The sequence below is a fragment of the Cannabis sativa genome, chromosome 6 (genome assembly GCF_029168945.1).
Source record: "Cannabis sativa cultivar Pink pepper isolate KNU-18-1 chromosome 6, ASM2916894v1, whole genome shotgun sequence".
NCBI classification, from domain to species: Eukaryota; Viridiplantae; Streptophyta; class Magnoliopsida; order Rosales; family Cannabaceae; genus Cannabis; species Cannabis sativa.
In genome coordinates this window covers 47,110,442-47,182,530 of record NC_083606.1, presented here as the reverse complement: position 1 = coordinate 47,182,530, position 72,089 = coordinate 47,110,442, and the positions used below count along the sequence as shown (strand labels likewise).

Here is a 72,089-nt window from a genome sequence, read left to right as displayed (position 1 = left end):
GATCCTAAATCCAGACTCGAATTAGTTCATATTATGGTATGGTGTTAAAATATTGATTTCTTTTAGCAAGAAAAAAATTAAAAATAGATTTAAAAAACTTGTGCCAAACACTATAAATTTTTAAAATGACAAAAAACTGTTTTCTATTCTCACTTTTGAAAACACAATTTTAAAAACTGAAAACTGAAAAACACAACCGAACAAGCTCTAATATTTTAACACCATACCATGAAATGAACCTATTTTGGTCCGGTTTCGGGTTTGGTTCGGGTCTAGGATCCGAGTATGTAAGTAAAAATGTAAAATATAATATGTTAGACAAAATGAAATTATTTTTGAAAATTGAAAACAACATTTTGATGTGTTTTGTTTTCTAGTTTTTTAAAACCTGAGTTTAAAAAACTATTTTTAAAATTTTTTGGCCAACTACTCCTATTAATTTTTAAAAAATGTTTCCTATTTTTTAAAACTGAAAAAAGTTTTTAAGTTGTGAAGCCAAACAATCTTTTATAGTCTCTCAAACCATCGACGTCTGTTTTTTTTTTCGAAATAACATCGACCTCGTTGGATATGAGCAATGTGTCCCTCTTAACACTTTTGAGGCATGCAAGACTTGATAAAATAGTAATAACAATTCAAGCAAGAAATGAATAAATGGAAAGAAAAATCAAGAACAATGCCCAAAGCTAAACTAGAACAACCCATTAAAACCCCCAAAACCCATTGTATTGAAAACCCATTATACTAAAACTATTCAAAGAAGATATGTATATATATATATGGGTGACTATTCAATAGTTACAGTGTTATTGTAACCATATGGTTACATTTTTCTTTGACTAATAGCAGGTTACTAATAGGTAGACTTTCCTTTTTTAGAATTAATTAATTATAATTAACTATTTTCTTAAAATAATTAATTAAATAGTAGACATTCCTTTTTTAGAATTAATTAATTATAATTAACTATTTTCTTAAAATAATTAATTAAATATTCAACAAGACCTCTTTTAGCAATTAATATTTATATTTAAATCCTTACTTGAATTATTTTAATAATTAAGCCATTTAATTATAATATTTACAATAAAATTTATTTTTTTTTACAAAAATTAAACTTCTTTTGACACAAATTAAAATTCTCTTCTTATAATAAATTTTCAAACAATTAATTATTTTTAAATGATATTTAATTATTTTGTTACAATTATATGAACTAAGTATGAGACCTCAAGCTAATCAATCGATAACAAGTGCAGCCATTTTTTTTTCTAAAAAATCCTTCAACTTATTTCATTTTTTAATTTTTAAATATTTAAATAAAAAAATTAAATAATTAAGTGTAATAATTTAAAATTAAGATTACTTGTAACACCCTAACTAACATAGGCGTATTACGTGATTTTTCAACATGCTGTGCAGCTCGTTGCTAATCAACGAGGTTTATGGAAAATGTGATTTAAAAAAATTTTTGCTTTTTAATTAAACTTATAAAATATTTATACAAAAGACTCGGGATCCCGATTACAAAATCATTTACAAAAGTTTACTGTTCATACAAAATAATTGTCGCCTAGCGACTAGTTACAAAAATAGCCTTGCTGTCCCGATGATCGTACGCTCCAGGCCTAATTGCACCGACATGTACAATCTTCATAGGCTCGTTCACGGTCCATCAGCTCTAGCCTTGCCTTTACCTACACATAAACATAGCACTGTGAGTCGACAGACTCAGTAAGAAAAGCATAATAATACTCATACATAAATCCCGGTCATGATCAAACGCCCATACCCCTGATCATAACCCTAACTGTCGTGTCCAACACGATACTGAGTCCCCCTAACTGTCGTGTCCAACACGGTACTGAGTTCTGAACGTTCATAGGGACGGTACTATTGACAAGTAACAGCCTGATCGGTCGAACCGGTCATACTCCGGCTGCTGGTCATACTCCAGCCTGTACTGACGTGTTACAGTATCAGCCTGATCGGTCAAACCGGTCATACTCCGGCTGCTGGTCATACTCCAGCCTGTACCGACGTGATACGTCAATAGTACGGAACCACCAACCTAAGTGTCAGCCTGATCGGTCGAACCGGTCATACTCTAGCTGCTGGTCATACTCCAGCCTGTACCGACGTAACACAGTTGGATGGTTCGAAGCCAACATACATAACTAATGTAATCTAACAGGCTTCCTACATGCACGCTAAACATGTAATCTACATATGCATACTGTTATACTAATCTTACCTGGATTCCGAATTCAGGTGTGCCGGTCAACCTGACTGGAACTTATCTGCGCGGCGGATTACAGGCTCCTAAACCATAAAAATCACAACACTATAAGTGACACGCTAAATCACTTCCCGGGGACTTAAACTAGGAACTAAAAGTTTCCCTATCGATAAAAAGCATGGCAATACCCCCAAAAACATAAAATCGAGGAAATCTAGGGTTCCTGAATTTTCCCCAACCGGTAGACCGGTTGCCCAACCGGAATTCCGGTTCTGGGAAATTTCAGAACCCCATCCGAATGGGATGTACAGCCGAGTCGGTTCCTCGCGAGACGACAAATTCAAAATTTCACACTTTGCTCAAATCAACTCCAAACCATACCAAAACTTCCAGACCTGTTCTATATAACCCCTAGAACATTTCTAAAGCATCAAATCCACCCAGAAAGCACAATAACAAAAATTACCATTAAAGCTCAAGCTTTGAGTTCCAAACTCAAACTTGAGTAAACCTAAATAACATGCAATCAAACCAGTCCAAACCTACTTAAACATGCATAACTAACCCTCTGAAAACAAGTACAAACTTCAACAACATCACAGCAACAGAATTAAACCATTTCTCTTTGAAAACCATAATTTTTGCATAGAAAAACCTTAGCTTTGCTCAACCTAACTATCATGCTTCACAACAGCTCAAATTAACTCAAATAAACAAGCTTTAAACCTCTGAAAATATCCACAAAATACAGCAGCAACAACAACCAAAAATCATGCATGCATTACACTATATTCATCAAAATTCAACAATTTTTAAAGAAGAAAGGAAGAGGAGCTAACCTAGCTTGAATTGAACCTTAAAGGGAGATTGAAATCACAAGGAAATCCAAGATTCCCTGCTGCACCAAGAGCCGAAAAAGAGAGAGGAAAAGAGAGAGTGTTTTTGAAATTTTTTCTATTTTTTTCTATTTTCTAAGTTTTGAATGAAAAATGAATAAAAGGAATACTTAAATAATAATCTATTTCAGCCAACACATAATTAAAATAAACACACAAAATTCATTTACTAAGTCCACTAAAGGTCAAAAATATCATTGGGGCAAAAAAACCATTTTGCCCCTCCACACTAAAATAACATAATTAACACTAAAGGGGTATTTTTGGGAAATTCTAATTTCCCAGCCATTCCCGACATTCCCAATGTTTAATAAACCGTCCCAAACTACTAACATACTAAGTTGTGATTTTACTGAGCCAAACACCGAGTTCCAAAATACCGGGCACCAGAATGCAAAATTATGAAAACTACTACATGACATAAAAGTGCATCTCTGAATTCAATAATAACAGTATAAATAATTATTTAAATAGCTATAAATAATTTCATAATTAAACGTGATTAACTGCTTATTTCCAAATTAAACTAAGCGGTCTTTACATTACTAGTATAATAAAATTTAAATTATGAAATCATATGTGTATAATTTTAAATTATAAAAAGTTTTGCTATAAAATTTTAAATAATTTAAGTATAAAAAAAATAAATTGCTAAAAGATCCTTATATAGTAATAAATTGCAAAAAATTAATTAATAATTATAATTAATTTAATTTTAAAATATAATTAATCTTAATTAAAGTTTTATACGGAAATAAATGATTAGGTTACTTTCAGGTTACAAGTTATTTATTCTTTATTTTTATTTAATTTCTAAATTAATCACAATCATTTAATAGTAATCTAATGGCTTAAAAAAAATGTAACCATGATGGTTACAATAAAAATATAACCATTGAAACCTCTTCCATATATATATATACATATAAAGAAAAAGAGCAAATTTGTTTTGGATCTGTTACTTCGGTCGTTTGCTATCTCCATCTTCCCCTGCCATTAAAGTCGTCAACATGATTTTGACTCGATTTGAGTAATATTTGAGGTGGCTCGCGATATAGAGTGTATGCCAATAAATAATTAAATATTTTGGATGAAGAAGATAAGGAGAAGAAAAAGAAAGATGATTTTATGTTTTAACGTTTTGGGTTTTTTCTTTTTCTTTTTCAATCGAAATTTATTTTTGCTTTTGCTATATTTTTTAAAATTTAATTTTTAAAATAGGTTTATTTTATTTTAAAAATGCATCTAATTCTGAGAAATTTTAAGATTTTTTTTTAAAGAAAATTTTAAGATTTTAATTTAGTTGAAATTGTAAAAATCTCCTACATTAAATTATATTGTAGTTAATTTGTATCTTCAAAAGTCATGTCAATCTATAGTTTACTAAATGTCCCAATTCTATAAGCACAAAACAAAACAAGTGTACATACATACCATAGAAATTTTCTAAATAACAATAACAAATTGGAAAATACAAAACATCGAAGCACAAAACGAGTGGATCGAGAATGATTCAATGTAAAGAATAATAGAAGTTAGTGATAGTGAATAAGCCACAACAAAAGGACGCGTAACGATAAAGGTTCGTGTGTCTTATTCACCTTTCGCCACAGCAAACTCGAATCTCACCACTTATTGTCGATTTTCTTACTAGTCTGACTATTAAACGCCGCCGTTTCATCAGGAGATTTTGTATTTGATGTTAAATGGTTTATTTAAAGGTCTCCTTTTACAACTTTCGATATACCTACCATTAATATTAAAAACCTAACAGCATCAAACATGGGCGTAGTGATCATAGACGGATCGACGGTAAGGGACTTCGTCAGCGACGAACCGGAGTTCAACAAGAGCGTGGATGAGCAATTCGTATCACTAGATCTGAACAAGGACGGTGTTCTCTCCCGAACTGAGCTCCGGAAAGCTTTCCAGACGATGAGGCTCATCGAGAGCCACTTTGGGATCGACGTGGCCACCACGGCCGAACAGCTCTCCCAGCTCTACGATTCCATCTTCGACAAGTTCGACTGCGACCGCAGCGGTACCGTCGATCGAGAAGAGTTCAGGTCCGAGATGAAGAAGATCCTTCTCGCCATAGCTGACGGCCTTGGCTCGTCACCGATTCAGATGGTTCTCGAGGACGACGATCCGACGTTCCTCAAGCAAGCTGCGGATCTTGAAGCTTCGAAGTTAGCTAAGCTCCAATCCTCAAATGCTTGAAACCTCAAAATTTCGAAGTGATGCTTTCTTTGTCTTTTAGTTTCTGCATATTACCTGTTTGTGAAAACGTTTGAGTGAATAAATTTAAGAAATGATAAAACATATACGTACGTTTTTGAGCTAGCTATAATAATAAGAATATGTATTTGTTGCAAACTTATCTTTTAAGTTCAGTCAAAGTGTAATTCCTAGATCTACTTGTTTTGTGTTGGGGCTGTTTGTTTATATGAAAAGAGTGAGAAAATTTTGAGCGCTAAAACAGTATATGAGAGAATTCAATAACAATAAATTGCTTTAGGGAGTACAGAGGTTTATACAGGCAATGAGTTTAGCTAGCTCGGTGGAGCAACTATCCTAGTAAGCCGTCAAACAAACTACTATAACTAGAATTAACAACTAATCAACTAACTATTTTACAGTTTGTTTTATGTAGAGAAGTAACCAACTTAATCAATTAATTAAGCACGTAACAGAATAAACTAACAACTTAAACTAATAACTGTTATAGTGCAAATTTTTCGCCTAAAAACACAAGTACCGTAAATAGTTGACACGCAGATCCGATCCCGGATATAAAATGTTGATGTGTCACTAGATAGCTCCAGTGAAGCTAACCTCGCATGATGTAAACTTGCGAGAATGTGCAACTGAGACAGGTGTAGTCGCACACTATGCCCAATGTAACGTGCGTGCCAAGATGGCACGTTACAAGCTAGGTAATGGCCACAAGTTGGCCAAGTGGTCGTCAAGTGGCGGTGCATGTTGAGGTGCATGTTGGTGGCATGCTGATGTTTAGTTTGTAAAGCAATGACATTTTTGTAAATATCTTCAATATTGTCCAGATTGGGACGAGACTTGGTATTCGCTATTTATTTGAGTCTACGAATATAATGGCACAATCGAATTTGAGAAACTCAATGATTTGGTATATGGTTTGGCCATATGTCTACAGAGCCAAAATCATGCATGTTCCTGGTAGAAGGCTAAAAACTTAGAACGTTCTTTAAGGAGGGAGTACCTGGTGTAAGCTCTCCACCACCCCCTGGCACCTTGGTGCTAAGTGAGCTACTACTAGTCAATGGGACTAGTAGGGCGGGCATATGAGAACCACGAGGGGACTCATATGTCTCCATGAGTTGGAATACTCATGGACACTATCGGGCCGACCCGGTAGTGCATCTAAGAATGCCGCCTGAGGTTAGCAGGTACGTTTCCATTGACTTGCCGGTATGCTGCTTGCACGAGACGTGGCCCAAACCTCTTAGAGACGTTGTGGTGCGCCTTGGCCACGAGTCTCAACACGAGATGACACGGGTAGTCATTCGTGGGCTAGTTTGCATACGTCCATGGGACGGATGCACTATGCTGGAAAGAGACAGAGGTCTAGTGTATGCAACTAGTTTGGTGCTTGTCTCAAGGGCTTGCCAACATGCATGGAGGCATGGCACCTTGAGGATTGGTCCATGGACGTATGGGGGTCCTTGGGCGACGAGAGAGATTGTTCGGACAATATGGAATGGGGCATGATTGAAGCGTTGGCACGTCGGCTTGGTGTTAGCATCTTGTCACACATGCTACCTTGGTCACGAGTGACGAGGTGAGCATCGGTGTTAGGATTTGTCTCATCATAGTGGGAACCTATGGACAGTGTGAGTATATTGGCTAGAGAGTCTCGATGCATGGATGCACTCATGGATGCTTGCGAGCATGACTCGCAGGAGTTGTTCGAGAGACAGAAGTGTGCACGAGGCACACAGTCGCGTGAAAAATGAGCCCATTGTTACTCGAATGGTTGGAAGGCTGACCTTGGCTTAGAGAAGTCAAGGTGCCGCACAGGTGTTCCGCTGCCTGAACAGGTGAGCCTGTGACAGTTGGTATCAGAGCCAAGTTCATCTCAGTGGGAGGTGAACTGGGTTGGCCTATCCTAGAGGGGATCTAAGCGTGTGGAAGGATGCTAGAAAGATAACTACCACGTGCAATTGTAGAGAGGCGCAACAAAATGTTTGAAACTCGTTGGCATAGTGGAAGGTTAATTGGGTAGTCCATACTGTATGCTTGGTGCATTAGACAAAGTTTTCCTGAGTGACATCTTCAGCCGCAGGAGGTGCTTTTGTTGAAAAGGAAGCTTGTTGGCAGGGGTGTGGAAGTATTGCAGGGGCCGTCAGATTCTTGTTAGTCACGACAGTAGTCGAGAGTTGATGATTGAGATGGTTCAAATTGGAATTGACATGGAATGCTTTAGTTGTTACGTGTGTGTGTCAAAGAGGGGTGCACATGGAGACCAAGGGGGGTAGATGCCGCAATTGTCAAAGAATGATTGTACTTGGAGGTGTTCGCATGTGACTTTTATTTTATCCATATGAAAGCACCAAGACAATTGAATGGGATGCGTTGGCTTGTTAAAGCGCCAATGGGCGTAAGTCACACAAAGACATCGAAAGAGATGCGTAGTTGTGGAATGATTGCATTGAAGAAGCCAATAGGGCTAAGAAGACCGAGCACAAGCGTAGAGATGGCGCTAGAGTTTGAGTGGTGACCAGAGGGTTGTGCTAGTGAGACTTAGTAGTCATATGAGCCTGCGAAGGTCAAGAGGGGTGCTAGAGTTTGCATGATGGCCAGAGGGTTGAATCATTTGAACTTACTACATTGTGGGAGCTGAAAGGGCGTGATGCTAGTGAAAATCAGTTGGATGGTTGAGTGGACAATGCATGCATATGGAAATCGACAAGGGTGCTATATGAGATAGTTGACTCGAGAGTCACATCTTGTGAAATACACTTTTAGATGGCATTGCGTGCATGAAGAGTTGGGCAGTCAGGCTTTCGCGTGTGGGCATGTTGTCGAGGACGCCAACAGATGAAGTTGGGGGGAGATCCTCACGGTTCACTCAGCAGACTAGGTATTGATTACAAGCATTGAGATGTGTATCATGGAGATGAATTTTGTTCAGGATGTAAAGTCAAGAAGACTCTGGACACAGGCAGTGCCAGTTATTTAGGGTGAAAGTCTGCAGGACTCAAGTACTAAGATAACATCATGGCGATGTTGGCCTTAGGTGAAAGTCAGCAGGACTAAGGTACTAAGGCAACATTGAAATGTCGAGGGGCGAAGTGTCAAAATGACCGAGGCATTAGTTTAGCATCTTCAATCAAAGTGACATTTGGAATTGAGGGACCGTATGCGAGTATGCAGTTAGCTGGCGAGCTATACCTTGAGGGGTATTCCACTAAGAGAGAAGTTTCTCCCAAGTTGAAGTGGGGGAGCCCACTAATTCACGTGTTTGAAGAATCAAGGTACTTGTTTAGTTTTGGTGTGTGAATCTAGAGGAAAACGCTACAACAGATGGGTTGTTCAATACGAAAACTTGCATGATTCCTGCAAGCTGTAGATAGACAATATGCATGGGCGTAGGATGAGATCAAGACTGAGCTAGTTTGCGTCATGTATGGGCGTGCTTTGTGTTTATGGGAACACTGGTATTTTTTTTAAAACTGTAAGACGAATGGTTTAGAGAGCATATGCCGATGGGAGATAACGGATCGGGATAACTTCAAGTCTTAAGAGTAAGACTTCATGTTATCAAGTTTGTTAAAAGTTAGCGAGTCATCAAAGATGCAGGGTTGATTTTGGGAGATGGACTTGTGATACAGTGTTAGTGAGCCGATACAAGCAGGAGCCAGAGGGAAAATTTGTATTTTTGGGTGATTGATAAATCATTGGCCACGTGAAAGAAGTTTAGAGGAGAATGTATGCAATGGGTCAGAAGGGCCTTTTTGCATTAAGATGTAGGTGTGCGGTAGGGCCGGAGGGCCAATATTGAATACTTCGTGAAAAGTTTATGTGTAAGAGTGCACTTGGTGTTGCATTGGGTGCAGTTGGCTTGCGAGCCTCGTCCTATTGGGATGCATCAAAATTTTATCCTACGATAAGTGTGTCTTGCTCGATTACTATTAGGAGGATGGTGCGCCATGGAGTTAGTGTGTGAAGTTTCCAGAGGGACTGGCCTTCAGTGGAAACATGTTTTGTAGGTACTGTTACGGTTGGTTTGTGAACCTCACCCCGAGAGGTGCACCATACTTAGCCCTTGTCAAAAAGGACTATGCATTGGACAATTGACGGGTGAGCTACTATCAGAGGATGCGTTAGCTTCAGGGTCAGTGTTCCAAGGGCTACTTGGTTGACTAGAGGGACATTGTGATGAACTCGAAGGAGTTCATGTTGGGGGAAGTATTCTAGTACGGAGGCACTACTCCATGGGTGTTTTTGAATAGCGACAATGGCACAGGTTCTTGTTGGAAATTTATTTTACCAGGATCTTAGACCTACTCACAAGTATGTTGTTTAAACACCCTAAATATGAACTTTCTAAAACGATAAATTAAACACATATAAAGTTAAGAAAACCTTACATTGATGCAGCGGAATTAATGTCTCCTTCCACTCAGATCTCTAACCCTTGTATCCTTTCTGTAGCAGAGTATAATCAAAATCTGAGCCCGAATGTCCTTCTTCTTCAAGTTTGATCCTTCACAGTCTTCCAATCTATGATTGAGTTATTGCTTGCTGTGTGTGGGCACTTACTCTTTCACTAGGGTTCAAAATTGATGAAGGGAAAAGAAGAGAAGAGGTTTCGGCCAGGTATAGAAAGTGGGGAAGGCTCAGTTTTTCTGAAGAGAGAAATTTCTGTCAGAAAGGCTTGTGAAAACTTGTCAAAGCATGTGTTGTGACTGAGCCATCACTTTCTATTTATAGGCAACTACTAGGTTTAGGTTAAGAATTATTTAGCATTAAAATAATGAAAATATTAATTTTAAAAACCAACAATAAGTGGCCGGCCATGGTGTTATAGTGGGCCCCACTTGATTTTGCAGTTTTATCAAATTTTATCTCTACTTTCTCAAAAATGCCAATTTTCCAATTCTAACTTTTTAAATGCCAAAACTAATTATTTAATAACTAAAATAGATTATTAAATAATATTGTCATTTAATTTAATTATTAATTAGACATATAAAGTCCATTAATAAATAAATAAACCTAGAAACTCTTTTCTTTACAATTTCACCCCTGCTTAGTGAAAATTCATAAAATTAGACATAGTCTAACTTTAGAATTATAATTGATCAATCACGAATCAATTAATGAGTCTTACAAGCAGAATGTTCTCAACTAAAATGGGGACCATGGATCTATATGCTGAGCTTCCAATAAGTGAACCAAATTTACCAAGTAAATTCCTACTTATTAATTCTTCGTTGAATCCACTCTTAGAACTTAGAATTGCACTCTGAGACTTATATAGAGCATATTGTATGTTCCACGATATCAATATGCTATCTCATTTAACCATTGTTATAATCTTATTGTGATTTAAAGATCCTCTATATAGATGATGTAACACCATAACTACCTTAGGCGTATTACGTGATTTTTTAAACGTACTGTGCAGCTCGTTGCTAATCAACGAGGTTTATGGAAAAACGTGATTAATTAAAATTTTGCTTTTTAATTAAACTTATAAACCATATTACAAAAGACTCGGGATCCCGATTATAAAATCATTTACAAAAAGGTTTAACTGTTTAACCATTACATAAAAATAAAAGTCGTCTAACGACCATTTACAAAAATTCAGCCTTGCTGTCCCGAGGATCGTACGCTCCAGGCCTAACCGCCCCGACATGTACAATCTCATAAGCTCGCTCACGGTCCATCAGCTATAGCCTTGCCTTTACCTACACATGAACATAAACTGTGAGTCGACAGACTCAGTAAGAAAAGCATAATAATACTCATACATAATTCTAACTGCCGTGTCCAACACGATACTGAGTCCCGCTACTGCCATGTCCAACATGGTACTGAGCCACTACTGCCATGTCCAACATGGTACCGAGTTACGAACGTTCATAGGGACGGTACTATTGACACGTAACAACACGATCGGTCGAACCGGTCATACTCCGCCGTCGGTCATACTCCGGCTGTACCGACGTGTTACTATATCCTCCCGATCGGTCGAGCCGGTCATACTCCGTCTTGGTCATACTCCAGCTGTACCGACGTGTTACTATATCCTCCGATCGGTCGAACCGGTCATACTCCGCCGCTTGGTCATACTCCACCGTACCGACGGGATACGTCAATAGTACGGAACCACCAACCAAGTGTCGACTGATCGGTCAAACCGGTCATACTCCGACCGCCGGTCATACTCCACCGTACCGACGTGACGGGGTTGGATGGTTCGAAGCCTATATACATAACTAATGTAATCTAACGGGCTTCCTACATGCACGCTAAACATGTAATCTACATATGCATACTGTTATACTAATCTTACACGGATTCCGATTTCGTGTGTGCCGTCAACCCGACTAGTAACCGAAGCCGAGCGGCGGACATCGGCTCCTAAACCATAAAAATCACAACGCTATAAGTGACACGCTAAATCACTTCCCGGGGACTAAAACTAGGAACTAAAAGTTTCCCTATCGATAAAAGCATGGCAATACCCCCTAAAACATAAAAACGCGGAAAACTAGGGTCCCTGAATTTTCCCCAACCGGTAGACCGGTTGCCCAACCGGAATTCCGGTTCAGGAAAATTCAGAACCCTCATCCGGAATTCCGGATGCACAACCGAATTAGGTTCCTCGCAGCAAACCAAATTTTTCATAACTCGACCAATTCAACCCCAAATGGTTCCAAACTTTCCAGACCTGCTCTAAACACCCCAAAGAACAAATCTAAGGCAACAAACTAACCCAGAATTCACAGAAACAAAAATCACCATTGGAGCTCAAGCTTTGAGTTCTAAACTCAAACTTGAGCAAATCCACCTAAACATGCATTCCACTAGCTTAATTCTACTTAAACTAGCATAAAATCACCTCTGAAAACTATTAGAAACTACAGCAACAATACAGAAACAGAATCACTATATTTTCCTCCAAAAATCACATTTTTGCATAGAAAACTCAAAGCTTTAAACAATCTATCCAACATGCTTTCAACATAGCTCAATTAACATCAATTAACATGCTTTAAACCACATATATCAACAACAAAATCACAGCAGCAACAACAACTAAAAATCATGCAAGAATCATCACATTTTCAACAAAATTCAAGAGAAAACTAAAGAAGCTAACCTAGCTTGAAGAATGCTTAGCTTTGGATGAGAATCCACTAGAAAATCAAAGCAAAAATCCACCCTTTTTTCACCCACATGCACAGCCGAGAGAGAGAGGAAAAGAGAGAGAGCTTTGAGTGTAATTTTGGAAATTTTCTTTCTTTTTCTAAACTTAGTGATTTTTGATAAAAAGAGAAATGAAATAAACTACATGCAATATTCATTTCAGCCAAGTATACAATTAAATAATTATTTAATTTCAAATAAACAAGCCACTAAAAGACAAAACATCATTGGGGCAAAAAGACCATTTTGCCCCTCCATTCTAAAACCACATAAAAATCACTAAAGGGGTATTTTTGGGACATTCTAAATTCCCGGCCATTCCCGACATTCCAAATGTCTAAAACCCGTCCCCAAACTACTAACATACTAAGTTGTGATTTCTACTGAGCCAAACGCCGAGTTCCAAAATACCGGACACCGGAAATGCAAAATATGCAAGCTACTCAATAACATAAATAACAGTAATAAATTATTTAAATAGCTATAAATAATTTCATAATTAATCATAAACAACTGCTAATTTAAAAATTAACTAAGCGGGCTTTACAACTATTCCCCCCTTAAAAGGATTTCGTCCCCGAAATCTAACCTGAATAACTCTGGATATTGAGCTCGCATATCTGACTCTAACTCCCAGGTGGCTTCCTCCACCTTGCTGTTTCTCCAGAGTACCTTGACCAATGCTATGGTCTTATTCCGAAGGACTTTATCCTTTCTATCCAGGATCTGCACTGGCTGTTCCTCATACGTCATGTCCGGGCCGAGCCGAAGACTCTCATAACTGAGTATATGAGAGGGGTCTGAAACGTATTTTCTCAACATTGAGACATGGAATACGTTGTGAACTGCTGATAAGGCTGGAGGCAATGCTAACCGATATGCCACTTGACCTATCTTCTCGAGAATCTCGAAAGGTTCTGTAAATCTAGGGCATAACTTGCCTCTTTTCCCGAAACATTTAATCCCCTTCATCGGAGATACCCGTAAAAACACATGTTCCCCTACTTGGAACTCAACATCTCTGCGTTTCGGATCTGCGTAACTCTTCTGTCTGCTCTGTGAGGCAAGCATTCTAGCTTTTATCTTTTCTATCGCCTCATTGGTCCATTGAGGCCGACTCTGGACCTAGGTATTTCCTCTCCCCTGTCTCATCCCAGTGGATAGGGGATCTGCATTTCCTACCGTACAACAGTTCATAGGGAGCCATCCCTATCGTACTCTGATAACTGTTGTTGTAAGAAAATTCTATCAACGGTAGATATTTACTCCATGAGCCCTCAAAGTCCATAACACAGGCTCACAACATATCCTCCAATATCTGAATTGTCCTTTCAGACTGACCATCTGTCTGAGGATGGAATGCTGTACTGAATTTCAGCTTTGTACCCATTGCCCGTTGCAAACTTTGCCAAAATTTGGAGGTGAATTTCGGATCCCTGTCCGAAACTATAGACTTCGGTACCCCGTGAAGTCTCACTATCTCTCTGACGTACGCCCGCCAACTGATCCACTGTGAACGTTGTTCTAACCGGCAGAAAATGAGCAGATTTCGTAAATCGGTCCACCACTACCCAGATGGAATCATACAAACCCGTGGTCCTAGGTAACCCGGCCACAAAATCCATCGTAATATCTTCCCATTTCCATTCCGGTAGGGTTAGAGGCTGCAACAACCCTGCTGGTCTCTGATGCTCAGCCTTAATCTGCTGACAAGTGAGGCATCTCGATACGAATTCTACCAAATTCTTCTTCATACCGCTCCACCAGAAGTACGGTTTCAAATCTTGGTACATCTTAGTGGTGCCGGGATGTAGAGAATATGGGGTAGAATGAGCCTCCTCAAAGATCTCATTTCTCAGTTCCACACTGTTCGGAACACAAACCCTGGCTTTATACAAAAGCATCCCACTATCTGACACTGAAAAGTCTTTGGCTTGACCAGCCAATACCTCATCTCGGATCTTCACTAACTCCGGATCTGTCATCTGAGCGACTTTTATTCTTTCCAATAGATCAGATTGCAGCGTCATGTTGTGAAGCTGACATACCACAAACTCAATGCTGGATCTAACCATATCCTCTGCTAGCTGAGGTGAGATCTGAACCATACTAGCTACCTGCCCGGGACCCTTTCTGCTCAGGGCATCAGCCACTACATTGGCTTTTCCGGGATGATAGAGGATCTCACAATCATAATCCTTCACTAATTCCAACCAACGCCTTTGTCTCATGTTAAAATCTTTCTGAGTAAAGAAATACTTGAGACTTTTATGGTCGGTATAGATCTCACACTTCTCCCCATAAAGGTAATGCCGCCAAATCTTCAGTGCAAAAACCACTGCGGCCAATTCTAAATCATGAGTCGGGTATCGCTGTTCATAATCCTTTAGCTGACGGGAGGCATAAGCGATAACCCGGTCGGCTTGCATCAATACACACCCCAAACCCTGTTTGGATGCGTCACAGTAGACTACGAACTTCTCCTTGTCCGAAGGTAAAGCTAGTACCGGAGCAGTAATCAATCTCTGCTTCAGCTCCTGAAAGCTAGCCTCACATTTATCTGACCAGATAAATCGCTGATTCTTCTTTGTAAGCTCGGTTAGGGGCATTGAAATTTTGGAGAACCCCTCCACGAACCTACGGTAGTACCCAGCTAATCCCAAGAAGCTTCTGATCTCTGTCACTGTCTTCAGTCTCGGCCAATCCCTGACGGATTCAATCTTCCCGGGATCCACCTTGATCCCATCTTTACTCACAATGTGCCCTAGGAAAGACACCTGAGACAACCAGAACTCACATTTCTTGAACTTGGCGTAAAGCTTATGTTCTCGAAGTCGTTGCAGTACCATTTGAAGATGTAACTCATGCTCCTCTTCTGATTGAGAGTACACGAGGATGTCGTCGATAAACACAATCACACAGATATCGAGGAAATCCTTGAATACTCTATTCATCAGGTCCATGAATGCTGCAGGAGCATTGGTTAGTCCGAATGACATAACCAGAAACTCGTAATGTCCATACCTAGTGCGGAAAGCCGTCTTTGGAATGTCCTCCTCTCGGATTCTCAACTGATGATAACCCGAACGGAGATCAATCTTAGAAAAGACCGTCTTCCCCTGAAGCTGATCGAACAAGTCATCGATCCTAGGTAATGGATATTTATTCTTCACCGTCAGCTTGTTCAGTTCCCTGTAGTCGATGCACATCCTCATAGATCCATCCTTCTTCTTGACGAACAAAACCGGGGCTCCCTGTGGTGACACACTTGGGCCGAATGAACCCTATGTCAAGCAATCCTTGGAGCCGAATCTTTAATTCCTTAAGTTCGAGTGGAGCCATTCTATACGGGGCTTTGGAAACCGGTTCCACCCCTGGTGCCAAGTCAATCACGAAATCAATCTCCCGCTGAGGTGGTAACCCTGGAAGTTCTTCGGGAAAAACATCCAAAAATTCCCGAACCACTCTGATGTCTTCTGGCCGAATGGTATCTGGCCGAGTGGTGTCCATCACCACGGCCAGAAACCCTAAGCACCCGCCGTGCAACAATTCTCTCGCTGACATAGCCGAGATTACCGGGATCCGAGATCCCTGAACCGAACCAACAAATACAAATGGTTCTTCACTTTCCGGTTGGAAGACCACCATCTTCCTTTTACAGTCAATGCTCGCCGAATATTTAGATAGGAAATCCATTCCTAAAATAATATCGAATTCGACTAAGCTCATCTCTATCAGATCAGCGCTTAACTCTCTACCATCTATCCTGATCGGCATAGACCTAATCCACCTATTGGAGATAACCAATTCTCCGCCAGGTAACAGGGTTCCAAACCCTGATTCATATCTATCATAGGGTCTACCCAATTTACTAAAGACTTTTGCCGCCACATAAGAATGTGTAGCCCCAGAATCAAACAGCACTGAATATAGCGAGTTGTTAATAGAAAGCTGACCTGTGACTACTGATGGGCTGGCATCTGCATCAGCCTGCGTGATAGCGAACACCCTGGCTGGAGTGGGTATCGCTGGAGCTCGCGGTGCCTCCGAGTCGAGCCGGGGACATTCCCTCTTGAAGTGTCCGGGCATGCCACAATGAAAGCATCACGACCTTTGCACTCACCCCGATGGTGCCTCTTGCGGCTAGGGCACTCGGGATAGGAGAATCGGGTCTCATTACCACCCGGGACGACTCCTCGGTTACGGTTCCCCGAACCTCTTGTTCGACTCGAGCCACGGAAGCGATGGGTGCTCTCTTCCTCCGATCAATGGCCGAACCACTACTCCCCCGCTAAAGCCTCGATGCGGGAGGGGTAGGAGCTCCGCCACTCACCGAGTACCGGGCCGATTCCCGACATACACCCCACTGCGCCCTCAGCTCGCAGTGCCTTCTCCACCATCTGAGCATAGGTGGTGCTGTCGTCGGTGGTAATCATCAGATCATGCCTGATCTTGGGATTCAACCCGTCTAGATACTTCTCCTTCTTGTTGAAATCGGTCGGCACAATTCCCGAGGCTAACCTCGCCAACCGATCAAACTGAGTAGTATACTCAGTGATGCTCATGTTCTCCCGCTGGGTCAGGTGAACGAACTCTTTCCTCTTGGCGCTTCTGACCGCCTCATTGTAGTATTTCGCATTAAAGAGTTCCTGGAACCTTTCCCAGGTCATGGTGGTGACGTCATGGATCTGAGACACCATGTCCCACCATACCAAAGCGTCCTCCTGGAACTGAAACGTGGCGCACACCACTCTGTCGTTACCGGTGACACCCATGAAATTCAGTATCTTGGTGATCACCGTCAGCCATTGCTCGGCTTTCATTACGTCCGGACCTCCTAGGAAAACCGGAGGTGCTTGCTTCTGGAACCGCTCATACAATGGTTCCAATCTATGGGCCGCCACCACTATCTCGGCACAGGCGGCGGGCGGTGCCACCGGAATTATGGGCTACGGAACCTGCAGGAGCACCCCGCCGTCTCAACCTCTCGAATCTCGAGGTCTTGTTCTTCGATCCGGGCTTGCATCTCCGCAAACAAAGCAACTCCCACCCGGGGCTCCCCGATCGGTTGGGAGCCCGGGTAGCTGTGGCGGGTTCTCATCACCCGGCCACGAGCCCCGCCTCGGGACCTCTACCTCGCCCACAGTGGGGGAAACTGAGCTCCCTGACCTTGATTCGACCCTACGGAGTTTCCCTGACTCCTGGTAGTCCGCCTGGCGTCCATCTAGTTAGAACCGCCTGCGAAACCAAGAGTTGGCATATCAGGTCGTATTCAAGGAGAGCTTACTAATGCCGCTTAATTTGGAAATTAGAAACGAAACATGCGCCTATTCTACTATCAGGCTACTAACATGCTTCCTAACAGGCTTTTCTTTTTTCATAACTGAATAAAATAAACTACTAAAGCAATAAAGGCTTACTGAACCGTGAACCGAGCTAACTGCTGATGATGATTGTACATGTCGTGACGATCTTCGGAAGACAACCTGGCGGCTCTGATACCAAATTGTAACACCCTAACTACCTTAGGCGTATTACGTGATTTTTTAAACATACTGTGCAGCTCGTTGCTAATCAACGAGGTTTATGGAAAAACGTGATTAATTAAAATTTTGCTTTTTAATTAAACTTATAAACCATATTACAAAAGACTCGGGATCCCGATTATAAAATCATTTACAAAAAGGTTTAACTGTTTAACCATTACATAAAAATAAAAGTCGTCTAACGACCAATTACAAAAATTCAGCCTTGCTGTCCCGAGGATCGTACGCTCCAGGCCTAACCGCCCCGACATGTACAATCTCATAAGCTCGCTCACGGTCCATCAGCTATAGCCTTGCCTTTACCTACACATGAACATAAACTGTGAGTCGACAGACTCAGTAAGAAAAGCATAATAATACTCATACATAATTCTAACTGCCGTGTCCAACACGATACTGAGTCCCGCTACTGCCATGTCCAACATGGTACTGAGCCACTACTGCCATGTCCAACATGGTACTGAGTTCTGAACATTCATAGGGACGGTACTATTGACACGTAACAACCTGATCGGTCGAACCGGTCATACTCCGGCTGCTGGTCATACTCGGCTCGTACCGACGTGTTACTATATCCTCCCGATCGGTCGAGCCGGTCATACTCATTCTTGGTCATACTCGGCTGTACCGACGGGATACGTCAATAGTACGGAACCACCAACCAAGTGTCACTGATCGGTCAAGCCGGTCATACTCCGCCGCTTGGTCATACTCCGACTGTACCGACGTGACAGGGTTGGATGGTTCGAAGCCTATATACATAACTAATGTAATCTAACAGGCTTCCTACATGCACGCTAAACATGTAATCTACATATGCATACCGTTATACTAATCTTACTCGGATTCCGATTTCGTGTGTGCGGTCAACCCGATCGGAACCGAAGCCGAGCGGCGGACATCGGCTCCTAAACCATAAAAATCACAACGCTATAAGTGACACGCTAAATCACTTCCCGGGGACTAAAACTAGGAACTAAAAGTTTCCCTATCGATAAAAAGCATGGCAATACCCCCTAAAACATAAAAACGAGGAAAACTAGGGTCCCTGAATTTTCCCCAACCTAGAGCCAGGTTGCCCAACCGAATTCCGGTTCCGGAAAATTCAGAACCCTCATCCGAATTCCGGATGCACAACCGAATCTCGGTTCTCGCAAAGAAACCAAATTTTTCATAACTCGACCAATTCAACCCCAAATGGTTCCAAACTTTCCAGACCTGCTCTAAACACCCCAAAGAACAAATCTAAGGCAACAAACTAACCCAGAATTCACAGAAACAAAAATCACCATTGGAGCTCAAGCTTTGAGTTCTAAACTCAAACTTGAGCAAATCCACCTAAACATGCATTCCACTAGCTTAATTCTACTTAAACTAGCATAAAATCACCTCTGAAAACTATTAGAAACTACAGCAACAATACAGAAACAGAATCACTATATTTTCCTCCAAAAATCACATTTTGGCATAGAAAACTCAAAGCTTTAAACAATCTATCCAACATGCTTTCAACATAGCTCAATTAACATCAATTAACATGCTTTAAACCACATATATCAACAACAAAATCACAGCAGCAACAACAACTAAAAATCATGCAAGAATCATCACATTTTCAACAAAATTCAAGAGAAAACTAAAGAAGCTAACCTAGCTTGAAGAATGCTTAGCTTTGGATGAGAATCCACTAGAAAATCAAAGCAAAAATCCACCCTTTTTTCACCCACATGCACAGCCGAGAGAGAGAGGAAAAGAGAGAGAGCTTTGAGTGTAATTTTGGAAATTTTCTTTCTTTTTCTAAACTTAGTGATTTTTGATAAAAAGAGAAATGAAATAAACTACATGCAATATTCATTTCAGCCAAGTATACAATTAAATAATTATTTAATTTCAAATAAACAAGCCACTAAAAGACAAAACATCATTGGGGCAAAAAGACCATTTTGCCCCTCCATTCTAAAACCACATAAAAATCACTAAAGGGGTATTTTTGGGACATTCTAAATTCCCGACCATTCCCGACATTCCAAATGTCTAAAACCCGTCCCCAAACTACTAACATACTAAGTTGTGATTTCTACTGAGCCAAACGCCGAGTTCCAAAATACCGGACACCGGAAATGCAAAATATGCAAGCTACTGAATAACATAAATAACAGTAATAAATTATTTAAATAGCTATAAATAATTTCATAATTAATCATAAACAACTGCTAATTTCCAAATTAACTAAGCGGGCTTTACAGATGATCTACATCGAGATGGGATTTCTTTACCGTTCTCACCCCTCAATTTGCCCCTTAAAACACTTATCTACCTGTAAATGGTGTTTAGTGATCTAATGATTAGTCAGTTAAACAAGAGCGCATCCATTTACTTCTATTTGCTAAGCTCGAAGGGAATCATCACTTTACTTCTATACACCAGTAGAAGCTATAGATTCCATATTTATGTTCAGCACTCCCACTCATTCATACAATCATGTTCCCAAAATATACGTATCACCCTGACCTAAAAGTAGGCTTAACTAATAAATCAAAGAGCATGAATAGTACTCCTGAGTTGAGCCCAAGCATATCAGGATTTAGATTCTTTTAATCTTAAGATCAACTACTGATATTGACTTGGAAAGATATGTATAACGGTAAGTTTGTAATATCTTAACTTAGTTGCAATATCGGTTCAGTCCAATGTATACTCCATACATTCGAAACTAGTATACTTTACTAATGTCCTGAAAAGAACATAACACTTACTCCAAGTGTAAGTATACATCATCGCTGATTATCACATTAGTGTAAACCCAATAACACTGATGAAACAGGGACCAATACTTTTGATTCATATGATCACAATCACATTCCACTGTGTTGACGATACTGTAATTGTGAATAAACATACGATCTGGATTTAACTGATTCTGTGTGTATGAATGTAATAAACATATTAAACCATTAGCATGTAGAATTCATGCAAACATCAATCACTTCAAATTTCTTATATTGATAACTAATCAGATTGTAAAGAGTTTTATTTAGGGCATAAAACCCAACAAACTCCCACTTGCACTAATATAAAACAAACTGTGCAAATAGGTCAATCTGATGTCTTGATCTTCAGATCAAGTGTAGTATATTTGAATCCACCCAAACTCCTGGAAACTAGTTCATAAAAACTCTTATGAAACATCCTTTACTATATGCTTTACTTATCAAGAGATACTGAAATCTTTACTATTTTGAAAGTACATCTAAATTAACAGAAGACATATCTCTCATATTTTAAAATATGTAATTTAGATAATACAGTGTAGACTTTTCTTCAGCAATATAACTTTCTGGTATTTTCGAATAGACAAAGTTTTAATTCTTCTCTGGTAGAGCTTGAATTATTATTCAATAATTCCTCCACCCCCAAAGTAAGCACCATCTCAAGAATTTCGAAATTAGATGGTGAGATACAAAGACAACTGATACATAGTTCCTTAATATCTAACATATAGATCACTTTCATAAATCTTTCTTGAATATCTTCTAATGTTTCCTATTTGATTACATCTCAGATAGCTCTCACTCAATAGAAGATGTCTGGTTAAATAATACTTTTAACCTCTGATTGTTTGGAGAGTTACCTAGTTGTGACTTTTGTATTAGTCTGAATCATTAAGTCAAGACTAAGTCATCAACATAGCAGACTAGTATTTGAAGTGAAAAATACATGCCAGAGATAAAGTAATCAAAATTAAGATACCATAAAATTTTATGAGGATTAAGAATTCTAGGTTCAAGTCATTCGAATGGACTGAACTAGAGTTCTTTATCTTATTCTCATAATTCTGATAAGCTATTCCTATCCATGTGAATGGTTAGATTTGCTTTTCAGTAGTGTTCTTAAGTACCTATCACAAGTATCAACCTAATGAAGATGGGTATAGAATTTTAAAATTCTCCCACTCAATTAAGGTAGTGTGAAACTTTAACAAAGAACTTTCAAAGGTATCAAACTTTTACTTACAACAGTAAAACGAAATGGAACATACAATCAAGATCAAGAATTTATATTGACAATAGCTGACTCATTATATTACTTCCGTGTTTAAATAAGATATGTGTTACATAGGGAATTGTGGAATAGACTCCACCCCTAAAAATATACATATAGGGTACTATGGATAACCTCCAGCCCTAAGGATATAGAGATTATGATCCACCCCTAAAGGTTGTAAAGATCATGATTCTCTTAGTGTGATAGAGTTTATGTGGAGTTGAATACTATCCAGAGTTCATTAGATATAAAAGATCGTTGAACTGCATAGTTTTCTTAACTTTTCTCCACCCCTATCAGATCAAAAGATCCTTTTATTAAACAAATTCTTAATAATTGTATGAGAATTAACAATTATTAATAAACATAGAAATAGTTTCTAGTGTTTATTTAATATAACTCTATGAAGAGTTGTAAATATTATAGAATTTGCATCAATAATAAAAACACTTACACATACAAACATACAAATATAATGTGGTAATTGTTGATGAAGATAAAATAAATGAAGCTCAATCTCATAATTTGCAATGGTGATTTCGAAAATAAAGAATACTTTATTAATAATAAAATAAAAATTTATTACAACAATATGAGAAAAACAGGGATAAATATCCCTAACTAACATTTGAAATCCAAATTGTCTTTAAACTAAAACAATTAATTCAAAAAATAAATTGAAGAGCTTCATCTTCATCTGGACGATTTCACCCTTTAGTCCAGCTTTCTGATCCAACTAAATTGAGTTCAAGTAGCTTGGCCTGTAAGAAGAAGAAAACAAACAAACAAAGTTAGTCCAGAATCATAAATCCAATTGGATAACAATTCACTAAAACTCTTAAAGTTTATTAATAGAAATACCTTGTTTCTTTGCAAGAAGTTTAGGACATTGGGGTTTCCAATGACCTTTCTCATTGCAGTAGAAACACTTTCCTTTGAGTGTAGCATCACCAGAAGGAGCAGTCTTTTTATTTTTCATGGCTTTTGTTCGCTTCTTGGTGTTGTTTCACTTCCTCTTCGATTTGGGCTTTGAAGCAGAGGCAACATTTGCTTCAGGTTTCATCGTCCCATTACCATTTCCAGGATTATGAGGTTTGCTCCCTTTCTTCTTGGGTCCTCCAATCAAATTTTTATAAGTTTGAAGGTCATTGACTAATTCATGAAAGTCAATTTCCTTCTTATTCATGACATAATTTGAAGTGTATGGTAGAAATGCTGGAGTTAGGCTATTCAAGATAAGACTTACTTGAGTAGCACTATCCATTTCAGCACCATGATCCTGGGCTTCTTGGAAATAACTTGACATTAGGAGAACATGGTCACACACGTTTTGATGAGGTTCCATCCGTGCATTAATGTACTTCTTAGTCGCGTCAAAGCGTGACTGAAGTGATGCCTTACCGAATAGCTCATTTAACTTCGTCATAACTTCAGCAGCCTTCTCGGTTTTAGAAAACCGAGTTTTGAGGGTGTCAACCATGCTAGAAAGCATAAAGTATAGAGCTTTGTCATTTGCTTTCTGCCAACGCTCATACTTTTCTTTCACAGCTTTGGAAGCATTGTCCCCGTGCACTTCGGTGACGGCTCAGTTAAAACAAACAAGGCACTTTCTCCTATGAGAGCAATATTAATGTTCTCATTCCACTTATTAAAGTTAGATCCATTCAGCTTGTTTTCAGTCAACAGTGATAACATGGGATTCATTTTGATAATACAGGATACTACAAAATAATAGAAATCAACAAATAGAAATTTAATAATGGTTTAACACAAAATAAATTCAGAAATTATAAGCACATAGAAAGTAGGAATGATATGAGAAAATACTTAAAAAATTCAATCCTAAATAATTTTCAAGGTTTTTCAACAAACTGATATCAGTGTCCCGTTTAGGCGAGAGTCAAAGCTACCATCCATTGAATAGAGTTGTCAGCTCATCTAAAATGTTAAACATTCTAGCAACCTTTTATTCGATCAAGATTGGAATCCAGCGTTGTCCCGTTTAGGCGAGAGTCAAGGCTATTCTATCTTATGAGCTTCTACCATTGTTTCGCAATTTGCAAGTCAAATATGGTCGCCACCATTAGGGTGATCTATACCATATAAAACACTTACAAGCCACTTATCATGCAAGATTAAACGGTGCGAAATTGCTAATGAACGTTCCTCCATTAGGAAGGATTACTCACTAAAACAAACGCGGTGTAAAACCCACAATGGAGATCGAATATCTTAATAATAATAAAGCTCATTCTTTAAAATGTATTTTCTTTATTATTCTAATAAATAAATTCTCATTAAATTCGAAATTTAGAATTGAAATTCAAAAATAAGAATTTAATATAATATTTATAAAATTATACTTAGATGGTGATTGAAATAAAATTAATTATTTCCATCTTAGTAATAATCTTAAATATAAATATTAAGGAAATTAATTTAAGTTGAATTAAATTAAATAATTAGCTACTTAAAAATTTCCTTTGAGAATATATTTATTGAGTTCGAAAATTTAAAGTATATAAAAAATACAATTTTCGAAAATAATAAAAATAGAAAAGAAATACTTCAAGCAAAAATATCACCTATCTAAATTTTCTTTTGACTAGTTAATTCAATTTCTAATAATATATATATTTTAAATTCATTTATTTTAAATTAATCAATTAAATGAAAAAATCATTGATTGTAGTTGGTCCAAGAATTAATTAAAATAAATAATTAATTTACAACTCAATCTGTTTTTCAAAATAAAAAATTCGAAAAATATTGCATAAATAAAATGCCATTTTCAAAATTGATTAATAAAATAAAGGAAATATATATATATATATTGAAAATTATTTAAATTTAAGTTGAAAAATTAAATTTCAACCTAAAAATAATTTTCTATTTAATTAAGTGTCATGAAAAATGAATAAATATTTAAGTATCATGATGAAAATCAACTTAGATATTTAAATTTTTCAAGTTAATTAAATGTATTAAATTCAAGAAATAATAATTAAGTGTAGAGAATGCTTAATTATTTAATTTCTAGTTTAATACTAGGAAAAATATACTTAATAAAATTGTACCAAAATTAATTATTTAAATAATTAATATCACAAAGTATAATATTTTCCTATTTAAATATTAGAAATAATAAGTAGTCTAGAAATTACTATCTAGAAAATATCTTATTTGACTAAGTATCTTTTCAACAAAAATTTGAAAAATATCTAATTTAAGTTATATACAAAAAATCTAAAACTTAAATAATTTCAAATTTAGATTTAATTAAATATCAAGATTAAGTTATAACCACTTAATTTGAAGATATCTTTTAAGTTAATATTCGAAAAGATATTAACCTAAAAAATATCTAAAATATTACATTTTAAGTTAATATTCGAAAAGATATTAACTTAAAAAATATCTTAAGAATCTTTAATAACTAATGCCTAGGATTCCTCAACTTAATTTAAATTTAAATAAAATATTCAAATTTAAGTTAGATAAGAAAAATCAGTTGATACAACTAATTTATAACTTAAATGGGAATATTTAATTAAATAAGCTCCAGAAAGAATCTTAGTTAGTTAAAATTCTATATTTAATTAAATACAAGAAAAATACAAATAATTTGTCTAGAAATAATATCTAAAACTAAAAGTGTTTTTCTTAAAATTAACTTTAAAATATTAAAATGAAAATTAATTTCATATATTTTAAAAGTTAATTATGTTGCTAATTCAATTTTATTAGGTCAAACTAATATAATTAACCTAGTACAGTTATTTAAATCAGGCAAATGGGCCTTCACAATTGGGGTAGTTCATGTGAGGGGGTGCTGGGTTCAGTATGTCGTACCCACTTCTATGGCTCCCAACTCTCACACAAGGCCCAAAAGAGAGGAATTTAACCTTAAAATAAATAACTGTTATTAATTGAATAGGTCCAAGAACTAAATGGACCTAAATAAAATCTATCATGGTGTGACATTTTATTTAGCAACAACCTATATGCATCTATATTAAAACAAAATAAACATATAGGCTCACACAGGCACACTTTGGATGGATCCTATCATGTTGCTAGGTCATACACAGATGAAAGAAGATTGTAAAATTTACCTGTTACAAATTATTAACTTGACCAAGGGAGCCATCAGATCATTAGATCTGTCAAAAAGTAACCATGGCTATTTGCAATCAAGTAATAATAGGTTTTGAAAACTTACACACAAGCTAAAACCACATACTCTTGCAACAAGGTTAGCTGGATAGTTGGAAGTAGGATTTATTTAATTTTAAATAAATAAATTTCGAAATTAATAATTAAATAAAAAAAATATTTAATTTTAAAAAAAATAAAATAAATAATTTAATTTTCGAAAATAATTATTTATTTTCGAAAATAAATAAAAAATTATTATTTTAAATTTCGAATTTATTAAAAAATAAATATTCAAAATTAAACCTACAATTTTTGAAAAATTAGGTTTCAACCAACCTAAATATCATTTCAAAAATTTGCTAACTACTTTTAAAAATTAAATGTTATTTTATAAATAAAAATTAAATAAAATTAGAAAAGATAAATTAAATATCTTTTTCAGATTTTAAATTTAATTTAAATAAATAAAATAACAAAATTTAAAAGTTAGCAAAATATCTTACATCTATTTAAAATTACATAATTATAGTTATCTTATTTTAAATTTAAATAAGGTCAAATTATTTAAAAAAGATTTAATTTAAAAATAGTTAAAATCTGACCTTAAATTTAAAAAATAAGATAAGATATATTCAAATTTAAAAATAAGATAGATAATTAAGCAATAATATAGATATTTACTATTTTAAATTCAAATTACACTAATATCTTGAATTAAATTTAAAAAATATTAAATTAATTCATAATGATAATTAGAATTGAATTAGGAATAGTAAATATATAAATACAAAACTACACAAAAAATCAGAAGTTAATTCCATGAAAAAGCATGAAAAAACAAAGAAAAAAGAACACATTGCGAGTTGTACGGACAGTATTCGCGATCGCAGGAAAATTTCAGCACAACTCCGATTTTTCCGAATCTTTAAAAAATCATAACTAATTCAAATTAAATCAAAATTGAGTTCTGTAAAAAGGTAACTTGCTTAATTTTTTCCATACTATACAATAAAAATAATTCTAGAAACAGAATCGCAATTATTTTTTACGAAAATTCACAAACATCAATCAATCATCAAATAACACTCAATACAACATGATACCATCCAAAAACAGACAAACAATCGTTTTAAAGTCCAAATTTCATGTAAGTAAATCAATTAACCTGGCTCTGATACCAGTTGTTAGAAATTTATTTTACCAGGATCTTAGATCTACTCACAAGTATGTTGTTTAAACACCCTAAATATGAACTTTCTAAAACGATAAATTAAACACATATAAAGTTAAGAAAACCTTACATTGATGCAGCGGAATTAATGTCTCCTTCCACTCAGATCTCTAACCCTTGTATCCTTTACGTAGCGAGTATAATCAAGATCTGAGCCCGAATGTCCTTCTTCTTCAAGTTTGATCCTTCACAGTCTTCCAATCTATGATTGAGTTACTGCTTGCTGTGTGTGGGCACTTACTCTTTCACTAGGGTTCGAAATTGATGAAGGGAAAAGAAGAGAAGAGGTTTCGGCCAGGTATAGAAAGTGGGGAAGGCTCAGTTTTTCTGAAGAGAGAAATTTCTGTCAGAAAGGCTTGTGAAAACTTGTCAAAGCATGTGTTGTGACTGAGCCATCACTTTCTATTTATAGGAAACTACTAGGTTTAGGTTAAGAATTATTTGGCATTAAAATAATAAAAATATTAATTTGAAAACCAACAATAAGTGGCCGGCCATGGTGTTATAGTGGGCCTCACTTGATTTTGCAGTTTTATCAAATTTTATCTCTATTTTCTCAAAAACGCCAATTTTCCAATTCTAACCTTTTAAATGCCAAAACTAATTATTTAATAACTAAAATAGATTATTAAATAACATTGTCATTTAATTTAATTATTAATTAGACATATAAAGTCCATTAATATATAAATAAACCTAGAAACTCTTTTCTTTACAATTTCACCCCTGCTTAGTGAAAATTCTTAAAATTAGACATAGTCTAACTTTATAATTATAATTGATCAATCACGAATCAATTAATGAGTCTTACAAGCAGAATGTTCTCAACTAGAATGGGGACCATGGATCTATATGCTGAGCTTCCAATAAGTGAACCAAATTTACCAAGTAAATTCCTACTTATTAATTCTTCGTTGAATCCACTCTTAGAACTTAGAATTGCACTCTCAGACTTATATAGAGCATATTGTATGTTCCACGATATCAATATGCTATCTCATTTAACCATTGTTATAATCTTATTGTGATTTAAAGATCCTCTATATAGATGATTTACATCGAGATGGGATTTCTTTACCGTTCTCACCCCTCAATGTATTTTGCCCCTTAAAACACTTAGCTACCTGTAAATGGTGTTTAGTGATCTAATGATTAGTCAGTAAACAAGAGCTCATCCATTTACTTCTATTTGCTAAGCTCTAAGGGAATCATCACTTTACTTCTATACACCAGTAGAAGCTATAGATTCCATATTTATGTTCAGCACTCCCACTTAATCATACTATCATGTTCCCAAAATATACGTATCACCCTGACCTAAAAGTAGGCTTAACTAATAAATCAAAGAACATGAATAGTACTCCTGAGTTGAGCCCAAGCATATCAGGATTTAGATTCTTTTATTCTTAAGATCAACTACTGATATTGACTTGGAAAGATATGTATAACGGTAAGTTTGTAATATCTTAACTTAGTTGCAATATCGGTCCAGTCCAATGTATACTCCATACATTCGAAACTAGTATACTTTACTAATGTCCTGGAAAGAACATAACACTTACTCCAAGTGTAAGTATACATCATCGCTGATTATCACATTAGTGTAAACCCAATAACACTGATGAAACAGGGACCAATACTTTTGATTCATATGATCACAATCACATTCCACTGTGTTGACGATACTGTAATTGTGAATAAACATATGATCTGGATTTAACTGATTCTGTGTGTATGAATGTAATAAACATATTAAACCATTAGCATGTAGAATTCATGCAAACATCAATCACTTCAAATTCCTTATATTGATAACTAATCAGATTGTAAAGAGTTTTATTTAGGGCATAAAACCCAACAGTTCTTTGATCAATTCCAAGAGTGGGCGAGGGAGATCGTCACCCAAAAATATTATAATGAATTGTCTACAATAATAAGAAATAGGGAACAAAATCCCAAACTAATAATTTGAAACTAAGTTGTTCATAAACTAAAACAATTAATTCGAAAAAAAATTAAGAAGATTCGAGCTTCATCTTCACTTGGACAATCTCCACCCTCCTGGCCAATCATCCGACCCAACTCTCTAGGATAGCAATCCAAGTTTAAGCAGCTAGAGCTTAAATAAGAAGAAAATAAACATGGTTAGTAGATCCAGAATGAATAACCAAAGAGGATAATAATTCTCTAAAACACATGAGTATATAGCATAGATAGAAATACCTTGTTTCTTTGCCAAAAACTTAGGACGCTGGGGTTTCCAGTGGCTCTTTTCGTTGCAATAGAAGCACTTTCCTTTTTGCTTTGCATTGGGATTAGCAGCCTTTTTCTTACTAGCTGTATTAACAGCTTTAAGAGGCTTCTTGCCATTCTTCCACTTCTTCTTTTTGGGTTTCGAAGTAGAGGCAGTGTTTGCCTCTGCCTTAGCCGTACCATTAGCAGTGCCAGAATTAGGAGCTTTAGTTCCTCCTTTCTGTGGTCCTCCAATCAAATTTTCAAATGTCTGAAGGTTGTTGATTAACTCGTGGAAGTCAAAAGTCAACTTGTTCATGACATAATTTGATGTAAAGGGCAGAAAAGCTGGAGTTAAACTATTTAAGATCAAACTCACTTGAGTTTCCTGATCTATAATGGCTCCATGATTCTCAGCTTCCTGGAAGTAACTGGCCATTTGGAGTAGGTGATCATGCACATTCTGATGAGGTTTCATCCGTGCATTGATGAAATTTTTGGTCGCCTCAAATCTAGCTTGATCTGACGCCATTCTGAACAGTTCAGTCAATAGTTCATGATATTTGCAGCCGTGGGAGTATTAGCAAACATTATATTCAAGGTGTCGACCATGCTAGATAGCATAAAGTATCGAGCTTTGTTGTTAGCATTCTGCCAGCGCTCGAACTTTTCCATAACTACCATGGTCGCACTCTCACCTGGCTGCTCAGGAGCCGCTTCAGTCAACACAAATAGGGCACTCTCACCTATGAGAGCAATATTAATGTTCTCTTTCCATTTGACAAAGTTAGCTCTAGAGATCTTGTTGTCAGTCAACAGTGACACCATGGGGTTGTTCATAGTCTTATTGTAAACTACAAATATCAATAAATAGAAATCAAGTAAGGTTTAATACAAAATCATACACATTCAGAAATTATTAAGCACTTAGCAAGTAGGAATGACAAGTGAAAATACAAACACAAACAATCCTAAATAATTTCCAAAGTTTTCAGCAAACTTATATAGTGCTTCGTATTGGGCGAGTCTCAAAGATATCAATCATTGAATAGAGCAATTAACTCAACAAAAATGGACACCATTCTAGTAACCTTTAATTCGATTGAAAAGAGAATCCGACGTTGCTTCATTTTAGTCGAGAGTCAAGGTCATTCTTATTTCATGAGCTTCTACCATTGTTTCATACCTTGTAAGTCCTACTCTTAGCAGCCACTATTCGGATGGTCGTTACTAAGAATAAAACACTTACAACAATACTTATCTTTCGAGATTTTACGGCGTTAAATTGCTAATGAACGTCCATCTATTGGGGATGAATCTCACTAAAACAAGAACTATGTAAAACCAACAATGGAGGTCGAATATCCTTATAATAAAGCTCATTATTTAAAGTGTATTTTCATCTAATATTTATTTTAATCTATTTATTTTAATATATATTTATTTAAGTAAAATTAGTAATTTTAAATATAAATTTTAATTTAATATTTATAAAATTATACTTAGATAGATCTGAAAATAAATAAAATTATTTTCCATCTTAGTAATAATTCTCAATAAATATTATGAATTTTTTTTAATTTAAGTTGGTCTAAAATTAATTAAAATTAATTTTCAACTCATATTTAATTTTCTATAAATATATAAGGCAAAATTCGAAAATCCAATGTATTTAAGAAAAATACATTTTCGAAATTGACATAAAATAAAATAAAATAAAATAAATTGTGAAAAATTAATCTAATTTATGTTGATCTAAAATTAATTAGTAAATAAATTTTCAACATAAATATAATTTTCCTATTTAATTAAATTTCTAAGAAAAAATATTAAATATTTAAGTGTCTTGAATAAAATCAACTTAAATATTAATTATCTATTTAATTAAATATAACTAGAAAAATACCACAAGCATACAGAAAATAACTATCTAGATATTTCATTAACTAATTACTTATTTTCTTAATATAATATATTTTAGTCTATTTATTTTAATCAATCATTAGTGAAAAATTTACTTAATTTAAGTTGATCTAAAATTAATTAATTTTCAACTTTAATCTATTTTTCAAAAAAAAAAAATCAAAATTATCTGTATTGAACAATGCATTTCGAAATTTTAGTAGAAAATGATTAACAAAATAAAATGAAATATATTTTTAAAATTATTCTAATTTTAGTTGTTCTGAAATAAAAAATTTCAAACTTAAATATAATTTTCTATCTAATTAAATATCTTTGAAAATAACTAATATTTAAATGTTTAGAATAAAATCCACTTAAAAATTTAATTTTCTATTTAATTAAATGTATATTATATAAAAGAATCAAATAATTAAGTATCTAGAATAGAATCAACTTAATTATTAATTCTAATTTAATATCAAAAAAACTATTCTAATTTAAGTTGATCTAAAATGAATAAAAATTAATTTTTAACTTAAATATATTTTTCTAATCAATTTTAGAAAATATAATTAGTTACTAGAAACAACTATCTAGAATATATCTAATTAAACTAAGTATTTTTCTAAAATTAATTTTAAAATAGTCTAATGAAAAGTAAATTTTATGAATTTCAAAACTAATTATGTTGCTAATTCAATTTTAATTAGGTTAGACTAATACAATTATTTAAATAAGGCTAAAGGGTATTCACAATTGGGGTGGTTCGTGTGAGGGATGGTTGTGTTCAGTATGTCGTACCCACTACTAATGGTCCCTTAATTCTCACACAAGGCCCAAAGGAGAGGAATTTAATCATTAATTAAATAACTGATATTCATTGAATAAGCCCAATACTAATTGGGCATAAATAAAACTATTTTATGTGATATTTTATTTTAGCAACCTAGTCCATTTAATTAACAAAACTTAAATGAGCTTCCTATATGCATCTAAGCCCAAAAGCAAACATATAGGCTCACAGAGGTCAAATAATTTGGATGGACCCTATCATGTTTCTAGGTTTAAACAGATGAAAAAAATTGCAAATTTTACCTGTTACAAATTATTTATAAGATCTATTGACAATTGGACTATGATTAAAATCAGATCATTGAATCTGTCAACAAGTTAATCATAGCAATTTAGATCAAATAAAAAATAGGTTTGTAAAAAAAATTGAATAGATAAATACATAAATAAATAAAACAAACATGTAACAAATATCTGGAAAGTAAGTTAAGATATTTCTATTTTAAAATAAAATATTTAAAATATATCTTAACTAGAATTTAAAATTTAGGTTGTTAGATGACATTAAGATCAATATCAGTCCCAGTCCAATGTATACTCCATACATCCGATACTAGCATACTTTGCCAATGGTCTAGAAAGAACATAACATTTATCCAAGGTGTAAGTAAGCTTTATCGCTGACTATCCCATCAGTGTAAATCCAGTACACTGATAAATCATAGGACATTATCTTTTGAATCATATAATCACAATTACCTTCCACTGTGTTGACATCACTGTAATTGTGAATAACTATATGTTCTAGACTTAACATAAATTGTATACATTAAACCATAAACATAAAATGTACATGTAAACAAAAATGACTTCTAATTTTCTATTGATAACAAATTAGAATATATTGAAATGAGTTTTATTTAGGGCATAAAATCCCAACAATATATACAGTATATGTATTTTCAGAAGTGGTTTAAGATTCGTGTAAACACCGCTTAGTTTAATTTGGAAATTAGCAGTTAATCACGTTTAATTATGAAAATTATTTATAGCTATTTAAATAATTATTATACTGTTATTATTGAATTCAGAGATGCATTTCTATGTCATTTAGTAGTTTTCATAATTTTGCATTTCCGGTGCCCGGTGTCATGGAACTCGGTGTCTGGCTCAGTAAAATCACAACTTAGTATGTTAGTAGTTTGGGACGGTTTATTAGACATTGGGAATGTCGGGAATGGCCGGGAATTTAGAATTTCCCAAAAAAAATACCCCTTTAGTGTTATTTATGTGATTTTAGTGTGGAAGGGCAAAATGGTCTTTTTGCCCCATTATTATTTTGTCTTCTAGTGATTTTAATAATTGAAAAATATATGTTTAATTGGTTATTATTTGGCTGAAGTTAAATGTGTTAAGTGCCTTAAATTCCATTTTATTCATATTTTCAACACTTAGAAAAAAATAGAAAAATTTCAAAGACTCTCTCTTTCTTTCCTCTCATTTTCGGCCCTCTTGGAGCAGCAAGAACCAGCCATTTTTCTTGGTGATTCAAGCTCCTTTTTAGCAAATCTTAGTGATCTCAAGTTGTTGGTATGTTTCCCTTAGCTTTCCTTTAAGATTTTTATAAATTTGAGTAAGTTTAATAGGTTGCATGCTTAGTTTTGTTGGATTATTGTTGCTGGGATGTTGTTGATATTTTTCTGAGATGTAAGCATGATAATTTGAAGTTATTTAAGCTGTAAGTAATGCATGATATTTGCTTTGTTTCAAGCTTGGAATTTTTAGCTCAAAACTATGATTTTTTTCAAAGAAATGTCTTGAATCTGTTGTGTGCTTGCTGTTGATGTTTGCTGTTAATTTCAGAGGCTATTTTATGCATGTTTAAGTAGGTTTGGACTGGTTTGATTGCATGTTGGTAGTGTTTGATCAAGTTTGAGTTTAGAACTCAAAGCTTGAAGCTTTAATGGTGATTTTTGTTTATGTACAATCTGGGCGAGTTTGATGCTTTAGAAATGTTCTAGGGGATGTTTAGAACAGGGCTGGAAGTTTTGGTATGGTTTGGTGTTGATTTGAGCAAATTGTGAAGTTTTGAATTTCTGCCTGCGAGGAACCGGAATTCCGGTTGTGCATCTGGAATTCCGGATGGGGTTCTGAAATTTCCCAGAACCGGAATTCCGGTTGGGCAACCGGTCTACCGGTTGGGGAAAATTCAGGAACCCTAGTTTTCCTCGATTTTATGTTTTTTGGGGTATTGCCATGCTTTTTATCGATAGGGAAACTTTTAGTTCATAGTTTAAGTCCCCGGGAAGTGATTTAGCGTATCACTTATAGTGTTGTGATTTTTATGGTTTAGGAGCCTGTAATCCGCCGCGCAGATAGTTCCAGTCAGGTTGACCGGCACACCTGAATTCGGAATCCAGGTAAGATTAGTATAACAGTATGCATATGTAGATTACATGTTTAGCGTGCATGTAGGAAGCCTGTTAGATTACATTAGATATGTATGTTGGCTTCGAACCATCCAACTGTGTCACGTCGGTACGCAGCCGGAGTATGACCAAGAATGAGTATGACCGGCTCGACCGATTAGGCCGACACCGTATCACGTCTGCATGTGCCGGAGTATGACCAGCAGCCGGAGTATGACCGGTTCGACCGATCAGGCTGATACTTAGGTTGGTGGTTCTGTACTATTTGACGTATCACGTCGGTACAGGCTAGAGTATGACCAGCAGCCGGAGTATGACCGGTTCGACCGATCAGGCTGATACTGTAACACGTCGATACAGGTTGGAGTATGACCAGCAGTCGGAGTATGACCGGTTCGACCGATCAGGCTGTTACTTGTCAATAGTACTGTCCCTATGAACGTTCAGAACTCAGTACCGTGTTGGACACGGCAGTTAGGGGGACTCAGTATCGTGTTAGACACGACAGTTAGGGTTATGGTCAGGGGTATGGGCGTCTGACCATGACCGGGATTTATGTATGAGTATTATTATGTTTTTCTTACTGAGTCTGTCGACTCACAGTGCTATGTTTATGTGTAGGTAAAGCAAGGCTAGAGCTGATGGACCGTGAACGAGCCTATGAAGATTGTAAATGTCGGGGCGGTTAGGCATGGAGCGTACGATCATCGGGACAGCGAGGCTATTTTTGTAACTAGTCGCTAGGCGACCAATATTTTGTATAAACAGTAAACTTTTGTAAATGGTTTTGTAATCGGGATCCCGAGTCTTTTGTATAAATATTTTACAAGTTTAATGAAAAAGTATAAATTTTAATTAATCACGTTTTCCATAAACCTCGTTGATTAGCAACGAGCTGCACAACATGTTTAAAAATCACGTAATACGCCTATGCTAGTTAGGGTGTTACAATTCAGAATCCCGACCTATTAAATTTTATAAATATAATAAAATAAGTTTAATTTCAAATTAATCAATTTTGAAATACGAGCAATACAGTTATAATAATATGCAATTAGATAATAAATTTTAACATTATTAAATATTAAATTTTTTTTTCTTTATTATTTTAAATTTAATTAAAAGAGCTACCTGTGAAGCACTTATATTACCTAGTATATATTTCTCAAAAAATTTAAATAGTATAATTGAAATGCATCAATTATATCTTCAAATAAATACGTTAATTATCTTGAATTATACCGAAATTGAATTATAATAAAGTAACTTGGCAGAACTATGTTATGGTATGGGGTGGCCATGGCCCCCTAATATTTTGGGGAATGATTTTTAATATATATATAATTTATAAAAATTAAATTTAATTATTAAAAAAATATAGTTAGTTTAGTTTACCTCAATGTACATAAATAGATATGTATTATTATATACGGGTTGTATAGGTGTATTCTATTTCTTATATTAATTTAAAGGCTATGTGTAGGAATTGTCCCTCAAATTAATACGATTATCAAATCATCTTTTGAAATATTTATTTACTATTCCCTTTGAACTATGTCACAATGCTGAAATATAAGACTTCTAATAAGTTTTATCCAATATGACTAATAAAATAGTAATGGTACTTGTGTGTCATTGTCACATAAGTGCCACATGTATAATTTAAATAAAAAATAATTTTTTTTTCTTATCAATAATTGATAAGAAAATTTAAGATTAATTTATTTTTATTCATATAATTTAGGGTAAATACCATTTTGAATCTTGTATTTTGCAAAAGTTACTAATTGGAATCTATATTTTATTAATCACAAAATGTACCCTGTATTTTTGAAAAATGTACAAATAGGACCCTGAATTGATTTTTTGTCAAAATAAAACTTAATAATAATTTGATCTAAAGATGTTATGACAAATCTAGTTACATTTTCTGTATCTGTTCGTGTTAGAAATTATCTTAAAGTTAGTTATATTAAAAAATAAAACTGTTAAAAATTGAGTTTAGGATTCTATTTTTACCATTTTGGAAAATATAGGGTTCATTTTGTCATTTAACAAATCAGAGAGTCTAATTGATAACTTTTACAAAGTAGAGGGTCCAAAATAGTATGTATCCTATAATTTATAGTTAATAAGAAAATATTTTTTAAAATTTTAAATTAAATATGTGGCGCTGACAATAACACATCAACTACATTGACATGTTTTAGCAGAAAAAATTTCAAGGGGTACGATACGATCATTGTAATAGTTCAAGGTTATAAAATTTTTAAATAGCCTAATTTTATTAATATTTTCTAAAATGAAATAGGTAAAAATACAATTCGCTTGACCTTTCTCTTTGGCCCCTCCTCGGGTTTTTGTCTGGTTCCGCCACTGAAAACACCCTATATTTTGCTCAAAACAAATGAAAGATAATGTGAGATATCGTTTTCTTCTTTTGTTTTTTTGTTTTTGTTTTTTATGGAACTCGTTATCTTCTTTTGTTCAATTAATTAGTCGATATGGAGTAGTTGTCGTTGGAGTTATGCATTTCTATCAAATTGATAATTATCTATTACTTTGGGTTTGGGGTGTTATATGAATGAATTAAGGAATGACAATTATCTGTTAAATAGGCCATTCAATACTCAAATTTCATTTTCATGTAAGATCACACAACAAAAAATAAGAAACCAATGATAGTTTGATACATAATAAAGTATTATGGATTGTCTGTCACAGTTTAGTTTCCGTTTACCGAAATTGAACTCCCGACTTAGTATATATGCTTGGCCCTCTTTCTGACAGAAGCTGACATGTGTACCAACGAGAAAAAATATGAATCAGCTCGATAATCATATTATTAAATATAATTTTAATAACTCGTTTAAGAAATTATGGTTGATATAAATATTCAAACTCGATGTCACATAAGTAGATGCGAGATAAAAATAACAACTATTAACAGGTAAGCTTGAGAAGACAATAAATCCATCTTAAAATAAAAAGAGTATATAATAAAAGATGCTCAAAGATGAGAGAACCAAAAATGCTTGCAGTTCATTGACCCACATACTTAGAAATAAGAGCTTGCACCTCATTGACCCGAACAAGAGCTTGGAACTAATTGACCCACATATTAGAATATGGAGAAAATAACTACATTCATCCATCTCGCTCTTTATACGTTGAATTAAACACTTCGCTAATACCATCATGGTAAAAGAGGATTGCGAGGAGCATTATATCTATATTTAGCATTTTTCCTACAAAGACCGTAAAGAAGGACAACTCATACTCAACAAGGAACAACTAGCATAGTCAGCATAACCATTTAAGGATAATGACAAAAGAGCAGTTGGGTGATTATTAAATATTATTCCATGTGCATAAAACTGAAACATGGAGAATGTCCACGTTTTATGAACAATTATGAATGATTAGATCTTAAGGAAATAATTGTTACCCTATCTATATATATATATATATATATATATATCTATATATATCTATAAAGGAGGAATATGAAGCGGTGATGTGGCACTCTACAATCTTTCCAAACCTATTTTTCTCTTCTCTCCTTAATTCTCTCATTTTTAATATTTTATTAAAGTATAAATCTACAAATTAGTATTTTACTATTATTTTAATAATCTATATATATATATATATCTATAAATGAGAAATATGAAGCGGTGATGTGGCACTCTACAATCTTTCCAAACCTATTTTTCTCTTCTCTCCTTAATTCTCTCATTTTTAATATTTTATTAAAGTATAAATCTACAAATTAGTATTTTACTATTATTTTAATAAATTTCCATAAAAATACCTAATATAAACTAATTATTTTTTATAATAAAAAACAATACATATAAATATGTACACGTTTCTCTTACTATTATTATATCTAATTTAATTGCATATATCTCTATTAAACAAAAATATTTATGATAATTAATTAATAATTAAAAAATTAAAATTTTTAAATATCTATTCTTCTTAATTTTCTCTTTTTTTTTATTATTATTTTTTTTTTTGTTCTATTTAAATTCTCTCATTTTTCTATTTTTTTTAATTCTATTTTATTTAATTAAAAATCACTAATCAATTAAAAAGAATAAAAATAAAGCTATACAACCATATATAATAACTAATAAATAAATATATATGTATTAAAAAAATTATCTACATATATACAATTTTTTCAGAGAAAGATATACCGTTAATATTAACTAATATAATTTATGAGAAGAAATTATTAGCTAATATACTAAAAAATATCAAAATCCTAAACTTGATTATTTTTAGGGCCTTTTTTATTTTTACACTTCAAACCAGTTTTTTTTGCAATTTTACGAAATTCTACATAGAAATCCCTATTGCAACTGGCGCTGCAACCTAAATTGCAACAAAAAATCGTATAGAAACCCCTATTGCAACTAGCGCTGCAACCACTTTAGAAACTCAAACCGTAAATTTGAAAAAATAAAAAGTTAAAAAAAAAATAGTATATGGGGTAATTCCCTTATTTTTATCACCCCCTTTCTCTTTACATAATAAAAGTAAGTATTTACCTATTTTGAACAATATTATGTGAGATACGGTGGTAACTAAAAATGAGATACGGTGATTATAGTTGTTTTAAAATTATATGATGAGTTTTTTATAGATTTATTGTTCAGTTTCTAATTTTTTTTCACTATAATATACATTTAAAAAATTGTGTGCTTTTTTATTTATATAAGAAATTGTATGATATTTTTTTTAGAATTCTATAAAGTTTTCTGTATAAATTTATTATTATTTTTAATAAATATATAATTTAAAATTTTTTATTACCTATTTATATAATAATTTGATTGCCGCACGCGAAACGCGGTCTGTTTACTAGTATACCTATAAATAGAGACAGAATCAAGGGTAAGAATGACGACCAATTTGAGAGAGAAAAAATAAGATATTATTATTATTGATATTATTGTATTCTGTATTCTAATTATTATTCCTATGGTATATTTCTTACAAAAAGACTTATATTTTTTGCTAATGAAAATTTGCGTTAATAGTTAGAAATAGTTGGATGATAGTACATTGCTACTAGCCAAAGGGTAAGAGCTTTGGCTTGGCATTTTTAAGCTTTTTCATTAACTTTTACTTAATAGAATCAAGTGGTAGAGTCTTAAAATTTAGTATTTTATTCATATATCGTCTTGTTTATAAATTGTCATTCTAATACAATTTATATTCTGGTATTTATTTTGTGATGTTTCAGTTAGTTTTTCAATGTTACAAGCTGAAACTCTAGCTCTTCTATTGTGTTATTTGAAGACGTTATAATTTTATTATCTAAATTTTCGGCAGCAGTTTTGTGATATGTTGCTTTTTTACTTTTGTAGCTCATGATTTGGTAAAGCATATCCTTCGATTAGGCAAGGAGCTATCCTAATTCGATGGCAGATGCCAACATCGTATATTCCAATAGTGATCTTCATCACTATGTCAAAAAAAAATTATCTATATATATATAAAGGAGAAGTATGAGGCGGTAATGTGGCGGTCTAAAATCTCTTTAAAGCTATTTTTCTTTTTTCTCCTTAGTTCTCTCAATTTTTTTAATATTTTATTAGAGAATAAATTTACAAAATATTTTACTATTATTTTAATAAATTTTCTATAAAAATATCTATCTTAAATTAAATATTTTTTTAAAAATACATAATAATAAATATAAACTAAATTAATAATATTAAAATTAAATAATTATTCAATTATTTATATATATATATGTATTCATAACTATATATAGGTGTGATGTTTTTTTTTACTATGCAGAATATAGAAAAAGTATTATTTTTATAGAAAAAATTTAATATGAATCAAACATTATTAGTTGAACAAAAAAAATATTATTCAAAAAAGAAAAAACATTCTATACATAATAAATGAAATAAAAATCAATTTTTCCATCTTCTTCCAGCCATATTATCTTTACAGATTAACAATATATTTTTTTTTTTTTGTAAGGAGATTAACAATAAACTTTGATTCTCGATTCAAATGCTATTTTTCAATTTCATTTTCATATATTAAAACTTCTCATTGCATAAATGTAACGCCCGTATTTTAAATTTACTAGACTGAAAAGATAACTTTAGTATATTATATCTTTATAACTATATAGATCGGGATCCCGAGTCTCAAAATACAATTACAAAGCATTAACTATTATTTACATATATTTTTTTTTTAAAACTCGCTAACATGCAACCTCAAAATACAGACTCCAAAATAGTAAAAGACCGAAACCCTCCAGGCTGCACTGCCGCGATATGTACAATCACTGTCGAGCTCTATCTCACTGTTCCTCCAGCTTTGCTTTTCCTTTACCTACACAAGGTAGCAAACTGATGAGTCAACAGACTCAGTAAGATATGCAAAATATATATATATATATAAAGATAATGCGATGCCGACTTTATGATTAAGCTGCCCTGAGCTCAATAATTAAGCTCACCAAATGGATAAGAACGTTCTTAAGGGAAGTACGACTACTATACCAAATGCACTAAAGTACCAATTCTGTACTCGTGTTGGTAGAGCCCTAACTGTACTCCCAGGAATTATTAAGTGTTGTACCACGAACACGACGTACCCCTTGTACTCGTGTTGGTAACACCGTAACCACACTAATATACAACACTATACTAACACCCTAATAGTCATATTCATATTAGTGCTAGTAGTGTAAACAACTAAAACATGCATATATTCATATATATATATATATATATTCTTACGTTATCTTACCTCGTTCCGTGCTCAAGTGTGCCGGTCGGCCTGAATGGAAACGCAGCTCGACGCTTTACAGGGCCCTAAACCATAATGTTCAAAATTCGATGAGAGACACGCTAAAACACTTATCGGGGATTTAAAATAGAAACTAAGCTTAACCCTATCGATAAATAGGATGACAATACCCTAATTTACTTAAAAACGAGAAAAACTAGGGCTCGGGAAAAAGCCCCAACCGGCAGACCGATTCCCAACCGGAACTCCAGTTCCTGTAGAATAACCTGGCCGACCGGCTTCGGTAGAACCGGTCGACCGATTCTGCGCTAGGAACCTTAAAATCGATCCCCCTCACTCCAATCAATCCCAAAACTTCTCAAAACTTCTAGGGTACCTGGTTATACTCCAATAATCACATACCAATCAACAAATCACAATAAACTACTCAAATTATAAAATCACCATTAATGGCCAAACTAAGCTTCCCTAAACTTTGAAGTTGAACAACACTCAACAAAGGCTCAATTTCAGATCAAAACAACATGAACAATCATTATTTAACTTCAGATTATGAACCCAAACTAAACACACACACACACAGCTCCCAATTCAAACCTAAATTCATTTACTTCAACCCAAAACTCAACTAAAACTCAAATAGGAAAGCTATAAAGATATACCTTGATTCAAAGTGTTCAAAATCTGCTAGAGTTTAGAGAATTTCAGCAAAGAATAACCTCCTCCTTGCTGGGTTGATGGTTCGAAGGAAAGAGAGAGAAAGAATTGGAGTTTGCTTTGAAATTTCCAAGTTAATTTCACAAGAAATCCCTTTTCATGCTTTTCTATTGTACACTACAAGCCAAAAAGGTGAAAGGACCTAAATGCCCCTCTTTCTAAATAAAGTAATTATAACCTCCCAAGGGCAAAATGGTCAAATACCAAACCCCAAAAATTCTAACGCCTCTTATATCTAACAATAATACCCCGATAATATTCTAAATTACATAAAATACAATTTTCTAAAGGCCCAACGTCGCTTTCCACGGCTTCCGAACACAATCACAGAAATTGAGTAATTTACATAAAATAGCATAATAACATATATGATATTAAATATATTTCCAAAATATGCATTTCATAAATATTAATTTAATCTCATACATAAACCCTAATTATTTAATAATTCAAGGTGCTAATCATATGCGGTCTTTACAATAAAAACTTTCTACTAATATTTTTTAATCAATGCAACGAAAAGGCAAACTTTAATTTTCGTATGAAAAATTAAACTCTCAATCTCAATAATCAATAGAAACAACATCAAATTTCAAGTTCTCAAAATCTATAAAAATAAATAAAAAAGAAACAGATTTCATAAACACAAACTCAAACATTAGAACCCTTGTAAAATACTAAAACTCAAACATTAAAAACACTCACAATAAAATTCGAACCCAAAACTTAACATACACATCAGAATAAAAATTAAACAATAAATGAAGATTTATGCTACTATTTTTCGAATTCTGATGTTTATTAGCAACAAATTTAATATTTTAAGTATTTATGTCACAAATTTTTTAATAGTAAAGTTAAATTTTACTAAGTAATTATTATTAGGGTCTTTTTTATTTTTACACTTCTAAACATTTTTTTTTTGCATTTTTACGGAATTCTATATAAAAATTCCTATTGCAACTAGCGCTGCAACTTAAGTCGCAACAAAAATTCGTATGAGGTAATTCCCCTTATTATCAATTAAAATACACAATTTATTTTTTATATATAATTTAAAATATTTTATATATAAATAAAATATAGAAAAAAGAAAATTTCGAAAAGGGAGATTTTCTTATTTTTTTTTCTATTTTTCAATAAGAAATATTTTAAAATTCCATATTTTTCTAACATTTCACCCGTAAATGAGTTTGTTGGAAATATTTTTGTAAATAAAATTTAGTTTAATTATGTATAAAAAAAGCACTCCTAATATTTAGAGACAATACAAGAAACCGGATCTCGATCTGGTACGCAAACTCGCTTAAACAGGACCATCGGTAAGGAAAAGTGGGCCTTATCCCAAAATCTGGCGAAGGAAACCCGCGAACTGACGAGGGCCCAGGAGCCCAGGTCTTACACAACCACTCTTCTTCTCTTCTCGACTCGAGGTCTTTAAAAATCAAAATAAACCAATAAATAAACAAAATAAAGCAACGGAATAAAAATAAAAATAAAAATAAAAATAGGAGAAGAGGAAGGAAGATTATTTTAGATTAGACTAGTGGAGAAGAGGTAAGGTATAAAGGAAGGTGACATAGCCGACGCTACCAAACGAAGCAAATGCGACAGACACTTGTGAACTGGTTGGGGTGCTGGGACCCCCAAACTCCCATTCCTCCTCACTTCTTCTTCTTCTTCTCCTCTTCCTAGTCCTAACCATTACCATTTTACCAATATCCCATTTTTCCCATTTCACCCAAAACAAATTTCATAAACCTCGCTGAGGAGGAGAGGACCCATGTCTATGGCTGCAGCCGCTGCCACTGCTGGAGCCTTCAAGGCCACCACCCCCACCAACGAGAGCAGTGCCAGTGGTAACAGCGCAGACAACCCAATGGAGAGGAACACCTACTGGTGCCACGAGTGCGATATGAGTGTCTCTCTCTCTCCCTCCTCTGACTCCGAACAACCCCTTCTCTGCCCACAATGCTTCGGTGACTTTCTCGAGCTCATGGATTCTTCCTCTCCACCCAATCATTCCTTTCCACCCCCCTTTCCGTCCCTTCTCGAAGACAACTACCTCCACCGCCTAATCCATCACCTAACCACTCGTTCTTCCTCCTCAGAAGACTTCGATGAAGATGAGTCCTCCTCTGACCCATCTGCGCCTCTCCCAGCCTCGAAATCTTCCATTGACGCAATACCCACCATTAGAGTCGACGAATCTCTTCTCAACGATGACCCTCTTTTGCTATGCGCCGTCTGCAAGGACCAGTTCGAGCTTGGCATTGAGGCCAAGAAGCTTCCCTGTAAGCATCTCTACCATCCTGACTGCATTCTTCCCTGGCTCGCTCACCATAATTCCTGCCCCGTTTGTCGGTTCCGGTTGCCGGCAGAGCAAGCCAATCGGGACTCTTTTGGATCCTCGGAAGGGGTTTTGAGGTTAGAGGACTTGATGACGGGAGATGAGGACTGGTTTGATTACGCTAGTACTTTGAGGTATATTGCTAGGAGGCATGATCTTCTGTTTTCCGCTGGCAATGGTGGTAGCGGTGGCGTTCAGGGCTCGTTCTCTTCACACCCGATTTCGGATGTGGAGACAGAGATCGAGACTGAGATGGAAACGGTATCCGGCTGTCCAATTGCGGGTAGAGCTCGTATAAATGGCGAAGATGGTGGATTGGGTCTAATTGGGGAGGTCAGTGAGGAAGATGCTGCCCTTTCTGAAGATTTGAGGTTTGTGCTGTCTATTTCCTTACATTTCTTTTCTGTTGGACTAAGTTTTCGATTCGTTATAGTTGTTTTGAATGTAAAATGATATGTTCCTGAGTTTTGGTAGTTTCATTGGGCATATTAAAACATTAGAAATTCATTATATTTTAAGATTTCTGGGCTAGCTATAGTGTAGCAAGACAAATCATTTAATCTAAATATAAATGGTAAAGTTGGCGTTCTTTAATTTTTTCGTTCTCATTTCAATGATCCACCCATATAATGTTGAAACTTAGAATAAGATTCACAACAATCTTAAAGACCAAAAAGAGAGTTGATGCTGGATTTAGTTTTAGTGGAGCTAGACAATTGATAAAGTTTGACTTGTTCGCCAAAAGTGCCTTTAATATTCAGATCTATTAAGTTGCTAGTGCTTATGTCATAATATTATTTTGAATATGAAATTTAGATAGTTATGATCTACTAACCTATTGTTTATATGCAAGTGACCTACAGATATTTGTTACTTTCCATGCTTTTTTTAGTTTTGTGCCTTAATTGTCTTTGTCAAACTACTTGAAATTGGGTTTTGGAATCTTGTTTAATGTCTCAGTTAGGATTATTAAAGAATAGGGTGAATTAGATCATGGAAAAGTCTTCAAGAAAAACATTTATAAGACTGTGCTTTATCAAAGAAATTGATGTTTATTTCATTTCCTAGGAATTTAGGTGGCGTTTGGTTGGAGGTAATGAAATGGAATGGAATTGAAAGGAAACAATTTTTATTCCATTCCTTTGTTTGGTTGCATTTTCAAGTATTGGAATAGCATTCCAATGGAATGCTCTTTCCACCATTTTGGTGGAATGGCTATTCCATTTTAAAAACAAAGGAATGACCATTCCATTGTAACAAGAAAAAAAAAATTAATGATTTTTTTATCAATTTTTTTTATACATTTTAAATTTTATTCCATTCCATTCCTATTCTTATTTCCATTCCCATTCCCATTCCTATATTTTCATTCCTCCCAACCAAACACCTCAGAGTTAATTGCTATTGCTGTTAGTGTTCCATTAAGATAAGCAAGTATTTTTCTTTTCATTTGGTGCATATTTATGTGGTTTTCCTGTTTAGATGCTATGGATTGCTTGTTTCCTTTACTTATGAAAGTCTGTTCTCTTATTTCTTTCTGTATTTGTTTTTTTGGTGTGTGTGTGTAAAATGTGGTAGAATCTTATAGCAAGCCATCTGCACGTTTTCTGAATTATATTCAGCTTTGTTCATATATGTAAGTTTTTCTTATATATAACATATGCAAATATGTTATTTTCCGGAGACTCTTAGAATATAAGGTGAAGTGTACACGTGTCTTGGTTAGTTAGAAGTCGTTATTTCTGTTGGAGTTAGTTAGTTCTCTTAACCTCCTAACCTCTTTGTCCTCTGTTTGTTTTACTCAGTTTGTTACTGAGCTTGAGTCTGTATATATATATATCAGTTCTGTTGTAATTCATTCAATTCAATACAATTTCTTTTTCTTCATCTTCTGATTACTAAAATGGTATCAGAGCCACTCGACTGAGTGTGCTCTTCGACTCTTCCGCTTGTTGTTCGATCTTCGACCATGGCCAGAGGAGGTGGAACTCAGACCCGTAGTACCACCAACAATGGTGATTCGAATCGATTCTCTGTTCTTGATCAGAATACTCGCAGTTCAGCTGATGATCCTCGCAGCCCGTATTTCTTAAATCATGGTGACAATCCCTCTGTTAATCTTGTTCCCAAGGTTCTTACTGGAGCAGAAAATTACAGTTCCTGGCGTCGATCGATGGTGGTGGCTTTGCTTGCCAGGAACAAGATGAAATTCATCAATGGAAAACTCCCTGCACCAGATGAAGAAGATGAAGATTATGAGGCCTGGACAAGATGTAACAGCATGGTTATTTCATGGATCTTACATTCGGTTTCCAACTCGATTGCAGAAAGCATAATGTACATGGATGATGCGTCTTACATATGGTCTGAACTACAGGAAAGGTTTCAACAAAGAAATGCCCCAAGAATTTATGAGGTAAAAAGATCATTGCAGCTGTTATCTCAAGGTTCCAATGATGTTACCTCCTACTACACCCGTCTCAAGAGTCTTTGGGAACTTCTGCAAGAATACAGACCACAACCATTGTGTTCGTGTGGCGCTATGAAAACTATTCAGGCTTACCAGGATGAAGACAAGGTTCTTGAGTTTCTCATTGGTCTAAATGTCCTATTCCAGTACCAGATCTCAGATCCTTTTCCAAGATCCTCTTCCCAATGTAAACAAGGCTTTTGCCTCTGTCATCCAAGAAGAAAGGCAAAGAGGTATCACTAATCATCAACCTGAAATTCCAAAATCTAATGAAAATACTGGACAGTTTGCAGGAAATACACAAGGAAACCGAGGTGGAAATAACCAGACGAATGGAAAACCCACTTGTTCTCACTGTGGTCTTGTTGGACATACTGCTGCAAAATGCTATAGGTTGCATGGATATCCTCCTTGGCATCGTTTACATGGTAAAGTGCCTAAAGATCTTCCTAATAAGCCAAGCAATCAACAAAACCAGCAGCGTGATCGATCCTCTCAGCAACATGATCGATCCACTGCTAGTTTTTCTGGGCATATTGACAGTCAAGAAGGAGCCACAGGTGAACATGATTTTTCCTCTCAATGCCAAAAGCTCATTGCCATGTTGACTCAGAAAGTGCAGGAAAACAGCACTCTAAACCAGACTCCAGATCAGCCCATTGTCTCAAATGTCTCTGGTAATGACTTTTGTGTCCCTAAATCTACTTGGATAATAGATACAGGGGCCACTCACCATGTATGTTGTGATCCTAACCTGTTTCATAGTGTGGAAAACAATGTTAAAATCAATAATGTTGGGTTGCCCGATGGTAGATACATTGCTGTTTCTTTTGTTGGAACTGTGCATATTGCTAATATTGTGCTTAAAAATGTTCTTTGTGTTCCTAAATTTCATTGCAACTTGCTCTCTGTTACCTCTCTTTCCAACACATCTAACTATTCTTTCCTTTTTCTCCCTAACAAATGTGTGATTCAGGATATTTCCAAGAGTCAAGTGATTGGGATGGGTGAGCGTGTTGGACAACTCTACCTCCTAAGACACAATGATTCTCCTACTGCCTTAGCCACTTTTCCTACTGCTTTGTCCATTACCAATTCAAAAATTAGTAGTGATACTATATGGCATTATAGACTCGGCCATGCCTCTTGTGTAAAGAATCTTTCTTTGAATAAAGAGCTGAATTTTCATTACTCTAGTTGTCCTGATTTCCATTGTGCTATTTGTCATTTTGCCAAACAAAAGAAGTTACCTTTTGTATCTAATCATAATATTGCCAAGAAATGTTTTGATTTAATTCATATAGACATTTGGGGTCCCTATCATGTCTCTACTGTTGAAGGGTTTAGATATTTTATCACTATAGTTGATGATTGCTCTAGGTATACATGGGTGCATCTCATTAAGAATAAATCTGATGCACAACATGTTATACCAGCCTTTATTAAACTTGTCAACACCCAATATAGTGCTAAAATTAAAGGGATAAGATCGGATAATGCCAAAGAACTTCAGTTCCCTGAACTATTCAGTTCTCTTGGTATTATTCATCACCATTCTTGTGTCCAAACTCCTCAACAAAACTCTGTTGTTGAAAGAAAACATCAACACTTGTTGAATGTTGCTAGGGCACTTCTTTTTCAATCTCACATCCCTCTACCTTATTGGGGAGAATGTGTTAACACTGCCACTTATATCATAAATAGAACACCAACTCCCAATCTCAAACACAAATCCCCATTTGAAATTCTAAATTCTAAAACCCCCAACTACAATCATCTTAGAGCCTTTGGGTGTTTAGCCTATGCCTCAACTTTAGGTGCTGCCAGAACTAAGTTTGCTCCCCGAGCCATTGCTTGTGTTTTCTTAGGTTATCCCATGGGAATGAAAGCCTATAAGTTGTTGGATTTAAACACAAATAGAGTTTTCTGCTCTAGAGATGTAATTTTTCATGAGCAAATCTTTCCTTTTGTGACTGCAGGAACCATGTCCCATGAATCCCTTGATTTCTTTCCTAGTTCTGCTACTACCACCAACAATTCTCACCTGTCACAACCATCTATACAACCTGAAATAGCACCAGAACACACAAATATTGCACCAGAATCCCATGACAGCACAGAATATCAAAATTCTGCTGCTATTAATTCCAACAGACCCAGCAGAAACTCCAAAAGACCATCATATTTAAATGATTATCATGTCTTTTTGTCTACTAACAATGTTTCATCTCAGGGCAGCCCTCTCATTACTGAACATCCTTTGTCTAAAGTCATCAACTACAGCAGGTTGTCTCCTAGATTTCGTGCAAGCATACTTGCCATTTCTAGCCTTTTTGAACCTGAATTTTACCACCAAGCTAAAGGAATTCCAGTTTGGGATAATGCAATGGCATCTGAAATTCTTGCTCTGGAAACAAATGGAACTTGGATTATTGTTACCTTACCTCCTCATCATCATGCAATCGGGTGTAAATGGGTGTACAAAATAAAATATAATGCTGATGGAAGTGTTGAAAGATGTAAAGCAAGGTTAGTAGCAAAGGGCTATAGTCAACAAGAAGGCATAGACTACAATGACACTTTTGCACCTGTGGCCAAGATAGTCTCTGTTAAACTCATTCTAGCTCTTGCTGCTACTCAAGGGTGGTTCTTACATCAATTAGATGTGAACAATGCCTTTTTGCATGGGGATTTACATGAAGAAGTGTATATGACTATACCTCAAGGGTATAGTCCTAAGGGGGAGCTTCCACCAAGGGCTGTTTGCAAGCTTCAAAAATCAATATATGGTCTTAAACAAGCTTCAAGACAATGGTTCGAAAAATTCTCTTCAGCTCTTATTGAAGAAGGGTTCAAACATTCTGCCTCGGATCATTCTTTATTCATTAGACAAAATGGATCTAGTTTGATCTTGTTACTAGTTTATGTGGATGATGTTATTCTTGCTAGCAACAACATCAAAGACCTTGAAGCTTTAAAAATCAGACTCAATAATAGATTTAAATTGAAAGACCTTGGAGAACTTAGGTACTTTCTTGGCCTTGAGATTGCAAGGTCTAATAAGGGGATTTTTGTATCTCAAAGACACTATGCATTGCAACTATTGGAGGATCTGGGGTATTTAGGCTGCAAATCTGTAAATACCCCCATGGAAATTAATTTAAAGCTTAGCCAAGATAGTGATGACAAGCTGGCCGATCCTACTCTCTATAGAAGAATCATTGGGAAGTTACAATACCTAGTCATAACAAGGCCTGACTTAGCTTATTCTGTCAATAAACTAAGTCAGTTTCTTGCTTCTCCTAGGACTACTCATCTCAATGCTGCTCAAAGGGTCCTCCAATATGTGAAGGGAACACCTGGGCAGGGGTTGTTTTACCCTGCAAACTCAGATATCAGACTAAAGGCTTATACCGATGCTGACTGGGCATCATGCATCGACACTAGAAGGTCTACCACGGGTTTTTGTGTTTTTCTTGGTGATTCCCTTGTGTCTTGGAAGAGCAAGAAACAACAAATTGTGTCTAGATCTTCAGCCGAGGCTGAATATAGAGCAATGGCCAACACTACTTGTGAGTTAGTTTGGCTGCTATCTTTGCTCAAAGAATTGGGGATTGAACATGAATATCCTGCTATATTACACTGCGATAATAAAGCAGCACAACAAATAGCAGCCAACCCCGTTTTTCACGAGCGTACTAAACATATAGAAATTGATTGCCACATTGTTAGACAAAAGGTTCAAGAGGGTATCATCAAGACATCTCACACTTCCAGCAAAGAGCAGATTGCTGATATCTGCACTAAGGCACTTCTGCCTACTCAGTTTCAAGTTCTCAAGGATAAAATGGGTTTGTATGATATCTACACTCCACCTTAAGGGGGAGTCTTAGAATATAAGGTGAAGTGTACACGTGTCTTGGTTAGTTAGAAGTCGTTATTTCTGTTGGAGTTAGTTAGTTCTCTTAACCTCCTAACCTCTTTGTCCTCTGTTTGTTTTACTCAGTTTGTTACTGAGCTTGAGTCTGTATATATATATATCAGTTCTGTTGTAATTCATTCAATTCAATACAATTTCTTTTTCTTCATCTTCTGATTACTAAAAGAGACATTCCCTTCAACTTTAATTCATGTATGTAGGCTCCTTATAACATATTCATAAACATATACAAGTATGTTCCAAATCTTTAACTTTTTAGTTGTTTATTACTGTAGTTTCCAGCTTTACTAATCCTTTCCGAAAGATGTATAGATCTACATGCATTAACTACAATGTGTTAGTTTGTCCTAAATATGAGATTTCCATTCGTGGTCAGCCTAGGCCTTTTATTTTATTCTATACCACATACCTTCAAAATATATTGACAAAATAGGTTAAGCAAATTTTCAGTCTTACCAGCCCTATCAAATCTGTTGGCTGAACTGCATTTTCTATATGTGTCCATGTGTTGTTTTATTATGTATAATTATAGTATTTGCAAGCCTTAATCGTTTAGTTATTACATAGCAAAGCGTTTGTGCTATATTCTGTTGTTTTCTTGTTTAGGTAAAGGTGGGAGATAAGATGGCATTAAAGATAAAAATTGTGTTTATGTATTTAGTTATGCATTTTTGATTGGTCTATTTAACATCATGTTGTGTATTATTCTCTAAAACGATTTGAGTGTTTCCTAATTAGCCTGTTAAAAACGGTTCTACAAACTGGAGATAGGTTGTGCCGGCTCAAGGTTAATTATATAAATTTTGCTAATGACAAAGTAGTTTTGGGCTCTTTATCTTCTACCTGTTTGTTTTTAAGTTTTTCCATTAGAAACTTTTAGTCTTCTGCCCTGAAATTTTAGTTTAAAATATTTGTATAGGTATATCTATGTACTGATGATGTGATATTTATTGCAGGTAAATGTAGGTAGAACATGCGTGTGTAGAGGAATGTTGTGAGAATTGAGATGTGTGACCATAGATTTTCTCAATTGTAAATCGGGAGCTGATGTTTGTTATGAAATGTATGTATGTATATCTTCTTACAATTTGATTGGCATAGTGCTGATTGTCTAAGTCGGCAATGCTATGTTATGTATCGCATTTCTGCATTTACTCTTTTTCAATCCAAATCCACAGAAATTAATAATAAGAATAATAAAAATAATGATTAGAATAGTCAAAAATGTCTGTATAAGAATTATGTAGAGACCTATTGTCCTATTCTGTGTAGTAAATATGATACTTTCCAATTATTAAACAAATTTTTATTTCCGTACTGTCTGATCTGTCCTTAACAAATGCATTCGTGCTCTTGAAAAGGTAGATGTTTATACTTTGTTGATGACCCATTCGATTTTATTTCATTTTTTGTAAAATACGTGGAAATTTTCTTATACACGCTTTTTACTTGGTGCAAGCCAGATTTTATTGTAGAAAGTATTGCTAAATCAGATTTTAGATTTTACGTCCTCTTCTATACGGAGGTTTTTATTACAATTTTTTTAAAGGAAAGATTTAATCACTTTGGTTATCGGAATAATTACATAAGGCACTATCTTTTGTAAAATATTTATATTTTTACGTTCAAAGAATGTATTTTTTATATTTTTACGATTTTCCAAAAAATAACACGAAAACAACATAAAATCAACAAGAAAACAACATAAAAGTAACATGAAAATAACAACAAAAAATAACATACAGAGAACAAAAAATTAATAACAAATGAACAAAATTTCAACATAAAAAGACCGTATTTTATGTAAATAAAATCAAAAAAATTGTAAAAATGTTTAAAATTCCGTGAAACTGTATTTTTGTTGTTTTTTGTTATTTTTGTGTATTTGTGAAATTATCCCTCTGCGTTCTTGGAGACATGTGTACTTTTAGGAAAATTTATAAAAATACTAACTTTTGGCTAAATCTTTACAAAAATATTGTCACACGGTAGAAATAATTTATTTTTTCTTTTATGCTGTAAAACAAAAAAAAAATGAAGTTTTCATCTTCCACATCCATGGAGAGAGACACCACAGGAATACCAATAAAATTGGAAAACAACCATTAATTCTGGTGAGATCGAGAAAAAAACAACAAAATTGATGTCAAATAATTAATTGTGGGAAAACAACTATAAAACAACACTAAAACAAATCAAACAAAAGAAAAGATAAAAGGATTAAAAAAAATAACAATGTTCTGCACAACCTCAATACCAAATGTAATAGCAGTTATATTTGCAAGTCTAATCTTAAAAAATCAGATTAAAAAAAAACTACTAAAAGAACACAAAAACAAATGTAAAACAATAAGCAGATATAACCACTTAAAAAAACATAAAAGAACCTCACACCTCAAAACTTTTTTTCTAGTGAGTTCGTCAAGTGTATTTTTAGGAGAACCAAAATAAAAAAAAAAAACCACAAAATAACCATAGAGAAGGAAGAAAAAATGTATTTTATAGCCTCCATCTTTGACACTCACGGATAGAACCACCACACCACCACGAGAACACCCAGAAAATAATCATTAATTCCAGGGAGATGGAACAAGAACTATGAAAACAAAAATAAATTATGGAAAACAATCCTAAAACAACACTAAAACAAATCAAAATAAAACAAAGGAATAAAATCTTAATTAAAAAAACTAACCATCTTCTGCACAGTCTCAACACTTGATGCAATAGAGGCTATATTTGCAAGTCCAGTTTTGGAAAATCATATTAAAAAAAGTAGAATTTACGTGGAGTATGGGTTTTTTAAACCTTTTATGATAAATATGGCATAATTGATTGTGGACACTTTATATGGCTTTTTTTAAAGTTTGTCCATAGTTTATGGGATTTTAAAGCCCATACGGCTAGAATATATTTGTCAAAAGCCCATATTGTGTGTATTGTAGTTTATTTAGGTTATTTTAGTAATTTGAGGTGTTTAAATATTTTGGTTCAGTTTTTTTTTTTTAACATAACGGTTTTTTTCTTTTTTTTTGTAGAGTTTCGCATGTAATCATCACGATTTGATGGTTGCTTCTACATTTTAATTTACTTTTGCAGTTTTCAATTCAGGCCTATTTTCTCTAAACCTCCTATACCATTATCTCTCTCCCTCTCTTTTTTCATTTCACTATTTCTTCATTTCCCTCTTTCTTCTTTTTTTCTTTCGTTTCATCCTCTATTTTTTTTGCTCTCGATTTTTTGAGGATATTGCCGCCATTGTTCTTCGGGTAGGAGCTACCATTGTTCGTGTGTTCTTCAAGGTAAAGCATGAGTTATTTCCCTTTTTTTTTCTCTAATTTTAGGGTTTTATTCCTTTTCATTTTGTGGGTTTGTTGAAGTTGCATTGTTCTTAATCATTCTTACATTCTTATTTTTTTTCTTTTTTATTTTTTTTATTTGGCATTTTCTTGTTGAGTTATGCTTAATCCGAAGAGAGAGAGAGAGAGAGAGAGAGAGAGAGAGAGAGAGAGAGAGAGAGAGAGAGAGAGAGAGAGAGAGAGAGAGAGAGAGAGAGAGAGAGAGAGAGAGAGAGAGAGAGAGAGAGAGAGAGAGAGAGAGAGAGAGAGAGAGAGAGAGAGAGAGAGAGAGAGAGAGAGAAATGAGTATAGAAGAGAATAGTTCCTTGAGAGAAAAAGAAACAAGGAGAATCGTTGGAAAACAATCTCCACCCATTTTCTGTTTTAAGATTATTAGTGTATCGTTGTTCTTCTTTTTTTAAAAATATTTACTCCGAAGTGATTATTGTGTTGTTGTATTTATTCGTATTGGATTTTTTAAGTATTTTGTGTTTTGGGTTTTGTTTTATGCTTTAGTATTTGGTTGTTTAGTTTTATTTTTTTAATTTTTGTTGATATTCGGTTTTGTTGTTGTGTGTGTGTGTTTTTCTTTTTTTTTTTTTGAAATTTTGTTGATTTTTGGGTATAATTTTTGTTGGTTTTAGTGATAAATTTTCTTTTATTTTTTAGAAACTGGTTTTTGGGTATGATTTATATGATGATTTTAGTAATTTCGGGTTTTAGAGTCAATGTGTTGTAATAAATTTTGGGTTTCTTGTGTAATCTGAAAAACTATGTAGTTTCTGTTGAAAGTATTGTACCAGTTATAAACTTGTATGGCTTTTATTTTGCATGAAGAAATTGTTGTTGTGTTTGAGCAGTTATAATCTTTGTTTTATTTATAAAAACTGGTTTTTGGTGTGAATGAGTGGATTTGAGGTTTGAGGTTTCAAAATAAATCTCATATGGAAAACCAGTTTCCAGATCATGATTACAGTTTTAAAAATGGGTTAGAAATGATGCAGGTGTTGTTTGGGATCCTTGGATACCTGATTTTGAAACATGTCAAAAACTAGTTTCTGGAGTTTGATTTATTTTCTAGATATGTGTTATTTGTGCATTCTGTGATATTGGATGTGTGGGTGGTTTTAAGGTTGATGTTGCAAAATGCTTGGATCTTTGAGTGGGTCTCCTTTGGGCTGGATTATTAGTTTTATTGTTTAGTTAATTACTGTTGAGGAAATTGTTGATATGTTTTTTTTGTTTTGGTTTTTTTTTTGTTGTTTTGTTTCGATTTTGTGTGAAACTGGTTTTCATGTTAATTATTAGGATTGATTTGTTGTTTGTGTCTAATGTTTATTTTGTGTTTTGTTTTTTTATTAGATGGAGAATGAATCAGAATCAAAAGTCCCATCTGTTGTTGAAAAGGTTGAGCCTGCTACGAAGGCTAAAGGCCGACCAAAAAAAACTTCACGTAAAGCTAAAGTATGTATTATGTTTGTATTGAAACCGATTTTTAATACTTGTGTTTGTTGTTTTTTTTTTTTGGTTAATATGAAACTGGTTTTATTTATTTTTTATTAGGATCCTTCTATCGAAGAAGAAAAACCTGTTAAAGTTGAAACGAGGAAATCTCCTCGTAAATCCAAAGTATGCTCTATGTTTTTTTTTGAATATGTTTTTTTGCTATTTATTCATCTTTTTGTTTATTTATTTTTTTTGGATGAAACTGATTTTTTGTTGTTTTGTTTAAGGCTGATAATGTTGTGGAACATATTCCCTTGAAAGCTCCAACAAGAAGATCTCACCGGAAACTTAAAGTATGTATTAAATTTTACTGAATCCAGTTTCACATTTATTTTATGTTTCATTGTTGTTTGGTATTTTTATTGTGTTTAAATTTTCCAAGTATTTGTTCCTCGAAAATTGGTTTTTATCTTTTATATGTTTGTTATTGGATTTGAGTATGTTATAAAACCGATTTTTTTTTTGTTTGTTTGTGTTTTTTTTTTAATTTGTTTTGTTTTGTTTTTATTTATTTTTTCAGGTTGATAATCAAGAAGTTAAAGGTGATGTTGCTGATTCTGTTTCTCACAAACACCGTAGTAAAAAAGTTAGTAAGAAGGCTACTAATGTCCTTCAAGCAGACAATGATGATGATTTTCAGACTCAGAAGGTTGTGGCGGAAGTTGTTTCAAGCAAGAAAAGGAAGGCTGTTAGTGATGACGCTAGTGCGTCAAAGAAAAGCAAAACTAAGGATGCAGTGGAGGATTCTAATTTGGTATGTCTTTTTTTTTTCTTATATTTTTTTTGTTGTTTTGTGTATTGTATTTGTTGGACAAATGTTTATTTTTTAGTTGTATATATATTATCTATTTGTTTATTTTATTAGTTTTTTTTTTTTTTTTCATTTTCCTTTATTTGTATTGTGTTTAATGTTGTTTATGATAAAGTGTGTGAATCTAATGTTGCTGATGATGAGAAATTGGCTAATGTTGCTAAGAAAGTTAAAAAAAAAACTACTTTCCAAATCCCATGGCAAGAAGAAGAGCGAGACTCCTGTTGTTGTTGCTCCATTGGTAATTTTTATTTTCTAAAGAAACCAGTTTCTTGCTCTATTATTTTCCTTGTTTTCAGGTTTTCTGTTTACAGTTTTATTTGAATCTGGTTTTATAATCTATATGTTTTTATTTCAAGTTTTTAATTTTTCTTTTTGTTTTGGGTAACCAGTTTTTGAATATTTTATTTTTTTGGTTGTGTAATTTTAATTTCGATTGCTTATATTCTTTTTTCTCTCCCAGGAATATTATTTTAAAATTGATGTTAAGAAGAGGTTTGCTGAGAAACCTCAACTTTACAATCCTTTCAATGTCATCCATGATATCAATGAGAATATTTCAAATGATCAGAAGGAGTTGTTTCGAAAGTGTCCTTTTGGCCTCTTTCTTGATGTGAGCAACTTCAACTATCAAATACAACTCATTCATCTCATTCTTTTGGAGCAGATTCACACTGAAAGGGAAGATGTTGAGCTCTAGTTCAAATTGGGAAACAAGGCTGTCGTTTTGGAATTGAAAAGTTTTCCCTAATAACCGGTTTGGATTGTAAGAAATCCTATGATGTTGATCAGTTCAAATCAAAGAAGTTACTTGGTTACAAGGAGGATAGTTTTTGTATGCATGGGCTTACTGAGATGGTTACTGTGAGGGAAGTTGCTAGTGTTTTCTTTAGCGGTGCATTGAAAGATGATGAAGATTATGTGAAGATAGCTCTTGTATACTTGTTTGCTGGGTATTTGTATGGTTATCCCCAAGGCAAAAAGATTGACAACTTTATATTTGCTATGGTTAATGGGGATGATTTTATTGAAGTGTTTAATCGGTTTGGATGGGGAAAGTTATTGTGGGAAAAGACTTTTTATCACCAAAAGATTGCATTGAAGGATGGAAACGATACCTTTGAACAGCTTGCTAAAAAAAGGATGATTGAGAAGGGTTACAAGCTTAAAAGATTTCCTATGACATTTCTTATTTGGCTGTACGAGATCATTCCGTCTTTATCACCTCGTTTTTGCAAAAGAATCGGCAACAAGAGTCCTCGTGTTCTGAATTGGGAGAATAGCCCTACATCGGAATTTAACAAGTTGATTTAGGATGTGTTTAACAATCCTAAGGTAATTTTTTAATTCAAATTTCATTGTTTTGATTATTGTTTGTTTTATTTTTTTTTTGGTTTTTTGTTTTTAAATTGTTTAGTTTTTTTATCTTTCTAGATTGTTATAAAGGATTTTGTTGCTTTGAGTGGTGAAAAGTCTCAAAGTCTTTTTTCTAAATTTAAGTTTGATCCCCAATACATTCCTAAGAGGGTTGGTGATGCTGTGTGTTCTGATGAAGTTAATGATGAGGTCAAGGTATTAAAACCCGATTTCTTAATTTATTTTGTTTGTATATTTTGGTAATTATATGTATATCATTACTTACTTTCATGTTTTTTTTTTGTCAATTATTCAGGTTTCTCATGAAAAGTTGGACCAGATTTTTGTTGAACTGAATTCTATCAAAGAGTGCCAGCAAAAAATTAAGGATCGTATTTCTAGTTTGAGGATTGAGTTTTTGGGTGAGTTTGCTAAATTAGGAGAAATTCTCAATGGATTGAAGAAGAAGAGTGATGGCAGTTCTAAGGATTCTGAATTTTTTTCATCCCCTATAAGAGAGGTAATTAGTTTCTTTGTTTAGTGTTATTTGATTATAGGTTTGTTGGTTTTGGTGTTATTATAGTTTTTTATCAATTTGTTGAAACTAGTTTCTGTATTGGATGTGTGATTGTTTGATTTTTGATAGTTAGTTGAAATTGGTTTCTGTATTGGGTTGGGTTGAGATACGTTTTTTTCAATTTCTTGAAACTGGTTTCTGGTTTGGGTTTTAGGTATTTGTTGCTGTGTTATTTTCTGTAGGAAACCAATTTCTATATTTATGTTTAAAAACTGGTTTTCAATTAATTTATTGTTCAGGAATACTATCAGGATATATGGGATGATGGTGGTGGGTTACAGTTGTCCGTTCATACTGGTCAAGCTGAGGTACAAGATTTTTACATTTATTTTTCGCTTGTTCGAATTTTATTGTTTGTTCTAACTATTTTCCTTCAATTTTTTAGGAGGAAAAGGACACTTCGAATTTTGAAAATATGTTTATTGATCCGATTTTCTTAAGGGTGTGGTTGATAGCACTGTTAAGAGTGCTTTGAAGACAGATGATGTTTCATTTCATGATGATAGTGATAAGTTGAGTTTGGTTTTGTACGATGAATCATATTTGTCTCCGGAGATTCAGAAGAGGCAGCCAAAACCAAGCTCTATTGTTTTGTCGCCATATGTTGTGGACTTTGGGTCTTCTTCATCTTCAAAGGAAGACTTATATGAGGATTGTGCAAGATGATAAATTTATTGTGCATGGAATCAATCCATTTAAAGATGAAATTTGTTATAATATTGGTCCTGAGCAGTGCGTTAAGTTTTCCAATTTTATTGATGAGAACATAGTCATGAATAGGGGGTTAGTATATTTTGTATATATATTTATATTTTTTACATTTCTTTTTATGTCTTTTTTTTTTATGTGATTGACTTTTTTTTTTTTGTGTTTGTTGTTGTTTGTGTTGGGCAGTGTGAAGAAGTACTCTGATGCGGACAGCATGTTATCGCCACCTATGGATTTTTCTTTCATTGAAATTTCCGAGAAGATGTGGTTCTACCAGCTTCATGCTTGTGGTGAATTTTCTGTGTGTGACAGTGTAAGAAACTAGTTTTTTTTTATTAATTTTTTATGTGTTTGAGGGTCGTGTAGTTTATAATTCTGTTCTCAGTTTTTTGCAAAATCGGTTTCTCATACATGTTTTTTTTTTTGCTATTTTGTAGCATTTAGATGTGGTATTCTATTACCTTAGGAAGAAGATTAAGCAACACGATACTTTGAACCAACGGATTACCACTACTGATTGTTTGTTTGATCAAGTCATATGGCTTTCATACAATCAGTTCTTGAAATCGGGTTCTAATCCTTCTAAGATTGACTTTGATAATGTCATTCCTAGATACATTGTTGGTGAGTATTTGTTTTGCAATACTCCTTGGGTGCTTACTGACCATGTTCTTATATATGTCAATATTCAAAAGAAAAAATATTGGATATTGGTCCATTTTGATATCAAGGAGAGGATGTTGAACGTATATAACTCCATGTCTGGTGCTCTCAACAAGAAACGCGTCTTGGATCATGTCAAAGCTTATTCTACTATGCTGCCGTAGTATTTGGAGTATCTTGATGTTTATTCTTCTTGACCGGATCTTAATTTGGTTGAAGGTCCATATTCTGTTGGGAAAAGAGAACCTTTGAATTTCAAGTTCATTGATGGGCTTCCAAGTCAGGTCAATAGGTAATTCTTCCTCTTTTGATCATATATTTTTTTTAATTGAAACTAGTTTTATGTTTTGTTTTGTTTATATTTTTTGTCAATTTTTGTTTTGTTTGCACAGAAACTGGTTTTTGATATGAATTCATTTTTTTTGTTTTCTTGTAGTGACTGTGGTGTATTTGTGATCAAGTTTGCTGACTTCATTCGTGGAAAAATTGATGACATTCCATCTAAGATGTCAGATTTGGTAGTAGTATATAGAGATGATCTTGCTGTAAGTTTGTTTATTCATGCTAGGAGGAAACAAATTGGCGGTTATATAACTGATGATGAAGTGTTGAAAAAGGTGAAGAAATCAAAGGATAATGCAAGTGATAAGGCAAAGGTCAAAGGGAAGGATATTGCAAAGGGAAAGGGCAAAGACAAATGATTTCAGATGAATGGATAGATGTTTATAATAATTACTTTTTGTTTTTTTTTGGATTTATGTTCCTATGTTTACAGGAAACTAGTTTCTTTTGTTTTTTTTTTTTTTTTTTTTTTTTTATATTTGATATTCAAAGACGATGTTATATAGTTTTTTAGTGCTCTTTTTTTTTTTTATTTAAAAAGACTTGTTACTTAGTTAAAGTGGTTGTATGTTTTTTTTTGTAAAGACTGGATGTTTGAATGAATGCCACTTTGTATTATAAGTTTTTAGTTTATGGATGAGTTTTTGTTCTTTTTTGAAATTGGTTTCTTTTTTTCTATTAATTTCTTTTTGGTTTCTTTGAATATACAGTTAATTGATTTTTGTTTTTGTTTTGTTTTGTTTTGTTTTGTAGGTAATAACAGTGGCAGTTTGTGATGATATTTTTTCAGTGGTCATTGTATGTGTTTTTATTTATTGGTAAATGGGAATTATTTTTTTTCGTCTAGTTTTGTCAATAACTGGTTTGTTGTTATGTAAAATTTATTCTTTTTCACGTACGTTTTTGAAATAATCTATGATATTAAGAAAAAATATTTAAAACAATGATTATTTAAACAGATGAAAACTGAAAAGTCTTAAAATGTTGTAGTGTGTATCTTATTGAAAAAATTATATTCTGTTCAACTTTATTCAATGCTGAAAAACCAGTTTTTATAAAACTGTCAATCACTATCTATTTATCTTGTAGCTGATCAATCATTCTTCTTTGACTCATTGCTTTTGTTATTCCGTTTTGGAGGTTTGTAAAGCTGTGGATTGTTGCACGTTCTGCGGTTGTGACCTACTTTTTCACACCTTGTGCAATTCAAGACAACTTTTGGTTCTCCATTTGATCTGATTCTTTTCTTTCTAGGCCTCCAAGCTGGTTTTCTTGATTTTGGTGGCCACACTATCCGTTCCATGCTCTCAGGTATAGTCCATTCTCTTTCATTTGGAAGAGGATGTACAGTTCTTTCATAGGTTGCCTTCATTGTTGCTGTTTCGTAGTACTCAGCAACATAGTCATATGCTCTTAATCCTCTTTTGCAAATACAGCTATTGCATGTGAGCATGGTATCTCATCTAGTTGGAACCTTCTGCAGCTGCATGTTCTTTCTAGTATGTTGATTGTGAAATCCCCTTTTTCTTGCACCTTCACTTGGTATTGGATTGTTGTGATTGCGATGACCTATTTTTTTTTTTTTAAATATAAATTAAGTGTTAGAAACTGGTTTTGCATCATGATCAAGAATCAGGTTATTTAATAACTGTTATTTTCTATGATTTAGATTTTGTACCTGGTATTTCATTGCCTTAAGCAAATTGTCTCTCAGTAGTTTTTCAGCATCTGATGCTACTTCGGTAAATATTCCATGTGCTTCATTGCCATTTTTGCACACCCATTTTTGGACAGGGCTTCTAAAGCACTCAATCATTGTTGTAATTGGTAATGACCTTGCAGCTAGGATCGCCGAATTTATTGATTCTGCTATGTTTGAAGTCATCATCGTGTACCTTCTTATAGGGCAGTGGCTCCTGGTCCAAACTTCATGTCCAATTTTCTCAAGGTATGGTCTTATTCGTTTGTCAATTCTATCTATTTTTGCCATGTAGCGCTCGAATGAGGTTAGTTTGTACGTCTTAGCTGCCTTTACAAAGTTCATTGTCAGATCGTCTCCATGCACTCCAAAGTTTGTTTTGATGTTGTTTAGCAGGTGGAAGATGCATGCTTCGTGGAAGTGGTTCGGTTAGACATTGCTCACCGTCTTCTTTATACTTTTATGCCTTTGTGATATTATTGTCAAACCTGTTCATGGAAACCAGTTTTTACGAGATCAGCAGGTATGTGTTGAAAGCATAATCAATTTTTTTTTTTGGAAGCGCAATCATTTTTTTTTATTGTGGAAACCAGTTTCTAGATTTTTTTTTTGTTATTTTTTGTTTTTTAATGTTATGGCATAACAAGTATTTAATATCTTTTCTGTTTGTAATTTGTAAGAAAATGAAGTTAAATTTTTAGATTGAATTTAGATTAAAGGAAACTAGTTTTTTCGATAGCGTACCTTCTCTTTCCCTGAATGTTTTCTTTAGTTTTGTGAAGAACCATTCCCAAGAGCAGTCATTTTCTGAGTCTCCTATCCCAAATGCTAGAATGAATATGTTGTTGTTTGCATCCATTGTAGAAGCTATGAATAGGGTTCCTCCAAATGATGTTTTTAAAATGTTCCGTCGGTTACAATGACTGACCTGCAATGTTTCCAACCTTCTATGGAGTTTGCAAATGCTAGATACAAATATTTGAAACGATCCTTCTTATCGATTTCCAATTGTGCAATTGTTCTATGATTTACTACTTTTTGCATGAGTAGGTATTTTGGTAGTTGTTGATAAGATTCATCTTGCCTTCCTCTTGCTAACTCCAGATCTTTCTCTCTTGCTCTCCATGCTTTTTGGTAGCTCATTGACACTCCAAAAGCATCAATCATGTCTATCATAATGTCATTTGGTCAGTGATTTCTTTTGATTGACAGAAATTTCTTTTTTATCATTTTTGCAATCATGTTGCAGTTTGCCAGCTTGTGGTCGCCCATTATAATATCCAGTGAACAGTTGTGATCTTGGACATATTTTCTTACTTTGAATGTTGAGGTACTCTTGAACTTTTAATCACTAGTGTCTCCCAAGTCATGAGAAGGTGAGTTCCTAGAAACTCTCCCACTACGACGAGGTACCGTGAATTATGTCTAAGAAAACTAAATGGTATTGATCTCTTCGGTTGTGACAAGATAACAGAGGCAGTGGGATCATCATATATCAAATAAGATGATAGAACACTTTTGGAATCAAGAATTAAATATCTCCTTTATTTGCTACTTGTTTTCAGACTTAGTCATTATCTTAGAAAAGTAGTATTTGTTTGAACAAACACTTTCTTATCTATTGACAATGGGATGGTCCACCCCTAATCACTTAGAATAGCTAACAAACCATGGTTAACAGTTCTAGCTTTTCTTAAGATTTTGATTAGGTCATCCATGAATCTAGTAATGATTTACATTAAGTATACAACCATTACATCATTCTGAAATTATATTACCATAGAAGGAATTAGGCAACGACTAGTTACTAATCATCAATGTGCAAATCGAAATTTCTGGGGAGGTAAATTTGGATATAATTCAAAAATCAATTTAATGATCTTTGAACTGCATATCTACTAACTATTTCTCCACCCCTATCAGTTCGCAAGATCTTTCACCACTTACCTTAATGGTTTTAACCATTGCTAGAAATTAATGAAATTTTTCAAACATTTCAAATTTCTTTGCTAAAAGGTATAATCTAGAGTTATCGTTTTAAGAATACAACGAAAAACTCATATCCACCCCTGAATGTACATCCATCTGCGAATGAGATGAACTACTTTCAGTGGATATAGGCATATTAACTCTTTGCAGAGATTGATCTTGTCAAATCCACTATGAACAAGATACAAATGCCATAGATAAAAAAAATGTGGTAGTGTCTATTGATGACATAGGTTTAGTTACATCAAAGGGTTCTTAGAATACTGCAAGTGGATCCTGGTCACAGAATACCTAACTCATATTCCATACAGTTTTAATCCATTAATAGAAGATGGATATTAAACACTTGAGAAAGTGTAACTGTATTGTATTCTGTAATTAGAAATATAAGAAAATTTCTATTTGGAATCTAAAATTAAAGTCAAAGACTTAAATTTATACCAAATATAATGAGTAATTCTATCTTGGACCACCACTACTAATACAAACTCTAAGTCAGATTTGCCCATACAAGTAGGAGATTTCTAAGATTGAGGATTTATATCAATTGGGAATGGAATTTTGGGATTATAATCATATGCATCATTTAATTTCTTAAGAGAAAATATAATGACATGAAATGATTTATAGACCATTCATCCAATGATATATTATTGAGCTAATTCGAAATGAATAAGCTAAGAGGAATTAGGATAATTTCGTTTATAAATAAGAATCCAACGATGCTTCGATTAGCGAAAGACAAAGTAATCTTATTTATGTAATCTTCTTGTTTCATATTGTAAAAATACTAGTCTAAGGTGTCATCAATTGATGAACAGCTAGATGTTGCATATACAATATTTATCGTTCGAGATCTTACACTATTATGTATGTCTAATGGTGAAAATCCATTAGGGATTTATCTCATTAGAAAAACAAACATGTTAGACCAACAATGAAGATTCGAAATTAAACTACAACTTAATAACAGAAAATAACATGGTTCAATATAAATTCATACACAATTCAGAAATTATAAGCATATAGCAAGTAGGAATGACAAGTGAAAATACTAAAACATACAATCCTAAATAATTCCCAAGGTTTTTCAACAAACTGATACAGTGTCCCGTTTAGGCGAGAGTCAAAGCATCATCCATTGAATAGAGTTGTCAGCTCATCTAAAATGATAAACATTCTAGCAACCTTTTATTCGATCAAGATTGGAATTCAGCGTTGTCCCGTTTAGGCGAGAGTCAAGGCAATTCTATCTTATGAGCTTCCACCATTGTTTCATAACTTGCAAGTCAAGTATGGTCGCCACCATTAGGGTGATCCATACCATACAAAACACTTACAAACTACTTATCATGCGAGGTTAAATGGTGCGAAATTGCTAATGAACGTTCCTCCATTAGGGAGGATTACTCACTAAAACAAACGCGGTGTAAAACCCACAATGGAGATCGAATGTCTTTTGATTAAAAGCTCATTATTTAAAGTGAGTTGTATTTTCTTTGATTCTCTTTATTTAATTTATTTATTTTAAATATATATTTATTTAATTAAAATTTCCAATTTAGAATGAAAAATTCTAAATATAAATTTTAATTTAACATTTATAAATTTTACTTAGATGGATATGAAAATAACATGAATTATTTCCATCTTAGTAATAATTTCCAATAAATATTTAGAAAAATATTCAATTTAAGTTGTTGCAAAATTAATTTAAATTAATTTACAACTCAAATTTTTTTTTCTATAAATATATATTGCATTTCGAAAAATTAAAGTATTTAAGAATACAATTTTCGAAAAATACATATTAAAATAAAAAATAAATCCTGGAAAAATTATTCTAATTTAATGTTGGCCCAAAACTAATTAATAAAATTAATTTACAACAAAAAATATAATTTTCCTATTTGATTAAATATATATAAGAAAAATTTCAAATATTTAAGTATGATGATGAAAATCAACTTAAATATTAATTTTCTATTTAATTAAATACACTAGAAAAATACTTCAAGCAAAAATATCACCTATCTAGATTTTCCTTTGACTAATTAATTCAATTTCTAATAATATATTTTAATACATTTATTTTTAAATTAATCAATTAATGAAAAAATCATTGATTTAAGTTGGTCCAAAATTAAAATAAATAATTTACAACTTTAATCTATTTTTCAAATAAAATTCGAAATTCCAGCATTTAAGAAATGCAGTTTCGAAATTTGATTAATAAAATAAAGAAAAAATATATTTTGAAAATTATTTAAATTTAGTTGAAAAAATAAATTTCAACTAAAAATAATTTTCTATTCAATTAAGTGTTATGAAAAAGAAATATTTAAGTATCATGATGAAAATCAACTTAGATATTTAATTTTCAAATTAACTAAATGTATTAAATTCAAGAAATAAATAATTAAGTGTAGAGAAGACTTAATTATTAATTTCTAGTTTAATACTAGGAAAAATATACTTAAAATAAATTGTACCAAAATTAATTATATAAATAATTAATTTCACAATGTATAATATTTTCCTATTTAATATTAGAAATAATAAGTAGTCTAGAAATAACTATCTAGAAAACATCTTATTTGACTAAGTATCTTTTCCAATAAATTTGAAAAAATATCTAATTTAGGTTGTATTAGAAAAAATCTAGAACCTAAATATTTTTCAAATTTAAATTTAATTAAATATCAAAAATTAAGTTGTAACCACTTAATTTGAAAGTATTCCATTTTAAGTTAATATTCGAAAAGATATTAACTTAAAAAATATCTAAAATATTCCATTTTAAGTTAATATTCGAAAAGATATTAACTTAAAAAAATATCTAAAGAATCTTAATAACCAATGCCTAAAATTCCTCAACTTAATTTTGAAATTTTAAATTCAAAAGATATTCAGATTTAAGTTGGTTAGTTGAAGATAACTAAATATCAACTTAAATAGGAATATTTAATGAAAAATTTAAATTAAGCTCCAGAAAGAATCTAGATAATTATAATTCTATATTTAATTAAATACAAGAAAATACATATAGTTTAGCTTAGAATAAAAAAATTCTTTAAACTCTAATTTTCTTAAATTAATTTCAAAATAAATGAAATTAATTATGTTGCTAATCAATTTTATTAGGTTAAACTAGTTTAATTAACCTAGTACAGTTATTCAAATCAGGCAAATGGGCCTTCACAATTGGGGTAGTTCATGTGAGGGGTTGCTGGGTTAGTATGTCGTACCCACTACTATGGCTCCCAACTCTCACACAAGGCCTAAAAGAGAGGAATTTAACCTTAATAAGAACAACTGTTATTAATTGAATAGGCCCAAAAACTAAATGGGCCTAAATAAATTCTATCAAGAACTATGATAATTTATTTTAGCAACAGTAACCTATATGCATCTATAATAAAATTAAACACATAGGCTCACACAGGCACACTTTGGATGGGTCCTATCATGTTGCTAGGTCATACACAGATGAAAGAAGATTGTAAATATACCTGTTACAAATTATTAACTTGACCAAGGGAGCCATCAGATCATTAGATCTGGCAAAAAGTAACCATGGCTATTTGCAATCAAGTAATAATAGGTTTTGAAAACTTACAAACAAGCTAAAAACACATACTCCTGCAACAAGGTTAGCTGGATAGTTGGATGTAGGATTTATTTAATTTTAAATTAAATAATTAATTTCGAAATAATTGATTAAATAAATAAAATATTTATTTTTGAAAAATTAAAATAAAATAAAAAAAATTTCGAAAATTTTAAAAAAAATTTAAATTTAAAATTAAACCTACAATTTTGAAAAATTAGGTTTCAACCAACATAAATATCATTTCAAAATTTGCTAACTACTTTTAAAATTTAAATGTTATTTTATAAATAAAAATTAAATAAGAAATTAGAAAAGATAAATGAATATCTTTTTCAGATTTTAAATGTAATTTAAATAAATAAAATAACAACATTTAAAAGTTAGCAAAATATCTTATATCTATTTAAAATTACATGATTATAGTTATCTTATTTTAAATTTAAATAAGGTCAAATTATTTAAAAAAAGATTTAATTTAAAAAATTTAAAATCTGACCTTAAATTTAAAAATAAGATAAGATATAATCAAATTTTAAAAAATAAGATAGATAATTAAGCAAAAAGATAGATACTAACTATTTTCAAATTCAAATTACACTAATATCTTGAATTAAATTTAAAAAATATTAAATTAATTCAAAATAATAATTAGAATTGAATTAGGAATAGTAATAGTATAAATACAGAACTACGCAAAAAATCGGAAGTTAATTCCATGAAAAAGCATGAAAAAACGAAGAAAAACGAAAAAATTGTGAGTTGTACAGACAGTTTTCGCGATCGCAGGAAAATTTCAGCACAACTTCGATTTTTTCGAATCTTCAAAAAATCATAAATAATTCAAATTAAATCGAAATTGAGTTCTGTAAAAAAGTAACTTGCTTAATTTTTTTTCATACTATCGAATAAAAATAATTCCAGAAACAGAATCGCAATTATTTTTCACGAAAATTCACAAACATCAATCAATCATCAAATAACACTCAATACAACATGATACCATCCAAAAACAAACAAACAATCGTTTTAAAGTCCAAATTTCTTGCAAGTAAATCAATTACCATGGCTCTGATACCAGTTGTTGGAAATTATTTTATCAGGATCTTAGATCTACTCACAAGTATGTTGATTAACACCCTAAATATGAACTTTCTAAAACGATGAAATAAACACATATAAAGTTAAAGAAACCTTACATTGGGTGCAGCGGAATAATATGAGTCCTTCCGTTCAGATATCTAGCCCTTGATTCCTTTCTGTAGCAGAGCATTATCAATATCTGAACCTGGATCTCTTTCTCTGAATCTTTGATGCTGAAACTCCTTCTTGCTGAAAGTCTTTCTTCACGATCTTCCTCACTATGATTGAGGTATCACTTGCTGTGTGTGGGCACTACTCATACACTAAGGATTTCGAAATTTGAGAGGGAAGAAAGAGAGAGTGGGTTCGGCCAAAGATAGGGAGAGAGAAGGCTCAGTTTTTCTGAATCAGAAGTGTCAGAAGAAAAGTGTAATTTTCCTGAAGCCTTCACTATCTATTTATAGCATTCCACTAGGGTTAGGTTTGAATTATTTGACATTAAAATGATGAAAATATCAGAGGGAAAAACCCTACAAAAGTGTCCGGCCCTACACAGTGGATTTGGGCCTCACTTTTTGTAATTTTGCAGTTTTATCTTTTCTGCATCTGATTTTCTCAAAAACGCCAATTTTCTAATTCAACCATTTAAATGCCAATTCTAACTATTTAATAACTATAAATAATTATTAAATAATATTGTCATTTATCATATTTATTAATTGAACCATACAAAGTATCATAATTAACAAATATGCCCCTATAAACTCTTTCTTTACAATTTCGCCCTTACTTAGTGAAAAATTCACAAATAGACATAGTCTAATTTGAGAATTATAATTGATTAATCAAAACCAATTACATGAGTCTTACAAGCAATATTATCTCAACTAGTGCGGGGACCATGGATCTATATAACCGAGCTTCCAATAAGTAGATCAAGAATTTAGCACTAAAATTCACTAACTTATTAATTCTTCGTTGAATCCACGCATAGAACTTAGAATTGCACTCTCAGTATATAGAATGCTCTATATGTTCCACCATATAGATGCATCATTAGTTATCCATTGTTATAATCCTAATTTGATCAATGATCCTCTATATGAATGATCTACAATGTAAAGGGATTAGATTACCGTTACACCCTACAATGTATTTTATCCTTAAAACACTTGACCCTGTATAAATGATATTTCAGCTTATGTGAAATGAGTACTCCACCATTTATGTTCGTTTGGTCAAGCTCGAAGGAGATCATCCTTTGCTTACTATTCGCCAGATAGAAGCTATAGATTCCATGTTTATGATAGCGCTCCCACTCAATTGCACTACCGTGTTCCCAAAATGTACGTATCACCCTGACCTAAAAGTAGGCTTAACTAACAAATCAAAGAACACGAATAGCCTCTCGAGATTGAGCCTAATCATATCAGGATTAAGATCATTTGATTTAGGATCAACTAGGCGATATTGACTTGAATAGATATTACGGTAAGTTTAATAAATCTAAATCAAAGTTCAATATCGGTCCCTTCCGATGCATACTCCATGCATCCAACCTGAGCTTTACTTTAACCAATGCTCTGGAAAGAACATAGCACTTCTCCAAATGCAAGTAAACTCTGTTGTAGATTATCATATCAGTAAAACCCTATGTCTGATAAATCTAGGAAACTTTATTCACATAGTCATGTTTACTTTCCAATGTGTTGACGGCACAATAAACAGGATCAAGTATGTGAAAAGGGTTTCAGATGAATTTATACATTATGTACATATAATCATGAAATAAATCATGTGAACCATGCAACATTAAATGTTATTTCTGATCTATATTTATAAGTAAATCTGATTATATTGAAATGAGTTTTATTTAGGGCGTAAAACCCAACAAGTGGGTCCCATTTTTGACTCTCAAATAACTCCCTTTATTTTCTTAAAGCACTTTTTTCCTCTTTTTGGATGAAGACAAAGGAAATTCTTAGTAAACATCTTCAAATATTGTGGTCAGAAGCACCCTAGGTTGACAACATGTCAACCTAGGCGTTGGGAGCATCATCCCAGTGCCTGGGTTCTCCAAAAGGGAAGTGTTTTGATTTTAATTTCGATGCCTCTAGCATGTTTGTGACATGTCTTATTCATGTATAATTCAAATTTTGAGCCATTTTCACTAAGACAGACCCAAAAACTGAAACCCTAGGTGGAATGTCAACTTGGGCGCTAGGCCCCTGGGTTGACTTTCGTGAGGTCGTTTTGAATCATTTCAATTCCCAAGCCTCAAGCTTGGATTCTTCTTGAATTTTTGGTTCATAATAATGAAGGATGGTGACTTTGAAAAAACTTAGGGGGATCTAAATACCCATTTTGGAGTCCCCAAAGTCAACCTGGGCGGGACCCTTCCTAGAGTTAACTGCTATGACTTGGAACACTTAAATCCATGAATATTTTCCTTCTTGTCACGTGTCAAACATTTATTTTCACATCATCAAGGTTAGTTTCTATGCAAAAATTTTCCCCCAAGTCAGCTTTGCAACTATGGGAGGCTGACTTCATGACGCAAACTAAGCCTATTTCATGCAAAACTACCGAGTGGGCATCAATTTTGACTCCTAGCAATTGTTTTCTAATTTTCTTGAGTGATTTCATTTATTTGCAAGACTTTGGAAATGTGTCAACACCAAAATATCAACACCAACTTTGATCTTCAGATGCTGTCTTAACATTGACTCTCATGTCTCACTCTGCCTTTAAGTAGATATAAATGTTGTCTTTGTTCTCTCCTAGGTTACAGCCTTGGGGGTCTTTAGTATTCCCTCAGCTGTGTTCATAGTGGAGGTGGTCTTGTTCATCTCCTCGGTTATACAAGTGTAAGTAAACCACATCATTGATTATGACATCAGTGTGAATCTAATACACTAATAAATTATGAGACTAAATAGTTTGAAGCATATAATCATGATTATTTTGTAGTGTGTAGACAACACTATAATCATGAATAACTATAAGTTTGGGATTTATCAGTAGACATCGAAATGAATTTGTTAAGTGCAGCCATCCTTCCTGTTAGGGCTTGGACTTCCTTCGGTGTTGTTGGTGATGGCATATCTATCAAAGCCTTGATTTTCTCAGGATTTGCTTTAATGCCCCTCGCGTTGACTATGAATCCCAGAAATTTTCCTGAGGAAACTCCAAAGGAACACTTTTTCAGGTTAAGCTTCATATTGTACTTCTTTAATATTTCGAAGC

The 72,089-nt window shown here is 33.6% G+C and overlaps 4 protein-coding genes across 4 annotated transcripts; 3 read left to right on the top strand and 1 right to left on the bottom strand.

Moving 5' to 3' along the window:
- Nucleotides 1-4,509: 4,509 nt before the first annotated feature.
- LOC133038854 (uncharacterized) lies at nucleotides 4,510-5,614 on the top strand. Its single transcript, XM_061117280.1, has one exon. It carries the CDS (start codon nucleotides 4,918-4,920, stop codon nucleotides 5,353-5,355), a length of 438 nt encoding a protein of 145 aa, XP_060973263.1. The 5' UTR covers nucleotides 4,510-4,917; the 3' UTR covers nucleotides 5,356-5,614.
- Nucleotides 5,615-43,669: 38,055 nt separating this feature from the next.
- Nucleotides 43,670-52,479, top strand: LOC133038853 (E3 ubiquitin-protein ligase RDUF1-like). Its single transcript, XM_061117278.1, has 2 exons — nucleotides 43,670-45,122; nucleotides 52,118-52,479. The coding sequence occupies exons 1-2, from the start codon at nucleotides 44,185-44,187 to the stop codon at nucleotides 52,119-52,121; spliced, it is 942 nt and encodes a 313-aa protein (XP_060973261.1). The 5' UTR covers nucleotides 43,670-44,184; the 3' UTR covers nucleotides 52,122-52,479.
- A 138-nt stretch (nucleotides 52,480-52,617) lies between these two features.
- Nucleotides 52,618-60,937, top strand: LOC115703677 (uncharacterized). Its single transcript, XM_061117279.1, has 4 exons — nucleotides 52,618-55,963; nucleotides 56,063-56,128; nucleotides 56,233-56,298; nucleotides 56,526-60,937. Exons 1-4 carry the CDS (start codon nucleotides 55,862-55,864, stop codon nucleotides 56,868-56,870), a joined length of 579 nt encoding a protein of 192 aa, XP_060973262.1. The 5' UTR covers nucleotides 52,618-55,861; the 3' UTR covers nucleotides 56,871-60,937.
- A 938-nt stretch (nucleotides 60,938-61,875) lies between these two features.
- Nucleotides 61,876-62,350, bottom strand: LOC133039274 (uncharacterized). The gene is made up of 2 exons (XM_061118128.1): nucleotides 62,141-62,350; nucleotides 61,876-62,031 (listed from the first exon to the last, which is right to left on the bottom strand). The coding sequence occupies exons 1-2, from the start codon at nucleotides 62,348-62,350 to the stop codon at nucleotides 61,876-61,878; spliced, it is 366 nt and encodes a 121-aa protein (XP_060974111.1).
- Between the last annotated feature and the right edge of the window lie 9,739 nt (nucleotides 62,351-72,089).

Bases quoted from the DNA above. Each gene is read 5' to 3' on its own strand.
- LOC133038854 (XM_061117280.1), top strand. From the start codon at position 4,918: ATGGGCGTAGTGATCATAGACGGATCGACGGTAAGGGACTTCGTCAGC.
- LOC133038853 (XM_061117278.1), top strand. From the start codon at position 44,185: ATGTCTATGGCTGCAGCCGCTGCCACTGCTGGAGCCTTCAAGGCCACC.
- LOC115703677 (XM_061117279.1), top strand. From the start codon at position 55,862: ATGGAGAATGAATCAGAATCAAAAGTCCCATCTGTTGTTGAAAAGGTT. The intron at 55,964-56,062 runs GTATGTATTATG...ATTTTTTATTAG, and splicing joins AAACTTCACGTAAAGCTAAA to GATCCTTCTATCGAAGAAGA. The intron at 56,299-56,525 runs GTATGTATTAAA...TTATTTTTTCAG, and splicing joins GATCTCACCGGAAACTTAAA to GTTGATAATCAAGAAGTTAA.
- LOC133039274 (XM_061118128.1), bottom strand. From the start codon at position 62,350: ATGATGACTTCAAACATAGCAGAATCAATAAATTCGGCGATCCTAGCT. The intron at 62,032-62,140 runs GTACAAAATCTA...AAAAAAAAATAG, and splicing joins TTAAGGCAATGAAATACCAG to GTCATCGCAATCACAACAAT.